Source organism: Dipodomys merriami, unplaced genomic scaffold, assembly GCF_024711535.1.
Source record: "Dipodomys merriami isolate MVZ:Mamm:240054 unplaced genomic scaffold, mDipMer1.0.p SCAF_17, whole genome shotgun sequence".
NCBI lineage: Eukaryota > Metazoa > Chordata > Mammalia > Rodentia > Heteromyidae > Dipodomys > Dipodomys merriami.
This window is the reverse complement of record NW_027203048.1, coordinates 13299003-13359950: the sequence shown is the minus strand read 5'-3', so window position 1 is coordinate 13359950 and position 60948 is coordinate 13299003. Positions and strand designations below refer to the sequence as shown.

The following is a 60948-nucleotide window of genomic DNA, read 5'->3' as shown; positions in this document are numbered from 1 at the left end:
TGTTGCAATGGGTCCACCCATATCCTTATTTAAACAATTTGTTTTTTCCCTGTCCCTTCCCCAAATTATGGTGGGGGAGGGACATACAAAGCAACAAAAAAAATCACCTTATAAATATTGTTAACTGACTTTTAAATGCCTTTATCTGAGAGGGCCTGTGATCTCTGGTTCACTCGAGTCCAGCCCTCTGGACTGACTCACATCTGTCTGCTGTACTTGTTTATAGCTGAGGTTGAGTCTTCAGACAAGGTGGCTCCTATGGCTTCTTCCAGCACCATTACTTCTGAGTGCATGATTCTAGGACAGCTCACCATAGATGGTTGGACCTGGCTCTAATTTAGGAGGTTTCTTAGTAGCAGTGGGAGTTCTCCCCATCACAAGACCTTCCAAGGTGGTGTTCTGTACCTATTGTCCTGACACCTTGCCTACATTCATGTCTACTGGATGTAAGGTATATTAAATAGGTAGGTGTCAACTTTGGAAAGAAGTATGGAGGTTCCTCAAAAGACTCCACATAGAGCTCTCCTATGACCCAGCAATCCCACTTTTGGGCATTTACCCAAATGATCACAAAGAAGACCATACTAAAGCTACCAGCACAACTATGTTTATTGCAGCATTATTCACCATAGCTAAGATATGGAACCAACCCAGATGCCCCTCAGTAGATGAATGGATCAAGAAAATGTGGTCTCTATACACAATGGAATTCTATGCCTCCATCAGAAAGAATGATATTGCCCCATTTGTTAGGAAATGGAAAGACTTGGAAAAAATTATATTAAGTGAAGTAAGCCAGGCCCAAAGAAACATAGGCCCCATGGTTTCCCTTATTTGCAATAACTAGTATATGTCTGAGTCAAGCAGAAAAGGTCAGATAAATTGGTGTTAGGGGAATGAACCCCAAGATAAGTATTCAAATGTTTTTTCTTTCATGTGATTGTTTCTAACATTTATAAGATGATTTCTTTGTTGCTTTGTATGTCCCTCCCCCATGGTATAACCCCTGCTTTCACTGTTTTTGATGTTGGTATAATTTGTGGAGGGAAAGGGAAAAAACAAATCGTTTAAATAGGGATACAGTGGACCCATTGTAACAATGAGATGTACAAATTGTTATGTCGAAAAACAAACTTTACAACTTTGGCTGCTGGGGGTGGGGGGTGATGGGAGACATGAGGAGGCAGGGGGGAGGGAAAATGGGAAGGGATAGATAGGAAGGGGAAACAAAGGAGGAGGCAACAATGCTTGATAAGAAATGTACTCATTATCTTGCCCATGTAATTGTAACTCCTCTGTACGTTATTTTCACAATAAAAAAAAATAGGTAGGTTTCATTAGATAGCCAATGAAGAGAATACCACATGCTATTCAGGCAGGAAAAGAAGTTTATTTACCAAACAGCTGTCCCTGCCGTGCATGGTGTAGAGGCATCGCTGAACAAGAAAAGGGGCGACCCACCCCTGGGCCAGGACTTATCTTGGCCAAGAACAGGAAGAGGTGTGGCCAGGTGGGGAAAAGGTGTGGCCACACTGGATCTGGATGTGACCTCAGGGTCTGAGACCTTCCTAAGGTCAGATGGGAGGCATGTGACCAGAGGTGGCCTAGGATGTGACCTAGCAGGAGTAGAAGGTGACTGCTTCCAGGTCAGCCAGTTACCTAGGTAACAGATACTGAGTGGAAGCTTAGCCAAGATGTAGGGAGGTGTCCCTGTGCAGACCTTACACTGGACAGCTTCAAATTCCAAACTTGGGTCTGCTGAGCCTGGTTTTTATGACTGGCTTTGTTGTTGACTGGCTCTGGTCTGACTGGGCCCAGCAATCCCATATTCATTCATTCGTTCATTTATTCATTCACTTGTTCATTCATTTTTTTTTTCACTTATCCAGTAAGTAGTTGTTGCTAGTTTTCTATGTCTTTGTTTATTTGTTTGTTTTAAGGTCCGTGCTCTGAACCCCAGGCTGGTCTTAAACTCTTGATCCTCCTGCTTCTGCCTCTTGAGTGCTGGGATTACAGACATGTACCACTATCTGTGACTATGATGTCTTTTTAACTCATTGGTTCATTTGGTATTCCTATCCTACTTATATATGCCTGAGAATTTGCAAATGTTTTGCTTATTCCTCTGAATTTAATTCTTAGGCTAATATTTGGCAGTAGGCTTAGACAGTTCAAGCTGTTAGTTAGAACAATATACTGCATACTAGGCAGTGTATAGAACAGATTTATTTCTCACAGTTCTGGAGACTAGAAATCCAAGATCAAGGCACTGGCATAGTCAGTGCCTAGAGAGACTGTTTCCTGGTTCATGGTCTTCACATGGTTTAGCACTCTGAAGAATTCCTAAAGCTGGAGAAAAGATGCCCTCAGAAGGAATTGTGTGCCCTAATCACTGAATCCTGAGGTATCACTGGTAAAGGAAGTGGAACCAGGATGGAGGAGGCTGGGGGGAGGGGGGAAAGGAAGCACAGCAGGAGGTTGAGAATGTGCCTTCCACAGGGATGTAGCTGGATGGAAGGAGGGGAGGATGCAGATGCTAGAAGCTAGTGCATATGCTGCATAATCAATCAATGCCAGGCAAGCACTTCCTTGAGGGACTATGGACCACTGGCAAGGGCTTGAGGTTTTTAGTAAAGGTTCATAGGGGAGGACATTGCTGAGCTGGAAGCCATGGCTGTGCACCTATTACTTGATGAAAAGGATTAGGTTTAGGGAACTTTCATCTCACAGGAGAGAATAATAACTGTGATCCAAAGCAGAGGTTCAGCTAGGGGCCTTGGCTTTAGGATTTTTGCTTTGCTTGGTTTTTTTTTGGGGGGGGGGGAAGAGGGAAGGCAGGGATGAGAATGAGGAGAGTGATAGCTTGACCTTGGGTTGGAGGATACAGAGCTTGAAGGTCAGTGACCAGAAGGCTCTAGATAGCAAGAGTGAGCTGACCATCATCATGAAATAAAGAGGAACAGAAAGAGATGAAGACGTTAGCCCTGGGTCAAGGTTATGGAGCAACTGACTGTGCTGCTGTAATTTATAAATCTGTGCTTTTTGCGCCAAAATACTTTTCAGTGTAATAAAAATTGATGTGTAAAAAATATTGGTCTTCCTGTCCCAGGTTAACCTCTCTGTCTCCTTCAGGATGTAGCAATCATCTTGCTACATCCTTTCTCTGTTCTCTTTGTGTTGTGTAGGATGATCCAACTTTGGGTTGGCTTGGGACTTCACTGGTTTTAGCCCTGAAAGTCCTGTGTCCAAGGAAACCTCTAAGTTATGAACAAACAGGGACAGAGGTCATCCTGAAGGTCTTTTATTTTCTTCTTCTTAATCAGTGATCAAGTCCTTGCTGTTTCTTTGTTAACAATTTTGCTCCCCTTGAATTCCTTCCCTATTGTTTTCAATCATCCATGGATCACTAAACTTGTCTTTTCACCTTTTACATGACTCTAGACCCTTCCCCCCTCATACTTCTCCAGCCTGGGAGTTTGGTAATGGTTTTTTCACAGTACATGGAGTTCTGGGACCATGTTTTCATCTCTTGGTCCCTATATGCTGCTCTCATGAACGTCCACCAAATCCTGCAAGAGTCAGATGGACAAATGCCATCTATTAGGCAGAGACTGTGGCCTCCATTTTAAGAGATTTTCACTCTGTAGCTGCCCACTCTTATTTGGGTACACAAATTTTCAGATTCAACTGCAATATTAAGTAAGTTTTCAAGAGTTCAGTATCTGGATATGGTATATTTGCACCCAAAGGTATACCAGTGAATCTAGATATGTCTTAAGCAAGAATGTATTTCTTAGAGCTTCTGGAAATACCTGGTATTTAGGAGAAGAGCTCTTAGCCTCACATTGGGCTATGAAGGTATTTCCTCCACATCTGTCTTGGCACCATGCCAATCCCTTGTAAGTGATCAGCAAATTCCTGTCCCATAGGTCATCCTATGGGACATGAGCTTATTGAGAACAGGTAAGGATCAGTTAGTCAAGACCTTGAGCTATTGTTGATGTGTAAATGGGGAGAAATCCTTACTAGCTGATACAAGTCTTTTCACTCATCAAAAATTCATTCTTTTTTTCCATTGCAATTAAAGGGCAGAGTGTGGCAATAGCAAGCTTATGATGATAAGCAACTAGTGAACAGGTAGATAACAAGTCATTTCATACATGAGCAAGGTCAACGGCTTGAAAAGATAAGCTATTTTTACTATTTTATATCACAAGTCTAGAAAGGACTTTGAAGTTTGTTCTTTTGACCTTATATATGTAAATAATGTCATGTTTTCTATATCACAGTTTCTATTACTTTTGTTGTAAACACCTGTGCCCTTTGTTCCTTTAAATCAAATTCTTCCTATCATTCCTTAAGCTCTGTGTGTGTGTGTGTGTGTGTGTGTGTGTGTGTGTGTGTGTGTGTGTGTGTGTGTGTGTTGTTGTTGTTGTTGTTGGTCATGGGGCTTGAATTCAGGGTCTAGACACTCTTCCTGAGCTCCTTTTTCTCAAGGCAAGCATTCTACCACTTTCAGCTACAGCTCAACTTCTGGTTTTCTGGTGGTTTATTGGAGAGGAGAGTCTCACAGACTTTCCTGCCTGTGCTGGCTTTGAACGGCGATCCGCGATCCTCAGACCTCAGCTTCCTGAGTAGCTAGGATTACAGGTGTGAGCCACCAGTATCCAGCGTGTGTGTGCGTGTGTGTGTGTGTGTGTGTGTGTGTGTGTGTGTGTGCGCACGCGCACGTGTGTGTGTTGTTTTAAAGGCTATATGCCAGCTATAAAGGCAAGAAATGTGTCTCCATCCTGGAAAAGTTTTCTTTAGATATTGAAAGGCAAGATATACAATAGAATGACAATGTGCTGATGAGACTCTAGGTCTTCCACTTAACAGATGGCAACTTTGGGGAGGTGACTTTATTCTTCCTTTCTCACCTAAGCCTTTTTCAAGTTTTCCATCTGTAAAATAGGGGGCATAATAACAGTGTTTGTCTTAGAGGATTATTCCTTGGTTCAAATGGAAAGCATAAAAGGAAGCTAGACTACTATGCCTTATGTAGTTAGCAAAATTTAATGGTGGTCACAGAAAATCCATGATAACTTTATATTACAGATGAAGAGAACTGGTATTTAGTCATTACTGCATAGCAGATTTAGCTACTAACTCAGCCTCACCAACTTCATGGTATAAATAATTTCTGTTGGCTAGCTCTGCCCTGCCTTCATGGATACCAAGAGCTCCTGGAAAGCAAAATAGGCTTGAGCCCTTGACGATATGGACGGCACACCGGTCTGCAAGTAAGTGATGGATATGGAAGGTGAGATTTTATGGGGGGCTGGGGTCTCTTGGTATTGGGGGCCCATGGTGGGAAGGGAACTTGATTGTAGACTGTTGACCTAAGGCACACTCCTGCTCAACTTCACTTGCTGCCTCAACTTCAGAGGACAAAACAGGTTGTAACTTGGGAATGGGAAGGTTGGAGGCTCCTCTTCTAGTTGCAAGGCCGTCTCATCCACACTGGTGGGTGACCATACTGTCCTGCAAGGCTGGAGGTTTCTTGCTGCCCTTCAGTGACTTCTTTCACTGGGCTCGTTGACACCTGTGCAGCTGAACACCTGTGCAACACCAAACACCTGCAGATCACAGATTCAGGCAGGTGAGAAGAAAGATCAGGAATAGGAAACACAGGCCTGCCCTCTGATACTTTAAACTTGGCTTCCAGACAAAATAAAAATACTTGGAATCCTTAACAGCCATTTTTTTTTGTATGTCATTGTGTGGTTGTGACCAAATACCAGAAAGGGAGAGGTCTTTGTAGACTAAAGAAGTGAGAAATGGGGACATCCAGAGTGGACTTGTTGACTACCTGTGTTCTGTGGGAGTGGTTGGCTTCTTTAGGAGCGATATAGACATGCCTTTACCTGAGCACCACAAAGAGGGCAGAGAAGGATGGGCAAGTACCTCGTCTGTGCTAGGCTCAGCATGGACATGAGCTATCTGTGTTCACACCAGGACCCTGGAACCCTGGGTTTAACTACCTACATGGTGCAGTTGTAGTTCAAGGCAGAATGCAATCAACACCCGGATGATAGGTTGCAGAGCTATTATTGATAATGGGCTTGAGGGGTCTGAGAGAGGGTGGTTCTATAATGTGCAAATACAATCTTGAATTTTCAAATTGCTGCACTAGAGGCATTTTTAAATATCCTTCTTCTAGAGCTGGAGTTGCTTAGTAGGATGGGAAGATTCTGATGAAGTGTTTTCAACATTATTTTCTGGTACTTCCCAAAACTTTTACACTACTAAAGAAAGAGGCCAAGGGGCCTCATTTCTTTCATACACATCCACACATGCACATGCACACACAGATGTGGAAATCCTTAACACACTGCAGAACTAATATTTTCAGAGAAAACAGTTGAATTAAAGCCAGAAATTACCATAGCTAAAAGAGCTCTGTATGAACCATTGCAGGCAGCAGGAAGTCAGAGGAAGGACACTGGAAGGATAATTTCACTCTTTATCATTATTTAATTAATGTTCACAGACTAACTAATCTGCCATTTTTATCTTGAAAAAATGACTATGTCTTGTAACACATGAAGGATACATTTTGTTTAGGGGGAAATTTATTTTTGCATTGGAAAAAAAGAAAGAGTTCACTTCCCCCCCTCCAAAAAAAAATCACAAAACAAACTTATCTAGAGAGTTGCATTTCCTGAGCTGCAAAGAAAAAAACAAAATGTATCTTTTCCTTCTTGTGACTTATCTCCTTTTCTTTCAACAATAAGTTATCCTGGGTTATTTTTTCCCCATGCACAGACAGAATGAGATCAACAGCAAAAGGAGATGAGAGAATGTGATGATCTCCGGGTTCATTCAGGCAAAAGAATTGAAGTGGGGTGCAGAGAAGACTGGTGGACAAGGGAACAGAGCTCTCCCCATCTAAGTTACAGTTGTAAAAATGAATAAATTGCTGATAAGTAAATGACCAGGGCCCAAGACCAAACCCACAGCACAGACAACCTGGCAGCAATTTATATAGGTTGATATATCATCAAAATGAGTTGGACAAGAAGGTACCAGAAGATCTATCTCCATTGACCACAGGGCGTTCCTTTCTTCCCTCCCTCCCCCCCTCCTCCCTCATCCTCTCTTCCTTCCTTCCTTTCTTTCTCTTTTCTCTTTTTCTCTTTCTCTCTTTCTCTCTTTCTCTCTTTCTCTCTTTCTCTCTTTCTCTCTTTCTCTCTTTCTTTCTTTCTTTCTTTCTCTTCCTTCTTCCTTCCTTCCTTTCCTTTCCCTTTCCCTTTCTTTTCTGTTTCTGATTCTTTCTTAGCAGTTTAAGATAGTAGAGTTGAGTGGAAAGTGCAGAGTTTCCATGTAGAGTTGAGTGGAAAGTGCAGAGTTTCCATGTAACCTTCTCCTCATGTTCCCACAACTTCCACTATCAATATTTGGCACTCTAAGAACATTTTTTATAGTTGATAAACCTACACTGACACATCATTATCACCAGAAGCTCATTGTTTACACCAGGGTTCACTTGGAATTGCATTCAATGAGTTTTGTCAGAGGTCAGTGAATCTAGATTCTAATTCTTCTCAAGTGTAGCTCAATGTGCACATTTCAAAGTGGTTCTATTAATGGGTCCTATTAATCAAATAGTCACTGCTGGAAGTTTGGTGTGGTCTGTGGTAGTTATCTGAGGCTGCGTTGATATGATGATTTCCAAGGTACTAAGGTTCTGTAATCTAGGACCCACTCAGAAACAGAGGTATGTTCTAGAAGGACCCAATGCAAACATTCCTCTCTACCTCTCTTGGTGATTTCATCACAAAGGTCAATCAAGATTTACCTCCAGGTTGCTACTATTTTAAGTAGCTGAAGAAGATTTATTCTTTCAACTTCTAAGGATAGAAAAACGTTTGAGACTGTGATAAGATTTGCATGGATCACCAGATTAACAATTAGGTATAACAGATAATTATTCATATAATAAACTATGTATGACTTACAATATGGTTTTGGCATTAAGTGTAATTCCTCTTTACTGACAATGTGGCAAAACTTTATTCTAAGAGGTCTGTGCCACAGCTCCCTTATTCAGAACCAGAAAAGAGTTAGCTTGATCCTGGAGCCAAGCTTGGTCTCAGACTCTCACCAAGCAGTGATTCAGGCGGTTGCTAGCAACCTGTGGGTACTTGGACTTTGAAACCAACCAGAGCTTTCTTGGTTGCTTAGTTCTCTGCTACCTATTGATCTTTCAGTCCTACAAGGTTGGTTTTTTAAATTTTTTTAAATTGGTTGTGGGGCCTGGTCTCTGGACCTGGGCACTGTCCCTCAGCTCAAGGCTAGCACTCTACCACTTGAGCCACAGCACCACTTCTGGCTTTTTCTGCTTATGTGGTGCTAAGGAACTGAACCCAGGGCCTCATGCATGCAAAGCAAGCACTCTACCAGTGGGCCACCTTCCCAGCCCCTCAATCCTACAAGTTTTTATTTAAAAAACTTTATCATGATCATGGGAACTTTCTTCAAATACCAAAATGTCTCAGCCTCTCTAAGCAGTTATTTTAGACAGCTGCCTAATTATGGTATCAGCATTCATTTTATTCCCAAGAAAATATCCTTTGCTCGAATGCCAATTAGTGGATGTGATTTTTTTGGATAAGTGGGAGCTGCACCCCAGGAAAGGATGCTTGTTCTATCTCACGCATGGACTTCTGTCTCTCTCATATCTGAACATGTCTCAGAGCAGGAGGGACTTGCTTTTCTAAGGAAAGAGGAAAACCTCATCATTTGCTCATAACTACCCTTTGGCTGGAGCTGCTCACGTTGGGACTCTGGGACCATACTAAGCTCCAGCTTCTCCCAGTAATTCACAGCAGTCTGCCAAACAGAATCTGATGCCGTGTGTGGCACTTATCTTCTGGTAAGGCCACTGCACCTATTTGCATGGTCAGCTAACTATCCCCACGAGGTCATCCTTGGATTGGATTCTTACCGAGCAATTGACTACTCAATTATGCAAACAAGTATTTATTGAGCAGTTCTTATTTGCCAGACACCCGGAGCAGTTTGAGTCACCACCTGGCAAGAACAGACTGTGAGATAAAGCTTTGCACACAGGAACTTGAGCAGGAAACAAGCTTGAGCAGAGGGACCACCAGACTTCACTGTAGCCACACGGCTCAGCTGACCCCAGGGAAGTTCGGAGGCTGGCCTCGTCTTACCACACTGAGGCAAGGAGTCCAGGCCTCCTCTATGCCGCTTTCCCTGGGAAAGTGTGGCATGGACCAGCAAAAGCAGGTCTCTGCAGTGGAGGGAAATTTCTAGAGACAGCTGAGGGCTGGTAGCTGGCAGTACTAGCAGCAGTGAAGAGGGATCTGGTAGCATCGTGAAGTATCCATTGCTTGGAGTGAAGCACATTCTGTATCCATAGGAACATAGTTTTTGGATGGGTAGAACTAAACAAGTATGGAAATGAAAATGTGTGTGGTGTCAGCTGGCAGCTGGTGCTCCCAAAGCCCAAAGGCATTGTAGGCACAGTGGTGGTGGTGGGCACTGGAGTGTCACATTTGAGGGAGTATTTGCATTGTGTCTTGGAAAAGCCTGGCTTGAAGACTTGTCATTATCCAGGCAAAGCGTCAGAATGAAATCCTTGGTGGGTACAGCAGGGCTTCTTTTACATAAATCGCCAGCTCAGGATGACAGGCGAGGCACTGAGCCTGTCCCTGTGGCTGAGACATGACATCTGGCCAAGGGCTACAGCTCAGAGTTAAGTCTGCTTGTTTTTTTCTTCATCTCAAGAAGTTCCAGGAAATGTTGCTGGAGAGGTCAGGGCCATCATTATCGCAGGCATTGGTTCCTGTGGCTCTGGACACACTGGGGTATCTAGAGGACAAGCTACAGCTGCTCTGGGACTGAAATGGTCACTCTGTTCAGGGCAAGAAGCACCCACTGCCTTCTTTGCAGTGAGTTGTATCTCTTCATTTCATTGCAGATTTTTCTGGGATGAGGAAAATTGTCCCCTAGGCCAAGAAAGCTATGGAGGCATTCATTAAGCACATGAGGTCTAATGAGGAATTCTGTATAGAAGCAGGTGTTCACATAGTGCTGTGACCAGATGCCTGCCCAACATGGATCTTTCAACCTCTCTGCCAGATTGACAGGAACGTCTTCTCCTGGGCTAACCCGGCTTCCTTGTTAAACTCAGACTTGAGTGACCAGAGCCAGGGTGGCAGCATCTGAAACCCACGGTGATGCACGCAGTCTCTTTGTTCTTCTGATCAGCTAATGGTCTCATAGTAAGACCCTGCTCTGGATATGCAGTAACATGGAGGGTGGCAAGAGGAGAGTATGTGAGTGTGTGTGTGTGTGGGGGGGCCTACCAAGGACAGAAAACCCAATCCAAGGAAGAGGGTGATGTATTCCTTAGATGGGATGAGCAGGAAAGGAGAAGACAGGAAAGGAGGACACCTGGACTGGAGTCCGATTTCATTCCTATCATTGTGACACTTACAAGCTTGATTCTTTCAATGGTGAACCAAATCCCAATCCTAGCCTGTGATGGGATTAGGAGGAGGCAATGAAGGTCACCTCTCCACAGTAAGCACTTGAAGTTTTAAGAAATTGGCAGAAAGGAGACTTGACTCACAAAGCAGTGTGGTCCAGACACTTTCTGTGAAAATAAGTATTCCCCATCGGGGTCATATATTCACCATTTTGGAGGACCTGCCTTCATCGCCTCTCAAGTTCCTATGTGGTCTTTATTAGAGGCAGGATGTCTTATCAACCTCTACTGGGACCCACCTCAATGAGTCATCCAGATCTTCACAAGCTTCTGTCAGCACTCTATCAAGGTGTCTGGGTGGCCAGAAAGAAACTCCAGACTGTGTATTTACTTGGGCAACAGTAGTCCTCAAGTAGTCCAGGACCACAGGTAACTTCTAGCTCATGTTTAGATCTGTGAGAACCTTTCAGGTATTAACATTGAACATAGTTCTTCCCAGACCTTCCCTACACATTTCCTGACTCTCCTCCTCCTCTGTACCTTTCCGTCTTTGCTGTAGACAGGATTGCCACCTCTTGCTGACACCTGCCTCTTCTAGCATCTGCCAACAGAAGAATGTACCTGTGTAGGGTGTTGATGTTAATGGTGAGCTCTTCTACCTGTTAATTCCTGTATTCTCACAATAGCTCCAAAACACTGACATGACCTCAATTTCCCTCATATTCATAGGGAAAGAATATATGAAATTACAGAGCATCACGTGATTTGCGTCAATGCTTGGACTCAGATCACCTGCTATCCCAGGGCCTACTCCTTCCTGTATATGTTTGTATTTATGTGCCAAACCATCCCCAGGCCATGGCTGCCACCCTGATGTGTCAGTGATACTGTCTGGGGTAGGGTAAGGGGCTCTGCCCCTCATGAAATGCTGACAGATGCAGATAGAATTACTACTTCTAACATGCCCTCATTTTGCACCCTTGAGGGTACAAGTATACTCATCATCCTTGTGGATTCTTAGAAAGTTATTATTGCTTTGAAATTTCCCAGGGTCATCTTCTGTTTCTGAAAAGAAAGCGAAACAAGCTTTTCCCAGCAAGTATCATTTCAGTATAACTCCTCCATCTGGCCCAGCCCCCAGCCCTGCACAATCTAGTAATTCTTCCTGTGGGCCCAGGTTTCCACTGTGTATTTTAACAATACTGTCTCCCTGGACAAGCACACGTGGTAGATAACCATTTCTAGTGCTATGTGGTCTCCCATGAGTGTGTCTGATAGGCAAGATCTAAAGTCACATCCTGAACGTGGCTGCAAGGATGTTTGGGAATTGTAGTTTTATGTATTCCAACCTATATACTTGTCCCTTGGTAGCCCTAGGCAGACACATGCTCATTTCCTACTGCCTAGATTCCTAGAGAGGGCAAAGCTTATCCACGTTTGACACTGTAAATGCACTTTTTTCTGGCACACAGAGTGATGATGAAGAGTCAGGCTCTGGGATGTGGCAGAATATGGCTCAGGTACTGGAAGACCTGACACAAACCATCCATTCCTTCAGTTTCAGGTAGCCTCAGTGCTTAAGGAGGCAGGAGCTTGGTATTTCCTCTGTTTGAAGGAAGAGCTTACCAAGTCTCCAGGTCATGATGGGAAAGGTTATGGTTGGAAATAAATAGCCTATGACAATCAATGACTTCAAATGACTAGAGCTGGTATCGTATTCATGACACCTGTCCCTGTAGGTCAGGAGAAGATTTTAGAGAAATTGAGGACTCATCCTCACTAGGCCACATCCTCACTTTTGCACTCATGGACATTGCCAATGAGGCAGGAAAACCAGAATATGGCAAAGGCCTTCTTGCAAGACAGGGAAAAGTGGCTTATTATCCTTGTCTCACTGGTCCAAACAAGTCACATAGCCCATATAACTTCAGATGCGGGGAGGCACTCAATCCCCCCTGGGTGGCAGAGGACAGGAAAACCACAACTTGGTAAACAGCCCTAATTAGGAGGATCATAGCTCTCCAACTGCTCCCTCATTGCTGGGATAGCTGACATTCTTCCATCACCATTTCTATTTTTTTCTCTGGGCACTGAATTCAACCTTGAAGATATGGACAAAATTTTTCACTTGAAAATGATCTGTGAAAAACTAGCAAAGTCCCCAAAGGCAAAATTCTAATCATTCTTTTCCTCAAATATATCAGTGGTTCTGAGTTTGCCATGACTTGTTAAGTTAGGAAGGCTGTATTTAGTTTTGTATAATTGCCCCTCCCCCCACCATCTTCTTTCAGTGATGGAGGAAAGAAGTTATGTCCAAAAATTTATCCCTGTTATTCCTCTGTCCCAGTTCTCTAGCGTCCTCTGATCATCATCCCTCCAGTTGGAAGCCACCGTCACTCTCATGAGTCTCCATGTTGCCTGTACCCTTTTTTCACATCTTTCCTTGCATTACCAATCTTTGTATAAATACCTCATTCCCCACCAGCATTTGAGCTCTCTGATCTTCTAGGAAGTCGTTTGGATGTATCTAAGATTGTCCACACCACCCAAGTAGATTTTCATTAAGTGTTCTTAAGGAATGAGTCTCTAGATTTTCCTCAAGAGTCTTTTCTATGATTGCTCAGTGTCTTTTGACTGAAGGATGGATGGGTGGATGGATGGACAAATTAATTATAGCTTCCAAATGGGTAAATGGACAAATTAATTATAGCTTCCAAATATGTATAGTTAATTAGCATCTCATATTGAATGAACAAGCCTGCTTGCTCCCCCAGATAGTTCTGAGTGTTCTTCTGACCTAGCTCAGTTATAGGTTTTTGGAACAGAGGAACCAAATGGGTGGAGGAATGACTCAAGGTTACCCCTCACCACTTGGCAAACATGTCCTATTATACCACACCGTGCCACATGCATGACTGTTCTCGGATCATGATTTAACTCTGCAAAAGGGCAGCCTTGATTGGGTTGGTAGTATGGAGTTTTTGCCTCATCAATCAACTTCATGGTCCAGGTTGATAGTATGGGAGAGAGAGGAACAGAATGACTATCCTAGAGGTTCTTGTATATGGGGCAGTTATGACATGGCTCCACTTTCCATGTAAAGTATTACCCAGGCTGAGATATCCCAGCCCTCAGAACCAGGAAGGGGTCAGTAGGCCAAGGCAGCTGGAGCAAAAATCTCAGTCATCAGCCTCTTTTTCCAGGGAGGGGGGGGACAGAATAAACATGGAATCCCATTGCCTCACAGATCCTTCTTGGATAGTTTTAGATGAAGGGGAAGAGAAAGGGAGATGTTGAAGAGCAGTAATGCAGTGTATCCAAGGGAATGCTGGGAAGAGGAACTCACATCCCTTCTCCTCCTTTTTGGCAGTACTGGAGTTTGAACTCAGGGCTTTCTTCTTACTAAACAGGAACTCTACCACTGTTCAAGCCATTCCACCAGCCCTTGCTTTGTGTTGGTTGTCAAGATATGGTCTTACTTTATACCTGGACTTCGATTGTCCTATTTGTGCTTCTCTTTGTTGCTGGGATGACAGCGCCCAGTGTTTGTGCCTCCCTTGTAGTTTGGATGATAGGCACATGCCACTATACCCAGACATGAGTTATGATGGAGTTCCATGCCTTGGCTAGACTTGAATGGCAATCCTCTGACTCACCTCTTGTCTTTACCTTCCTCTGCTATTTCTTTACTATTTTATAGAAAAATGGTACCTCTGCTGCGGTTGACACTTTGGGGCTCTTCAGAGAGTATGACCTTTATTCCTTGGCCTTCCTTCATTTCACATGAAAGAGAAATGTATTTGTAGAAGGAAACCCACAGGTTTAGAGACCATTTCCACCTTAGCGGGACTGGGAGTGGAGGCCCCGTCAGTTTGGTTTAGGCCATTTACCAGACAAGGAGGAAACTGGGGCCAATGAACCACTATAAATGCTGGCCTTTGAGTAGCCACAGTGAGCATTTCCTTCCAAAGACATCACCTGACATCCCAAGGAAGAACCCAGCCCATGGAATGATGCTCTATGACCAAATGGGTACTAAAGGATAAATGTGCTGTATTACCATGGATACTAATGACAAACACACTGCAGTAGTAACCACCTCATAGATACATAGAATATTTTCTATATAATCTGAACATAGATATAAAATAAGTTATATTTGTTTTGTTTTCCATCCTGGTAGGTGCATAGCAGACAAAGTCACTTTATCAGTGGCCACAAAGCAAGCCAAGGGAAAGGCCACGAAGGAGGGCATAGGACATTGAGTATGGTGGGGATTTCACCAAGGATACAGCAGTCCCCAAGACCCTGGAGGGAACTGTAACACAAACTTCTCAAGTTAGCCTTCTGACAATGAGCACAGTTACTATTTGATGAGAGCCAGTGGCTGCGTTCGAGCTGGGCTGGTTCAAGCTAATGATGAGTGGGAGGCCAAGAAGGGACTGGCACAAACAGCACCCAGCAGGACAGCCCACTCTCCTGCTGGCATGTTGGACTCCTGTGATGCTAAGAATATGAGGTGCAGAGCCAGAAGGCACAGTTTGCTTCTTGGAGGTGACAGATGGGCAAACTGATTGCCCACCAAATGTTAGCGGGCCCTTCTCCTTCACCTGCCTGCTCTCAGAGGCTAAGAGGGAGCCTACGTGCTCAGCTTGTTCTCTGTGGCTCATTACCGGGAAGCAATGCTGGGGTCCTGCACATATCACGGCACGGGGGCAGTCTGCAGGCCTGAGACCCTGGTTCCCAATTCTCTCTTGTGCATTCTGGTGTGCATTTTGAAGACCACCCAAACTCTTCTGCATCGTAGGTTCTTTATATGCTAGGAGAGGGGTGGGCAATACCTGGAGCTTTATTGAAGGATAATGTCTATAAAGTACCTAATACAGCTCCTGGCACACCGGAGGGGCTGGGTCCATGTGAGTCAAGTATGACCTTCTAAATATCACAGCCCAGGAGGAACATGAACCCAGACAAAACTCATGGTCCAGAAATCACCAAGTGTTTCAAGAAGACCACAGTGTGGCTTCCTTGCTTTTTCCTACCAAGTTTCTCTCTTCTCTTTCCCCTCTGGAATTCTTTAAAATCAAGTGCAGGCAGAGCTCAAAGCCAGGCTTACTGAGGAAGACACAGCCTTAGGTTTGGAAAGAGCACAGAACACTGGCCAATGGATCCTCAGGTCTGGGACCCAGGGCCCTGGAAGATGCTCCTCAGCTCAACCCTCCTTCCCACAGCTGCCCCTTCCCTCACATCTCCCAGCCCCTGAGTAGATTTCTTATTAGGAAGCCAAAGAGGGAACAATACAAGCACAGTAAAGAAAGTAAATTGCCTTTGAAATGAAAAGCCCATCTGCTCAGAGCTCAGACGTGGGGACATTGCGGGGCTGGGTGGGCCATTTATCAGCCAGTGAATGGCCTCAGGACTCTGGGGTTACTGCTGTCTTTCTACCAATCCTGAGTACTCAAGAGGGTTGTCCAAACAAGGTGCAGCCTGGAAATATGGGGATCACTGTCCATTCTCAGCTACGGTGTAACTGTCAAGGGTGTGTGTGTATGTGTGTATGTGTGTGTGTGTGTGTGTGTGTGCGTGCGCGTGCACGCATGCGCGTGTCAAGGGTGTGTGTGTGTGTGTGTGCGCGCGCACGCACACGCAGTCACCACGCCAGTCTCCTTCTGTCTGCAGCCCCCATCACTCAGCCACTTTCCTCTTGGAGGGAGGCAGAAGGTGGGCGGGCAACTCGTTGGGCAACTCATGCCCTTCCAGCTTGACCTTGATGAGGTGGTTGGCCAGGGCGAATTCTTCATCATCCAACATGCCGTCCTTGTCGATGTCGGCCAGCTTCCAGATCTTGCCCAGAACACTGTTGGGCAGTTTGGAGCGCACCATCTCCTTCTTGGCATTAGCGCCTGTGATCTTGCCATCCACAGGGGACAGGGTGTAGAAGATCTCGTCGTACATGGGCTTGTCTCGGGCCACCACCCACTCAGCGTCGTCAATGCCCTCGCCAGCTCCCTCTCCATAGCCATGCCCAAAAGGGCCATGCAGGGTACCCTCGAATGCTCCTCCCTTCACCATCTGGACTGGCCTCTGGGTCTCTTCCTGGCGCACCAGCACCATGAGCTGGGCGATATCATGTGCCAGCATGTCATCTACCACCTCTAGTAGCTTGCTCTTCAATGGCTGAAATTTGCTAAAGTCTTGAGCTTGCAGCTGGTCCTGGAAAGAGAAAGATAAGAAAAGTAGGAAGGGAATACAATGGAACGAGAGCTTCCGTGTGTGGAGAGTGTGCCGCCTGTTAATGCTGGATCATAGAGATCTTCACAGACAAGCTCCTTCCCAGTGAAAGGAGTGGGACCTAGAGGCTACATTGATCTACATCACAAACCCTTCAAAGATCTGAGAGGGGAGGAGGACAGAGGTTTTCAGACAAGAAGAGAACAGGTACAGGGGTGGAGAAGAAAGAATTTTAATAACTACTGGTTTCATCTATTCATTTGGATTCCTTTTAAAGTTAGATTTGGCTATGGAATGGTGCCTAATTAATTAGGCTGGGCCCCTCTGAGTCTTGAGTCTTATGGGTCTCTGTAGACTTGAAAAATAGAGTAAGTTATTTTGCTATCTGCTTTCCTTGTTTACTTCCTTATTCCCGCCCCCCACCCCAAGCCCTCTGAGGTAGGGAAGTTACATTCTACCCACAGTTTGGAAAGAAACAACCATGACATCTAAAACTAAATCCTAATAAAAGCCAAAGGTCAATTCTAAATCTGTGGTTCATCAGCATTGTTCATTCGTTGGCATTGCTTGGAGAGAGTTTTCCAAAGATGGACCCTCTGTACCCTTCCCCCCACCCCAGGTATAGGCAGGCTTGTGGATTTCGTAAAAGCTGCTTAACTTGCCTTCAAATGGCCATTCAATACGTCGTGAGTGGTGTTCTACTTTGCTTGACCTTGAGATTTGAGAACTAAACATTAAGCTTTTCCTTGAGCCCTAAAGAGTGACAGCAAAAAGCTGTTGCTCCTGCCCTGGTCTGGCCACAGCAGTCTCAGCATGCTGGGAAGAGGCCAATGCACAAGCACATCAAGTTCATTGCAGAAAAATTCAGAAGACCTTTATAGCTACATTTCAAGGGCAAGCGTTAGCTAGATACTTCTCACCTCCCATGTTAGGGCTGGGCCAGGGAGGTGATAGGGGCTGTGGATATAGCTGACAATGGCCTTTAGAATAATTCTTCCTGTCTTTCAACCTGTTCACCTCTATTGGGCTCCCACACAGGGGTCTCAGTGTCTTCTGGCGGGGTGGGATGGGGGCAATGGGCAACTTTCCACTGTTTACAGTGATACTTAACTACAGAACAGATGAGACGTAAATAAAGAAGGCAAAATTCTGTAAGTTAAAAAACAACAACAAGGATTTCCCACACTACAATAGGGGTTGTTGGGTCCCTTTCAAATGCTGCCTTCCCAAATGACTGCTTACAGACTGATGAATTCCCAACAGAACAAGTAAAGGTGCTGAAGTGTTCTGAGCCACCGCAGTTGACAAACACACATTACGTTAAAGCCATCGGAAACGCATGCCGGGTTCATGAATGAATGGCTCCGTGGAAAGTGCATGCTTGGAATGTCTTTTTTCTTTTTTATCAGACAGGAAACTAGACTCCAGTGATGTTCTAAAATACTACACTAAGAAACTTGTTCCCAGCTTAAAGATCAATAGAAGAGCAACAATAACATCGACTGCTAATGCTTCTACAGCTCTTATTTTGCTTTCTAATTCCCTGATTTAAGACTGTTTTACTTTTGAAAAAGTATAGAATTTCAAGAAGTTGTCAGAATCATTCAGTCCTTTGTGTTTACCAGCCAGGCTTGCCATTGTGTAACTGCTCTGTCCTATGCTCCTTGTAGACTGCCACAGAGCTCCCAGGATTTGTGTACAAGGAACTTTTTTTTTTTTTTTTTTTTTTTTTTTTGCCAGTCCTGGGGCTTCTCTGGGCCTGGGTACTGTCCCTGAGCTTCTTTGGCTCAGGTCAGAACTCTACCACTTGAGCCACAGCACCACTTCTAGTTTTTTTCTGAGTAGTTTATTGGAGATAAGAGTCTCATGGACTTTCTAGCCTGGGCTGGCTTTGAACCACAATCCTCAGATCTCGACCTCCTTAGTAGCTAGGATTATGGGTATGAGCCAACAGTAGCCCCTGTTTTACAGATGAAGAGAGGGAGCCTGAGAGAGGATCCAGTTGGTTTGTCATAGTGGCTACTTGCTTGGATCTTGGGGACAGCTCCTGGCTTTTCTACTTGGAATGTATGTAAATGCTACAGCTAGGAAAACACTGAGCCCTTGGTTTTCTCTTCTATTAAGGGCAGATAAAAATGCCTTCTTAGGAGGACTGCCTTGGGGAAAAGCATGATAGATAGCAACTAATGGCTCCTGCCCAGGAGAGGGACTTAAGGTAAGCCTCAAAGATACAAGTTCCCTGCCTGTCCGGGATGTATGGCCTCATCTGCTCCTAAGGGAGAGCTCAGAGATAAACTTAGGCACTCAAGGACCTGGAGAAGCTTGGTCAGGTGACTTGTCCCATGACACAGGTAACGGTGAGGATGTCAAGCCTGCAGGGGCTTTAACAGTTGGAGGCCTTAAATTTCAAGTGTCAGTCCCTCCCCCCAAAAAACACACACATGCACCCCTTGGGAACACTGGCTCCATATGTCCCCCCAGGCTTGGATATGATTGAACAGTAACAGTCCAGCAGAAAGGATAGGTTTAGAGTCACCTCCCTGCCTTCTAATTCTAGATTGTTCCCTCCCCTTCCCACCCCCACCCGCAAGCTCTGAAGGCAGCCTCTGCCATTTTCTGTCAGCCTGGGTGTCACCGTCTCTGATCCTAGAGCCCTGACCCTCATCACCTGCATCCGCTTCAGGTTGGGGAAGTCCCCAGGAGAGATCTGGTGTTCCCGCTCGATCCGGCCATAGATATCTGCCAGGTTGTTCACCAGCTCCTTCTTCTTGTTGTCCTTCCCAAACACTGAGGGCATTTCCTTCTTCAGAGAGCTGATGATGTAGGCATGGACCTGACAAATGGGCCAGAGGACAACCTTCGAATCAAGACTCCGGACTCGCCCCTGTGTAATGATTGTTTTTGCCCCACTTCTTCCCAGATGCCTCTGTTGCACCCCGCCCCCCCTTGCTTTCAAAACCCATTCCTCTTTCTACCCACTGGCAAGGTGTGAATGTGGGGAGGGAAGGCCCAACAGTTATGGGGATGGTGATACTGCTGCTTCTTACAGACAGCAGCGTCGTCTGCTGAGAACCCGAGGTACCACATCATCTTCCAACAGTCATTTCATTACATAGACACGGAAAAAGGCACTGGGAGACCAAAGGCATGACAGGGGCTGGGACCACTCAGGCAATAAACTGTTGGCTTAGGCCATCTGACCCAGAGCCTGCAACCACAGCTACCACATTCTCTTGCCCCCAGGGGCTGAGTTGGCACGGCTGATACTTGTGATGCAAGCAGGCACCAGCCCGTGGTTGAAAGTTAATAACCCTCAGCTCTTGCAGCTAACCCCAAAACTTGTGACCCGGCTTTCTCTGCCGACTTTACCTTGGCCAGCCTGGCTCTCTTGATGAGGTCATTGAGCTTGCGCAAGGCAGCATTTCGGGGCAGACTCTGGATGTCTCTGAACAGGTCCTGTTCCTCAGCCTCAAAGAGCTTCCGGTTGTCAGGGATGAGGAGGGGGTGGGACCAGAAAGAACCGATATAGACCCTGATCACTTCTGGAGTGTTCACGATCTTCCCCAGGGACCACATGAGGGCCCCATACACCCTCATCAGCTGCTGTGTTTCAATCTGGTCAGCCTTGTTCAGCACCACCCGCATCTTGTCCTCGTGATTCTTGAGGGCCTTGATGACCTCTGAAAACTCGTCAGAGATGTCCAGCTTGTGGGCGTCGAAAAGTAGGATAATGCGGTCTACGCGCTCCGCAAACCACTCTAGGACGGCTGCAAAGTCATACCCTGCCGGCAGAAGGACAATCGGTGGGAGGGGTCTTTGGGGTGTGGGGTTTGGAAGAAGAGGAGCCAAGTGCAGTAAAAAAAAGACATTTTCTTTTAAGCATTAGGGATAGAACCCAGGATCTGATGCATGTTAGGCAAGGGCACTACCACTGAGTGACATCCCTAGCTCTCCTTAGTGGGTTATTTTTTCCCCCATCTAAAAGAAACTGGCATTGTATAGTGTCTAATTAACATGAGGGCTAGGATTAAATCACCTACAGCCCAATACTTAGGCTCTCCGTAAATTCTAGACTTTATTATAAACATCCTATTCCTAATAAGCACAGCCACTCTGCAGCTCTTTTTGCTTATTCAAATTAGCAGCCAGCCACCTTCAATGCTGGCTACCTAATTTGAAGTTCAGGAATTCTTGATGAGATCCACAAACAACAGGACAGAAAATGCAAGTTACTGATGGATGGCTCCGACCATGCTCACCCTGTGGTTTGGAGCTCTTGCTATAAATACACACTACTTGTTCACTCTTAGGCTGTCTCCCTTCCTTCTGCCCTCCTTCCTTCCCTCCCGCCCTTATCTGCTGCAGCCCAGAATCCCCAATTCTTAATCCACGAGGGGGTTCTTAGGATGTGACTGAGGATGGCCACATTTTGATTATGCAGGACTGAGCTGCTTCAAGTCTGGCTGGCTCTGGAGCCCCTTGCTCTGTTCAACCCTAAGAAATGGTGGAGATGTTGGAGGGGGAGGGGTCCCAATACTATGTAGCTCACCAAGGCTTAGAGCTGGTAATGGCCTTAGCTTTGCCTGCCTCAGCATCCTCTTCCACAAAACAGGGAACACTAAGAGGAAGGGAGCTCAGAGAGGTGAGGGGACTGGTTCAATCCTCAATGGAGGTTTCAGGCTTTCCCAGCCCGCATCTGAGCAGAACTCCTAGGATCCCCTTTCTGCCACTTCCCTATTGGTACACCTCTGGCACCAAAGCGAGTACTCTTTCTTGGGCTCTGGCATGACCCACAGCCTTGGCTCCCCCAAACACAAGGTGATACACCCTGGACCCCCAAAGCTGTTGTTACCATCAAGTGGGAAAACCAAGCCTTCAGGGAAAAGCCCTGCCTCACAGATTGAATCTAGACACCAGGCAAGGTCATTTGGTAAGTGCTTTGTGGCCAAGTGAGACTTGGGAAGCTTTGCCTCTAACAGGGATCTCGGCTGCAGCCTGGTCTGACTCTCCTGCAGGGCTTGTTCAAACCCAGGAAGCTGGAGCCTACTCCCCAACTTTCTGACCCAGAGGGAATAGGGTGGAAATTTCTAACAAGCTCCCAGGAGATGCTGCAGCTACTGGTTCTCAGAGCACACTGAGGACCACTGGACCACCATAATAATAAAGGCTAATGACCAGCATTAGCAGCATTCACTAGGTGCCCAGAACTACTCAGTTCACTAATTGGATTAGATTAACTCATGTCGTTATAATCACTAATTCCTTAATCCTCACAATGACGTTGTGAAGTGAAATCTAGTAGTAGCCAGAGACTCAAGGAGGTAGGTGGTAGGGCTGGGTTTGAGAACCAGGAAGATGGCTCTGGAGCCAAAGCTGTTAGCTGTCAGTGTGCCTGGCTTTTGAAGGGTTAATCACAGATGTAGACTGGGTGGTGGTGATGGTGGTGGTGGTGGTGGTGGTAAGGATAGGTGGGGTAAGCCAGAGAGATGGCCATCTTCTCAGTACCTAGAGATCCATTTATAACCCTGTCACAGCAGCATCTTCAGGGCAGGGGATGGGCTTAGCGTGAACAGGACACTCTTCTGCCACAGAGTTCCCCAAAGGATCCTTTAGTGCTTCCCAGCACCAAAAGAGAGCCCTGACCAACAAAGAAATCTAACAGCCCTCCTGTATTACTCTCCTGTGGATGAAGGGCTTCTGGGCATTATCGCTAATGAATTCCTCCTTGTTGTTGGCTACTTAATTAACCCAGGTTTTTTCTCTACTACTCAGGTGGGGCAGAGCCCTGAGGCCAGGAGATCTTAGAGAGAGAGAGAGAGAGAGAGAGAGAGTGTGTAGAGCCGATTATCAGTCCCAATCAGAGATGGTCAGTCAAGACTATCCTGCTAAGAGACATGATCCCATCAAGATCAGTGTGGGCAAGTGCCCTCCATGACTTCATTTCACCTCTATCATATCCTCAGAGGTAGGCAGCAGGAGAGGCAGCATGCTCAGGTCTACAGGAGAGATGAGACTCTGAGAGTGGGGAGTTAAACAGCAGGCAAGTAACAGCTGGCCTGCAGTGAAGCCTTGTGTGCCCTTGCCCACAGTGACCTATGCGGCAGCCTCAGGGTACCTGCTGTCCACCCAGCTGGCACCTCCCTCCCAGCATGTGGTGTCCAGGAGGCCAAGCCTTCCTGCTCCAGGTGGGCTGCTGTCTGCTCCCCTCTCCTCTCTCCTCCCCACTGCAGGGACAGCTCCAGCCCCAAAGCAGGGTGTTCCTAAAGGCTGGAAAGAGGTCACAGGGCTCCAAAAACCAGGACAACCTCCACTCTCTGCCCCATCCTTGAAAACAGGTCACAGTTTTGCTGGTCTCATGTCTGGAGCAGAAAGATTTGCCACCGTAGGCTGGTGATGCAAGCCACGGGGTTGGGGCGGTGTGTGTGTGAGGGGGAGGGCGTACACGTGTGTAAGCTAGGAAGCGAATGCTGTTCCCTTTCACCTATGCAGCAAACCTATGCAGCTGGCCATACTTGGGCTCAGCAGCACATACACAGCCAGGGTGGCCAGACTGACAAGAACGTGGAGGTTACAGAGGGTTGAGAAGCAGGTCCAGGCCATGCAGTTGTCTGAAGAAGATGCTTGACCTCTGCTCTCTGGCCCTGCTAATTTTGAGTATTGGTTGAAGAGGAGTAAAACAGGAATCCTGTTCTTCATGGTACAGCTGAGAGAGAGCAAAGGAGTCTTCTCTGTTCTCTAACTTAGAACCCATCGGTATTCGGGTCACAGGGTTGCTGCAAAGATCAAACCCAAGAAAAGGATGTAGGTGAAACAGCTCAGTTGTGACCTTGGCTGCTCTCACTGCCCCACTAGCTTTATAACGTGTTCTTCTCTGAACTAGTTGCCATGAGAGGAACCACTCCCTAAAGCAGTTCTTGAAGAAGCACTGGCCTCGGGTGAGTCCCTCTCTAGTTTCTTGCCAGCCAGTATCTTGCTGAGTGTCCTTGGGCAAGTAGCCTCTCCTCTCTGAGCCTTCACCTCTTTGCTTGCCAAGTCATAGAACCGGGTTGCTTCTCTGAGCTTCCTTTCTTGGTCCACAAATCCTAGGACAGAATGTATGATGTTGGAGAATGCAGCAGGAGAGGCTGGGGGCTTAGCCCAGCGGAAGGGCGCCCGCCTGGCATGCCCAAGGCCCTGGGTTCGGTTCTCAGCCCTAGTTTAAAAAAAAAAAAAAAGAGAATGCAGCAGGATGGATATGGATGGATATTAGATAGGAGGATGCTTTTGCAGCCCAGTGAAGAAGGAAGACTGGAGACTGCTTTCTTAGGTGCCTTGGACACGTGCATGTGAAGTCTGCTCTATTCTGCAGACAGACAGATGACTTCTGGGAACCTTTTCTATAATTTCATAAGCACAGAGGCCTCTTGGTCATCTGCCTACTTTTGCAAATTCTGCAAGCTCTGGTAAGCTGCTATCAAATGGTGGGCTATCATGGTCGAAGCCTTCTCCCTCAGTGGCTGAGAAGGCCATGAGAATAAAACAGCTCTGTGGGTTCTTCTGATGCCTCTCTACTCTGGCTAAGCCAGAGCCTATGGAACCTCTAGGCTGGACATAAATCTGCTTCTGTGACTTAGACTTGTGTGCATGCCCAGGAATGGAGGCATCTGAAAGGTCTACGTAAAGAAAAGCAGATTGAGTTAGCTCTCCTGTTTGTTTTCTGTGGCCTGTGCAGGTCAGTTTCCTCAGGTGAGAAATGGAAATAATGGCTGGCTGAATGAGGGGGTCTATGGTGGAGCCACGGAAACAGCAGACAATTCAGATGAGCAGCCTCAGTATAGATACTGCCCTAATGTCCAGGATTAATGGCATGCCGGGTAATGGGGCCTCTTCCCTTCCTTGGTCCCAGGAACGGCTCTGAAGACAGGAAATAAGCCCTTTAAAGCACCTGCTGAGCAGCCACCCCAAGTTCCTAAATCAAGAAGCAGGGGGAGCATAGACTGTGTGCATTAGCTACCTTTCCTGGAATCCCTCCCAGCATATCTGCTGGCTCCAAGGGATCTGGCGACTGGCTCCACGTTGGAGCCTGGGCGGCCGGTGGCAGCCTGGGCGGCGGCCGGTGGCCTTTAGCTCCCATCCCTGCTCCGGGGGGGAGGGGTGGTGGTGGGAAGACAGTGTGTCTAAGCAATGCTGCTAGGAGGAAATCAATGAGACAAACCTAATAAGCAAAGGCACTCCTTAATCACCCAGCATCTTCCTTCAGTCTGAATGTGGTACAGGGCACTGATGATGGAGGCAGCATGACCAACTGATTGATCCTCTCCCATAATGCCCCAGGAGCCAGAAGCAGAATAGGGCACACATCTTACAGGGAGCAAGCAGCGACACAGAGAGGGTAAGGGGCTAACCCAAGCTCATACTGTTTAGTGGTCACAAATTGGGCCTAGAAACCAGGTCCATATTCTCTTCTTAGCTCACCGTCCTGCATGAGCCTGGAACTCAAAGACTGAGTTCACAAAGCAAGCACCAACTATCCCTCTCCCCTAAATCTCTGTGAAGATTTGAAAGCAAGTTAGCTGAAGAGAAGGATTTGACTGGCCATGGGGAACAAATGCCACACTGGATGCCACAGTGGCCAGCAGACTCATCACTGGCATCCAGTCAACCAGAGCTGCCAGTCAGGCCTACAGAAAGATGTCAGGGCTTGTCTGCTCTGCCCAGGCATGTCAGTACCCACACGGGCATTTGCTGACCAGCACATAGACCAGTGGACTCCAGAGGCCCCTACATGCCAGCCCAGCTGCAGTGAATGTGCCAGGGGTAGACCAAGTGGACGCCAGGGGCCCCTACATGCTAGCCCAGCTGCAGTGAATGTGCCAGGAGCAGACCAAAGATGTAAGGCCGTGAGGAGAAGCAAAACCCTCCAAGGTCTGAGTCCCAAAGCCTCCAGAGGACACTCATAGATGAGAGGGTTTGCTCTCTCTAGGGGTGGGAGGCTTGGATGTTGGTAAGTTCCACCCAATGAGCAAAGCATCAGGTACCAAGTCTGTTCTCAGGCTTAGCCATTGTGATTTCCTGGGCAGGTGATAATATTGGACTGAAAAGTTGCTGAATGGGATCTGGGCATGTCTGTTACCTGCTCTGAGCCTACAGGGCACCTGTGCAATCTGGGAAGCAGCCACAAAGCCCCAGGGTGGCTTTCCTCGGGTGGGGTTGGTGGGGATTTCTAGCTGACAAGCAGCCAGGAAATGTGCTTCCCAAGTGAAAGGACTCAGTCCTTCTGGAGCCTCCCATGGCTGCAACCTTGCTCTTTCCCAGCACTCAGCCTGCCCTGGTACATCCTGGCTCTTCCAGGAACTGCCTCCTTGCCCGCCTCTCCTGTCTATTCCAATGCATCATCATCCAGAGACAAGTGCCGGCCTGGGACCTCCTAGTCCTGACTTCCCCACACCCGTGGCCTCCCCATGCAAGAAACACACACACACACACACACACACACACACACACACACACAGCCCCGCTCTAGTGTGGGGTCAGAGTACTTCTCCCCATGAAGTCTCAGGTCCTGGGGGCTCTTGGGAACAGCTCACTTTGTAGAAGGGGCAAGCTAGCATGGCAGCATGGTGCCTATGTGCTGACTTCTCTGGTGAGAAAACAGTCCTGTGCCAGGCATGAGGCTCAGGGAGTAGAATGCAGTCTGTTTTTGGTCAGATACAGTTCTCAGTTAGTGTCCTGTGCATAACATGATCTGTGAGGCTGTTCACAGGGGGCCTAGACTGTCCTGAAGCTGGAAGAAAGTAAAAAGTACCGTGTGTGTGTGTGTGTGTGTGTGTGTGTGTGTGTGTGTGTGTGTGTGTGTGTGTGTGTGTGTGTGTGTGTGTGTGTGTGTGTGTGTGTGTGTGTGTGTGTGTGTGTGGTCTGAGATGGAATGTGGGCTACGCTCCTCATTTGGGGTCCCCCTCACAGTGTCCAACATCCAGATTCTCCTGTTCTCAGAGGGCTGTGGCCAGCACTGTCCCAGGCTAGTACTGCGGTCGCCTGGTTCCCAGCTTCTTGTTTGTATCACAGTCTGCTCTGCCAGCAGCTACATTAGTCTGGACTGGGAAGGGCAGAGAACACACAGGGCCATCGCTTTGCCCAGAGAGAGGCAGGGCCTGGGGCTTGGTGAGCGTGGGGAGGAAGTGGCAGGAAGAATAGGCAAAAACACCAATACCTGGTGTGTGCAGGGCAGCCACAGAAGACCAAAGCCACAGGTATGAAAGGAAGTAGAGAACTGGGAAAAGGATGGAATGGCATAGGAACTGAATAGGACAGGAGTCTCTGGGGACAAAACTGCCCCATACAGTAGCATGGGCCAAGCACTCCACAACTTCAAGGGAGACGACACACGTCAATACTCTGAGGATGTATAACATGCAGCCCTGGATGGCAGATAAGGAGGGAAGAAGGGAGCCTGCCATCATCCAGACCCAGCCTCAAAGTCTGAATTCCCATAGTATTCAGCGGACCTCACCAGAAGGCTAAATCACATATTATATTATCTACTTCCTTGTTACATACGGGGAAATGGAGGCTCAGGTAAAACGTGACCGGTTCAGATCCACAGAGTGCTGGGTTCTGAAGCCCAGGACTCTGAAATCCTATGCCTTTAGAAATCTCAGGCTGGAATCCTTTCTGGATGCCACTGTCAGGTGGCATTGGCCTGGCAGGGGCACATGCACACACCTCCCTTCTGCTGGCTGGAGAGGTTCTGGCTCTCTCAGCCCTCTCTGTGAGATTCTAAATCTCCTTGGGCCTAATTGAGGATTGCCCAGATGAACCACTTTGGATGGCAGCAGTACGGAGGGAAGTGGAGACCTAGGACCCCAAAGCCGCCCTCCACAGGAACCTGAGCAGGAAGCCAAGTGCTAGAGACAAGAGGGGGCCAGAATGAAGACACCTTTTTTTCCTAGGTCCAGGGTTCTACAGCTTCAGACTGGCCCCTACCCCTTACCTTCACCACAGCCTTGACTTAGGGCACTGGTAGACTCAGGTTCCCCAGACTTCTCCCAGGAGTCACCAATTATAAAAATTATGAACACAGTTTCCCAAACCCCCTCCTGACTCAGCTGCTTCCTTCCTCTTTGCTTCCCAGGTTTCACGTCTTAGGAGGAGAGGAAGTTCCTGTTCAGGATCTTAGCAGCCCCACATGCTCCAGGAAAGCTGCTCTGGGGTCAGCAGGCCTCAAGCAGGCTGCTTGCTACTTGACGGGCCACCCCCAGAGAGCCAATCTGAGCCTCCAGCCCTATGCCTGCTATTGGTTGGAAGAGAGGTGCTGCTTCCAGAAAGATACAGGACCCAGCTCTGGCTTGAAAGGCCTCACCTGGGCTGAGGGCCCTCACTGCCGAGCCTCCATTTTCCACAGCCACAAGAGAACTTGTCTACTATCCGGTGATGTCCCTCTGGGGTGAGTGGGAGCTGGACTGAGCAGGCTATGCCCTTGGAGGAAGGAATTCCTGGGCCTCCACTACAACAGCACAGACGTGGGCAGGACAGATCTGGGTCTGCCCCAGCTGAAGCTATAGAACACAGAGGGTTGAAGCACATGCCACAGAGAGGCAGATGTAACAGATGTAACCTGAGGTCAGCTCAGGAAACAGTCCCAGAGAAAGCTGCCAGTCCAAAGCCGCCCCTTCCCGGAGGCTGACTTCCAAGTGCTGATTTGGCTCTGGGCCCAGCTCCCTGCTCCAGGATCGAGGTGGGTGCGGCTCATCTGATTTCTCACCAGAGATATAACACATGGCACAAAAAAGGGTGGGGAGCCACTCAGGGTACACAGAAAATGTGGCAGGAGAGGCAGGAGGTGGGGATCCTGGAGCAGTTGCTTTTAGCTTTCTACAGGATCAGCCTAGTGTCTTAAAAAGCTAAAAAAGAACAAAAACAAATCATGGTGATGATGATGATAGTGATAATGGTGGTAGAGGTGATGATGGTGGTGGTGGTGGTGATGATGGTAGTGATGCGGGTGATGATGGGTGATTGCAATGAGAACCTATGACACTTCATATTCCTTGCACATTTGTGATTTGCCTAACAGAATACATTTTGACCTATATTTTGTTTTTTTCTTCATGTTTTTTTAATTGTTACTGTAAATGAGATGTACAGAAGGGTTACAGTTATATAAATCAAGTAGTGAGTATATTTCTTTTTGGACAATGTCGCTGCTTCCCTCGCTCTCTTTCCGTTTTTCCCTCCCATCCCCATCTACAAGTTGCATAGTTCATTTTCAACAGTGTCTAGTGAGTACCATGGCTGCATTTGTTCACCCTTTGTCCTTCCATTTCTGTGACACTTACCCCCTACTGCCCTCCTAAGGACAGATAAACATACAAACAGGACAAAGGAAAAGAAAACCAAAACAGCAACAAAGAAAAAACCTCTTGTTTCCATTTCCTGGGGTTTATTTTGATATTATTATTTTATATTATCACATGCACATAAGAATTGCACCTTTGTATTCGTCTCCTAAGAATATACTCCTCTGCTCTCACTGTCTGTGAATGCCTAAAGACCTGTATAATTTACCATGTCCCTTTTACCTTGTTTTACTATCCAATGTGTTGGCCTGTGGATTTATAGGCACGTTTTAGCTACCACAAATAAGGGTCTGGCTTACTTCACTTAATATAATTTTCTCAAGTCTTTCCATTTCCTTACAAATGGAACAACAACCCAATTAACAAATGGGCTAAGAAAGACTTCTCAGAAGAAGAAGGAAGAATGGTCAATAGACACATGAAGAAATGTTCAACATATCTGCGCATAAAAGAAATGCAAATCAAAACACCACTGAAATTCTACCTCACCTCAGTTAGAATGGCCATTATCAATAAAACTAACATGAACAAATGTTAGCATAGATGTGGCCAAAAGGGAACTCTATTACACTGTTAGTGGGAATGTAAACAATCCAGAGATTCCTCAAAAGATGAAACATAGAGCTTCCCTATGACCCAGCAATGCCCTATGACCCTGGGCATTTATCTGATAGACCACAAACCAGGCCATACTAAAGCTACTAGCACAACCATATTCACTGCAGTATTATTTACCATAGCCAAAATATGGAATCTTCCCAGATGCCCCTCAGTGGACGAATGTGTTGATCAAAAAAAATGTGGTATATTTACAAAATGGAATTTTAGCAAGAAAGATATATTATTTCTTTTAATCCTCAAACAACTCTACACTCTACAAGATGAACTGAAGTAAAGCTAAGGGAAACTCCCCAGGGAGTCCTCTTTTAGAAAAGGGCAGAGATTGGTCTAGAACCTGTCAGCTGGCTCCAGAGTTCTGTCTCCTAATGGCCTGCCCGGTGACCTCTCTTAGCAAGCAATTTTCCTGAATTTGTTTGGAGCAAACAATTTTCAATGTGCCCTTAGATGCCTGGTTCCCTTGCTGTATGACCCAAGCACATTATTACCTTGGCCAAGAGCACTCTTTCCACTTGTTGAACACTGTCTCTTTATGTATTTGCCTTCCCCACAGAGCTGCAGGCCCCAGCTCTGGATGGCAGGAACTTAAGTAGCTAGGCTACGGACCTCTTGGAGGATGAGTAAACTCTATGAGTAAGGCAGACTTCAGTATCTCATTTTACAGATGACCAGATTGAAACCAGTCTCCAAGTGTCTTGAGTTCATTTGTTGGTCCCAGCCTAGAAATGTCCTCCCACAAAATGGCCACACACAGCACAGGAGAGCCAGCTTACCATGGGACACAAGACCCTGGATGCATCTCTTCTGACACAAAGGAACATATGATCCCAGCCCCTATCAAAAGGAAGCATGAAGACTGAGCCAACACACTTCCAGATTATGATGCTTACCTCGGCTGATCCTCTGCTTCTCCCCAGAGAGGATTCCAGGTGTATCAATGACACTGATGCTCTCCAGCACTGCATTGGGCAGCTGGGCACACACAAACCTGCATGGAAATCAAAGCCATGGTAAACCATTCATGCTCCCCTGGTTTCTCATATTTCTTTTCCTGGGGGACAGGGGTGAGCTTTGGACAGCTATATTCCTACCTATGCTGCCCCAAACAGCTGGAACTCACATACATGAACCACTACATCCAGCTTCTTTGTTGAGATGGAATCCTGAGAACATTTTTTCCTGAAGGGAACCTTGAACTGAAATCCTCCTGACTTCTGCCTCTCCAAGTAGCTGGGATTCTAGGTATGAGCCAACTTACCTGACTCTCAGATTTCCTTTATGCTATATTTACAGGAAGAGATTGGGATACAGAGAATTTGTAGTTTGCATTCTATCCTTTTTATAGATGATGATATTAATATGCAAAGAGGTTAGCTGTCTTCACTCAGGATTAACGGTCTTCCCTGTCTCATTAAGACACTTCTTGATTTCAAAACCTCTAACTATGCAGAAATCGAGACCTGATGGGTTTGGTGAACAATACAATGACTCTCTCCTCTGGGAACTGCTCTGGCTATGACAGCAGTGACACATATCCTGTTGTTATAACAGACTATCTGCTCCTTGTATAATACAATCTATCATTATCATCATGCGAGCAGCTATCCCAAAGTGAGTTAACCACTAAGCTTGCAATCCTCCCTTCCCATGGTGCCATATTGCCCCTCACTTGACCCAGGCTTATCTCTCCTCTCTCCTGGGCCAGCTCCTCCTCTCTGCCTCAGAGATGCCCACCTTAGCTGACTGATAGTTATCCAACGCCAACTGGACATGCCCAACATGTCATCACCCCTCCCCAGCTGCTTCTGCTCCGTGCACTTCTGCACTGTGCTGACTCATTCTTCTCCAGCAGGCTCATCCTGCTCATCTCAGTTCTATGTTTCAGCATCTGGGTGCTGTTAACCCCACTCACCATGAGCCAGCCCCAGTACTATAGATGCTGCAAGACTTCAGGACCCTTGTCACAGTACACCTTTATACCACCAGTTCCTCCCTCTGCTGATGCTGATTCAACTTACGCTGATTCAGCTGCCTCCTGTATATACACCTAGCACCCTTCCCCTTCCCCCACCTCCCAACCCCACTGTGCCAAGCCAACTCTCCTCAAAACATACCCTTCCTCCAATTCCTGCTCTGGAAGCACACTCTGCCAGCTCACAGTTCTACACTGTTCACATGGACCCCCACCCAAGCCTGTCCCAGTGCATTCGACTCCATGTCATTTTAAGAAAGATCTCCCCCTTCCTAAAAGAAGTAAGAAGAGAAGTTGAGCAGCCTTTGGGCAATGAGCTTCAACTTCTACAACTGCAAAATGACAATGGCAAAGGCCCATTTTCCTCACTGAATAATAAAAAAGCACATGCTAATAATGCTATCAGAACTTAACATTTCCTATTGGTCACTACATGCTGGACACTAAGTGCTTTCTGTTCAGAATCTTATTTACATCTCCTTGAGAAAAGTCATTACTCTTATCCTACATAAGAGGGTAAATACAAGGAAATTTGGTAACTTATCCAAGATCCACAGAGAAGGCACAATTTGAGCCCATATCTACTTGAAGCCAAAGCCCATATTCTTTACCTTTACTCTAAATACTTCCAATTAGAAAATTTTAAATTAAGTGTAAGATACATGGAAAAATAGGATTTTTAGGTACAACTAGTGTCATCAGGGATCAGCCTGCATTCTAGTTATGCAGAATAAAGAATATTTCAGATTAGCTTGCTGAGTACTCTTTAGGGCTGTGTCCACTTAAATTCTCATGATGACCTTGGTTATCTGCAAGTCTGATCTTATCCCAGCAGAAGGACAGGAAGGTGATCTGTTCAAAATCACAAAGGGAGTTTAGCAGGAAGAGTCAATGGTCAAACCCATGGCTTCTCACTTAAATCCAGAGTTCTTTGCACCAAGTAGAAGAAATACTCAGGAATAGGAACAAGGAGAAGAGGAAAGAACCTTCCATTCCCTTCCAGTTGAGTGCAAATCCCAGAAATGGTATAGACAAATATTGGGAAACATATAGCATCCTTCTCCACGATTCCTGCAGGAAGGCGTAGGTTACAATCATGTGTTCCAGAGTCAGGGTCATACCCTTCCCCATTCCTTGAGCATGAGCAGTCAAGCCCATCATTTGCACTTCCCACATCCCACTATGGAGACTGACTTAGCTATATTCCTAACAAGTGAACGAGGATCAAGAGATTCCATTATGGGAAAAGCATGGAGTCTCCCAAGACCATATCACTGTCACCCTACCCTTTACACATGCCAAGAAGCAAGAAGAAAATGACATGTGACCCCGTCCACTCACCTGTTCAAGAAGGCATTGCCAAAGGCATTGAGTTTCCTGAAGGGTTTCTTGGGATCCACTACCAGGGCATTCCCAGGTATGATCCCCTCCACATCCCCTTGCATCACCGCAATGAAGGAGTCAGTGGTTGGCTCAGGCCCAATCCTCATGCCCGGGAAATCCTGTTCCAGCAGGTACCTGGGTAGAAAGAAGCACAGTGCTACTACAGGGATTCTGCTTGGAGATCACTGCTGCATGCCCAGCTCACAGCTGGCAACGCACGAGTCACAGGAGAAGGCAAGGTCCACAGCAGAGATTTCATGAATCCCAAGAACTTTGGCAAGGAGGTGGAACTTCAGACCTGTTTACTTCCGTCTTTTTCTTTTTCCTCCTCCCCAAATCAGCATGGGGGTGGAGGAAAGCAAAGCTGGGCTTTCAAAAATTGTAAATAAAGCTTGTATTGAAAATGAGTCCTACCTAGAGTACTGAAGAGCATAGCTGAAGGTAACCAGCTGAAAGTCCTGTATAAAAGCATAGAATTGGGCTATCCATAGATTCTGCTGGCCTTCATAGATCAGTACTTAGGTGTATGTATATGTTTGATAATTACATATCAAATAGCTTGCATAGGATACAAAGGGAAAACAGTGCGATGGAGAAAACTATGAAAAATGAATCTTTGAGCCACCATAGACATCTAATATCTAATATCTATACTCTGAACCCTGTATCCTTCTAGAAATGCCCCATGTAGGCATGTACTATGCATTGTGGGCTCATACATATTTAGAGAGAGATGACTGCATTTTTAAGCATGGAAGCAGTTTGCATACACTCCCTACTTTCCTGGCATTATCTATTTGATCCAAACTTTCAAGGACGAGACTATATTTAAAATGTATCACTCAGCCCTTGGCTTGGATTATTTAAGCCCTTTTGAGTGAAAATTTACTGGTGACTTTTCTTTTTTTTAAGTGTGCCAATTCTGGGGCTTGAACTCAGGGCCTGGGCATTGTCCCTTGAGCTTATTTGCTCAAGGCAAGTACTCTACCACTTGAGCAACAGCTTTTGGCTTTATTGGTGATTACTTGGAGATAAGAGTCTCAGAGACTTTCCTTCCCAGGCTGGCTTTGAACTGCAATCCTCAGGTGTCAACATCCTGAGTAGCTAGGATTACAGATGTGAGCCACTGGCATCTAGCCTACTAGTAATTTTTAACTTTCATGGCCTAGATAGAAAAAAAAAAATAGTGGTAAGGGTGGTTACACACCACCTGCACCAGAAAGGTAAAGAGGAAGTGTGTTGATTTATTTTTTATATTATATACATATTATTGTAAGGATACTGTCCAGGGGGGTTACAGTTACATGAATAAGGTAATGAGTACATGTTGATTCATTTTTATAGGATGATTTTCTCATGTCTTCTTCCTGTACCTCAGTATGGTCCAGGTGGTGGTGTGAGAGGTCCAAACAAGCAGACCCTTAGCTGGGTATTGGTGGCTCATGCCTATAACCCTAGCTACTCAGGAGGCTGGGATCTGAGGATCAGGTTTGAAGCCAGCCTGGGCAGGAAAGTGTGAGACTTTCATCTCCAATTAACCACTAGAAAACTGGAAGAAGAGCTGTGGCTCAAAGTAGTAGAGCACTAGCCTGGAGTGAACAAACCTCAGAAATAGCACCCAGGCCCCAAGTTCAAGCCCCATGACCGATTTTTTTTTTTTTAAAAAGACCCTTCTCAATGTTCAAGAGGAAGTGTACTCATTACCCCACTCATGTAACTGTAACCCTCTGTATAGAATCTTTACAATAAAAAAATTAAAAAAAAAAAAAAGACCCTTCTTTTTCTTATTATTTTTTTTTTTTGCCTCTTTTCTTCTCCGTAGACTGGTTGATGTAATCTCCAGGGTTCCTCTGTTCCCTGAGCCACAGTATGAGAATGGTGTCATCTGTAGTCATGTTCCCCAACCCACTCCTGTCCATCGATGACAGGTGCTCCCGAGGGAGCAGGAAAATAAAGAGGCGACTGCCTCTGAACCTCGGGTTGAGGCCTGACTCAGCAGGTTCCTTTCCGCTCCTCTCTATGCCTGGACAGTGAGTGCTTTTCTCCACAGTCTCTTCCAGAGGCCAAGAGAAATGGCACATGGTAAGCCAGGGAACAATGCTAAAGACAGAGCAGGAAGCTAGACAGCAGGCAGGAGTGTGGAGTATCTGAAGATACTCAGGAGTATCTTCCAAGGCCCTAGTGGATAGAATAGGAACTAAGGGACATTGTCCAAGAAACACAGACCCGTGGGGTGAACTCTCAGTAGCACTGAAAATCTTCCCCCTCATTACAACCCAAGAGCCTATGAACATGCTCACAGGAACACTGTTGCATTGGAAAGGAAACATGGAGGTCTTGATCAGAAGCACTCAGTCTGGGCTGCACATTCAAAGCCCATGGAGCATTACCTGATGGCACCAGAGCCTCCACCAGAAACTCTGATATGTTTAGTCAGGAGTGAGGCTCTAGCACTTGCTCAGTTGATTTGAGCATGTGGTCAAGGTTGATAACCTACTCTACACCAACCCTTTTATTTTCCTGATGATAGACACTTTCACATTATTCTAAATGGGTTGACAATATTACCAAACTGTCCAGAAAGAAGTCTTATAGGTAGGTAGAGGCGTTATGTGGCTTTCTTGAGTTAAACAGCATGTCATATAGGTAGAAACCAAGCATCTCTCACCAAATCCTAGGCTTTCTCTTCTACTCTGAGGAAGCCACTGCAGAGAGCTGAGTCTGGCCCACGCCTAAGTTCCCTGCCATGCTGTCCCTCCCAGATGGTTAGAGCTTCAGAAGGCCTCCTAGGTTTCCTCTGTGTCCTTGACATGCTACCTGTGCTTTCAGGATGTACTTTACTCATGGAGCTATGGCAGTTTAAATTGGGTTGCTATGCACTTTGTCCCCAAGGAGCCTTGACTAGGAGCTGTGGTAGCCCAGTGCTAAGCAAAGGAAGCTGTTGATTTGCTTGAGCCAGAGGCTGGATTACTGCAGCCCAGATGCAAGGCCCACCAGGGGCCATGTGGGAGGCCTGGACTGCTTTAGGAAGCCCCTCATGCCTCCAGGATCCCAGTCCCACAACCAGGGTGTGAAGGCAGGATTTCCCCTGGGCAGAGGGTCATTTCAAGAGCTGGTACAGGGGCTATGATGAGAAAGAATAAAACACCTGCTTTCTCAGTGTGTCTTCTCCTACAGGGCTTTGGAGAGAGGTAGAGAAGTTCAACAACCTGAGGCCATACTATGGGTTCTCTAATCATAACAGGTGATGCCTTCAGAAGGTACTGGGCAGCTGCAAATCTCAGTACCTACCTCTGTAACATAGGAGAGTCATGATTTAGACTTACTGTGCACCTGCAATGAGCCAAGCGTCGTTCTAAAAGCTCAGCGGATGATCTTACTTTATCTTCACCCTGTGATTTGAGTGCTATGATCCTCTTTGTTAAATGGGCCTAATAAGAAAGCCAATCTTGTGGGTGTTCTGAGGATAGCATTAGTTACAGATAGTGAGCACTTACCCAGTTCCTGGCATCTAGAAAAGCCTTCCACTACAATGAAGGGGAGGCAAAAGTTAAATGATTTGTCCAGGTTATCCATCAATCATGGCAGGGGAGGATCTGAACATAGAACTTGGATTTAAAACTTCATTCTTTCTAGTTCTTCAGTAAATGGTTCAGAGAATGAATACTTCTTTTCCTTCCCTATGGTACTTAAGTCAGTTTATAGGTCTAAGGATTGTTTACAATGCCTCCTCTGTGAGTCTTCCTTATGGCTGTATGTAGCATGTTCCATTTTGAGCAGATTCACAAGCAAGTACATAATCTATGTTAGTAATGCATATTTTTTTCCTATTGGATAGAATATATTCAATGCCTAGTGTAGGAAATGGATTGGTGGAATTAAAGATTGGAATTTCAAAGTGGTAAAGGCATAATTCCAATAGTGCATGGAAAATTAGGTGTTTACAAAATAGTTTAGCCACAAATTGAAAATGAAAGAAATTGTTTGAATATAGAAAAGTGAGGGATAATGCATTAATACTTAAGAAAACATATACTTTCTACCATTAACTAGAACAAGGTCTAAAAGAAGCAATTCTAGTTAAAAGAAGAAATATTAAAAATACATTCTTTTAATTACTACATCCACTATCTCCTTTCCTGTTTTACACTTCCACTTAGACAGGAACTGTCGCCATGTCTGGCGACAGGCCCAAGGGATTGAGACCTATGTGGAAATAGAATGATGAACGGCACAAGATAGGTTGCAAAAATAAAATAAAATAAAATAAAAATAAAAAATAAAACCCAAACAACCCCAAAACAAAAACCAGGGTTGGGAAGGTGGCTCAGTGGTAGAATGCTTCCCTTGCATGCATGAGGCCCTGGGTTTGATTTCTCAGCACCACAAAAGCAGAAAAAGCTGGAAGTGGTGCTGTGGCTCAAGTGGTAGAGCACTAGCCTTGAGCTGAAGAGCTGAGGGACAGCACCCAGGCACAGAGTTCAGCCCCCACAAGCGACAAAAAAACAAAACAAAACAAAACAAAAAGCAGCAAAATGCTGGCCAGGCCTTGGAGGAAAATGAGGCTTTGGGGCTCAGAAACCCAGGAATCCACTCACCTTTGTAAACACCAGCCCCTGGGTGCACAGGTTGGCCTCAATGACTGCAGTGACACATACAAGCTGTTGCTATCAGGTGACGGGAGTGGGCCCTGTGGGAATTGGTGCTGTGATCTGGGACAATGACTGCTTGGCTGAGAAGTCCTATGCAGGCCCATGTAGAGAGTGTGACAAGGGTGGTGGTTCGGGGTGAACTCCATCAAAAATTCCAGAGACAGGAGAAATAGAGAAGAGTGGAAAGAACTATTCTGAAGCAGCCTCAAAAATGTCCCAAATGAAGGGGGCCAAACAGCAGTGATGCGGTATCTTCTTCACAGGGCCATCTCAGATTTCATCCCTGGGAGACATGCTGTACTCAGCAGATGAACAAAGCGCGCTGCTGTCCAGCCTAGCACACTGCCTTCCTGGACAGTCCAGAGCTGCTGCTGCTGCCTGAAGAAGCTAAGCCCAGGGCCTCGGGCTACGTCTGCTGTCCTGCTATGTTGATGTGACTACAAACTTGCTGACTGTATATGTATCTGGGGAAATCACAGACTCTAAAGAGGCCACAAGTCCAGGGGCACAGTTGGGCTAGGCAGAGAGCATGGGGCTGGATAAATTCTCAAAGATATTTGGGTATGGCTTGTAGCAATGGATACTCCTCAAACAAAGCGGTCACTGTGTCCAGAAAGGAAAATCTTCTGGGAATCTCATGCACTGCTTTTTTTTTTTTTTTTCTTTTAACGGGAGGCAAGACAGATTGCTTCTGTTGCTGGGTGAAAACATTCCCACAGACGTGTAAAAAAAGGAAAGTTAATTGAAGCCTGGGTGGGACCAGCTGAGAAGGAATGGGCTGAGCCTCTGTCACGTGGCTACTGCTGTTCCAGTTCCTCTACCTGTCTCAATCTACTTAATCAGCTCTATTTGCTCTGTGATATGACAGCATTTTTGTTACTTTTGCAGTTGAGTAAATTGAGGCCTAGAGTGCCCAAATTCAGGGCTAACTGAGCATATTTAGAGGTCTTAAGAGCTGAAGAGACATTAGGGTCCCCTCCCTTGCCATGTGATGCAAAATAAATCAAGGCAAAACCATAAAGTATGTGTGGCAAAGTCCAAGGCAATTCTAATTTTTCCCATGAGGACTACTTTTCTTCCCATGCGCCTTAAGTTAAAGTCATTTCATAACATTTTCCTCAATTTTTTTGGTGCCCTGCTTGGCTGAAGTCTAAGTATGTGGCCTTCTTTACTGGTGACCTAAGTACCCAGGGTAAGGCATTGAGCCAAGAATCTTAACCCAGCCTGTCTTCCAAGCATCTAATTCCATGATGGGGCAGGCCTTGGGCTGCTGCTGGAATTACACCCAGAGGAGGGGAATCGAAAACCTGGGGTCTGCAAATCCTGCTGTTGGAAGCTTCAGGCTGGTTTAAGTGCCTCTGCTCACTGAAGAATATGCCCTCTTGGGAGGTTAGTCCATGGACAAGTTATCTAAAGGGCTAAGGGCCATTGCCTTTATAAAATGAGGTAATACTTGGTTTCTAATTACTTCAGTTAGAAAGTGAAAAAGTTTGAGGTAGTATACAGGAATTTTGGAAAAGCAAGGGTTATACCACACATTTGCCCACAATGGCACAGACAATGATTAGAGAAAATAAGCACCTTAGGGTTATCTGTAGGTACTTGGCACATTCCTCTATAATCGCCAACCCCAGTTCAAACATACCCCCTCAAGGAGTGTTAATGATTCTTTTCCCACCTCACCCCCAATTCAGATGTACTCACTCTCTTCTCTAAAAATCTCACAGCTCTGACTTGACATATCATTTAGGCGTCCTCTGAAAGTTGAGCTCACTGTCTGCCTATATAACAGGTCTTTGTGTGATACTTCTGTATCTTTGGGTCACTAAGGCACAAGTACTTCAGCTTTAAAATGGGATCTGGATAACATTTTCCCCATTAGCCCCATGCGTACTGAATCTACAGACACAAAATAAGGTATGGATGAGAGACATTTGATGGTTGAGTTGAGATGAGTTGTCTTTATGTTTCTGAGGAAATCCACTACTGTTCCTGGTGCACAGTATCCTCAGCAATGGATAGAAAGAAGTGATTCCAGCATGAGGGAGACCTTAGTACTTAGACTGCCCAGTCTCCTGCTAGTCTCCCCTTGTTGGCCTCACCTGAGACAGAACATCCTGCCTCTGTGCATCATGCTTCTCCTCCAGCCCTTGAATGGGTAGAGAGTCATCTTAACTTTATTTTAACTGTGACAGGGCCAAAGAGCAGTTGCCTTTCTCCTCCTGGAGGCCAGCCTCTAAGTTTTATGTTGGAGAATCAAGCTAGAAAGAAGAAAGTGAATGGATATACCCCAAACATGGTGCCTGGACTATGAGTGCTAAATTTGTTCTGTCCTCTTCCTAATTCTTATAGAAACCCTAAGAGGTGGCTATTATTCTTCACAGGATATACATAAGGAAACTGAGGGTCAGTAGACCTAGGTTAGCCTTCCTAACTTGGTCTCTTGACTATGAAATTACGGAGCCTGGGTTCTGTTGATCCAGCCTGGTGTAGAGCCTTTTCCCATGACCAATGGGAGCAGGAAGTAGGCCTTTCTCTTGAGATTTATCTCCTCCAGTCCAGGCTGTTTCTGATGCATTCTATACACCTGACTTTCAAAGCAGCTCTTGAGTAAATGGTCAGATCATAGAAGAAGCAGATGGATTTTCATCTATTCTTGCTTTGAGACCAGCAGATCTGACCCTGACAATAAAAGGATATTCACTGATCACAGAGGGTAACAAGGGACTAAAATGATGCAGGATCTGCTGCCAATGGATTGGACTCTGTAGAAGTCAGTGGATGTCCTGGGGATGGGGTCCTTATATCTTTCACAGAGTGGTGAGGCTGTAAAGCCTGGAGTGAGGCCCAGGTAGGGATACCTCAAGAATGATGAAAGATAGAGTAGCCACAAGCAATTGCTGAGTTTTTCACCTCCGGGTACTATGCAGCAACCCTGAAGAACTGTGGGAGGCTGAGATAGCCAGCTGAGTCCATCTCACAGTAGAACCCTCCCCACCACATCCGAGTTCAGAGCCTGGCCCATATTGCAGAAGTGCCATATCGGCCTCCAGCACAGCTTAGCCCTCCCTGCTGGGGCTCAGGCAGCTTAGCCTTGTAGTCCCAGGTCCCTCCTCAACTCCAAGAGCCTACATTTCAGCCCAGGTGGGGTGAGGAAGGACAAAGGAACACTTGGGCCTTCCTCAGCTCCTGGAGATGCTGGCTCTTCACCTCTACCACCTACAGATAGAGGAACCACAGAAGAGGGGGCAGCTAGAAGAGGTGACAGCAGACGCATAGGAGGGGGGGGATCCACGTCTCCGTGCCAGCCAGAGGAACAGGGAAAGGAGGGAAATAGCAGAGGCAAGAGGACAGGCTGCCAGGGCAAAAGGGACACAAAGCTACTGTATTACAAAGAGGCAGCTTGTGTTGGAGGAAGCAATGGCCAGGCCAATTTATTGTTTATTTTATTACTCTAGGGGCCGGGCCTTAGGCCAGGGAAGTTATTTCAGGCAGAGATCATAGCACATTAATTAGTTATTAGAAGAATGTCTTTTCTGTGTATTCTTCCTGAGACAAGAAATGGACCCTGTGGCAAGCACGCAGAACTGAAAGTGATGGTTTCTTAAGGAGGCAAAAAGCCAAGAACTGGGTGGTGGGGGCGGGGGGGGGGGGGAGGAACCAAGAGGCAAGTCTTTGTTTCTGAGGGAAGGGTCCCTTACAGATTCAGGCATGGGATGGGAGATGAGAATCAGGCAAAAAAGCATAGAGGGGAGTGGGGGATGCCGAAAGCCAAGCATGAAACGTTTTATTCACTCTGGGGAAGAGATGTTATGCTCATTTAACCTGTTGGGAAGCAACTGAGAAATATGGCTCTTAATTCAAACAGTAAAAAAAAAAAAAACACAAAAATAATTAAAAACAAAAATGCTGGACAACATTTGGTCTAGTAATTTCCCTTCTAGGGGAAAAAGCAGTCCATTTTGTGGGGAAAATGCTGTGGGCGGAGATATTCAAGGTGGTTCTCTCATGACAGACCAATTAGAAACAAACATGAAATACTCAAAGGAAGTAGCTAGGTAAGTGGATAATTGCATCTACACTGGGAAAAGTATTACATAGCGGATAAAAATGATAGATTACATGGGAAATGCTCAAGTAAAAACTAATTCTAGTATACACAATCACACAAGTGGCATGATCTCAGTGAAGTATGAAACAGCTAAAAGACTGGAAAGTTAAATACATATAATACCTCAAATGTTTTCTCCTGAATGATAGGATTTTGAACAATTGTTTCTTTTTCAAATTTATTCTTTTCTATGCTTTCCAATCCAAAAAGGAAAAGAACGAAAGAAAAGAAAGAAAGAAAGAAAGAAAAGAAAGAAAGAAAGAGAAAGGAAGAAAGAAAAAGAAATGTAGCTGCCTTCAATGATAAGGGGGAAAATGCATAATGTGGTTTGGAAGGTTCCTGTGCTACAATCCCTCTTACCCTGCTAGCTGACTCTCTGAGTAAGGGAAATTGCAGGAGCTAAATTCAGTTACTGGCATGAGTAGGGAGAGGGAACTCTGGACTAGTAGGGTAAATAAGCACAGGGTTTGGCCTCTCCTGGCCTTCTGTCTCCTTCAGATAAGGAATAACCTAGGGGGCCTCTGTCTGCCACTTTCTTAGACTCAGTATCAGTCAGTGATGACTCAGGCAACGCCTACAGGGTGTCTCAGACCAAAGGCTTTTAAACCTATCTGCTGCCAGAGGATTCTGCCCTTGAGGTCATTCACTTTTCCTCATCTTGCTTCCCATTCTGCCAGGTATCCATTGGGAACCTCTGGTAGCTGAGACTAGCACAGCTGCTGGCTTATAAGTGCTCATGCCCTGGAAAGAAGATGCTCCAAAAATGTAAAGCCCTATGATTATATCCAAGTATGTCCAGAGAGCCAGGGAAGGCTGTGCAGGGCAGGAATAATCTGCAAATGGCCCATGTTTCCTGTGGGCCATAAACCTGGCTGGGGAAGGACAGCAATCACAAAGGAAACCATGTAGCAAACCCAGGTAGTGCTAAAGTGCCTTTGGCAGCAATGAGATACTAGGATTGGATTTGTCCTCTAAAGTCTGAGTTGGATCACCAGCACGATATGTAAACTTGAACTGTATGTGCATTTTTCTAAAGATTGGTCCGTTGGTATTAGATTTTTCAAAGGAGGTGCTAACCTTTAAAAAAGTTAAAAAGCAAATGATTAGATCCCAAAATATAAAACACACATGAGTCCAGAATCCATCATACAAACTTTAGAAATCATTTGATCTCTCAAAGCCTCTGAGCCCAAGGCTATCCACTCCACAAAGGCAAACTTGACCTGGAGCTGTGTCCAGACATGACAGATTAGCATGGCACACACATCCTGCTTCTAGAGGCTTGCGTTCCAAGCTTAGCATCAGAGAAAATTAGTACCTAGAAAATGAGTAACCAGACTCTTAACTTTTCTGCTCTCCTCACCAAACATGGCTTTGCAGGTTGCAGATGCTCCAACAGCCAGTCAAGGGAAGTAAAGGACCCCTGCTTTGAAACCCTTTTGAAACCCTATGTGGGCACTGATCTCCATTCCCAGACTACAGGAGTGATGAGGGGCAGGAGGGGGCAGGGGTCACAGGCACCCTCAACAATGAGGAAAGCCTCTAAATGAGGCCAGGGTTAGATGTCTGCCCTTACAAGCTGTGTGCACGGAGGACTGGAGAAGGAGCCTGTTCATTGAAAATAGGAAGAAGGCTTTCATTCTAGTCGACTTGTCTGAATGCAGGCTGGGCAGGCTGACTTCCTGAGGATCTTTCCAGCTCAAGGTTTCTGTCATTCAAGGGAATGGCTGACTCACCCTCAAAGTTACGGCATATAGCCAACCACCTCCTCACACGCATCCAGTACATCAATCCCAGTTCTGTGGCCTCCCAGTATATGGCTTTGGATCACTTATTTAACTTCTCTCCAGCCTCCAGTTATCTCATCTGGAAAATCTGGAGCAGGCAATGCCAATATTCCTTCCATATCTAAGTCTTTTGATAGTACTGTTGAACCATTATGGATGAAAGAAGATAAAACAAAAAAGATCACAAGGATTTTGTTTCTGGACTCTTCATCTGCCAAGTCTACAGGACACACCCTTAAGAGCTCTGCCACAGAGAAGGAAAATGACAAAGGAAGGACTAAATGACCAGAGAGACCAAAGTCCCTAGCACATTACCATTTCCAGGCTTAAAGTCATCCAACAACTTACCTGCAACCAAGCCCCCACTCCCCGCCCCGACGTGTAAGTGCTGAGCGCTATTAGAAGTAAAGGGAAGTGGTCCCAGCTCCGAGCGTCAGGGCCCTGAGATGTGCGGTGGTTAAGACATGCCCACCCGCATAAGGTGTGCCAGAGACCCTAAGCCTTCCCACTTTGTGCCTTCTGGGAGTCGGTTCCATCATCCAGAAAATGGGAGAACTGAGTTGATTGTGAACTTGAACGTTTCAAACTGCCCACCCGAGCCTAGGACTACGCATCTCCGTGTAGAACCGGGAGGGGACTGGGAATGATGCTGGGGACAGGGTGGGGGGTGGTCATCTTTAGGGGCCACACCTATGGACTTCTTCAGAGCCCCGAACTGCGGGCTGCAGGCTTGTCCTCGGTCCCCGGCAGGGTGCGCGCCGCGGCGGGGAGGGCTCACCTGATGAAGGTGGTCTTCCCCGTGGAGTACTGGCCCACCAACAGGACCATGGGCTTGTTGTCGAAATCGGCATCCTCCAGGGCCGGCGAGTGGAACTCGTGGAAGCGGTAATGCTCTTCCAGGGGCAGCAGCTTGCTCTTGTAGAGTTTCTTCAGCCCCTCGCTGACCGTCTGGAAGACCTCGGGGTCCTTCCTCCGGCGATCGTCGCTACCCAGCCAGCTGAACATCGCGGCTCCTGGGGAAGGCGCCCGCCGGGGCTCCCGTCTCACCCGAGCGCGGGGCTCAGCCGCACCATGGCCCGGGCGCGCGCCGTCCCTGCGGCTGGACCCAGCCCAGCCCCGGCTTCATCCGGCAGCCGGGCCGCGCGCGCGAGGAAGGGGATCGGGACTGCAGGAGAAAGGCTGCCACCTTAGAAATCAAAGCTGAACCTGCAACGAAACTGCCCAGATACCAGGTCGGGAGCGAGGGTTGGGGGGGGGGTCCCCGATCTCCCCCCCACAGGGCGCGGCTAAAGGATGCTCAGGCTCCGCGCTTGCCCCAGCGCACGGCTCCGCACCGACCGATGCAACCAGCAGCCCCAGGCGCACGTTTAAATGCCAGCCGTGCAGGAAGCCGGCGCGGGCCGGAAGTCCCCGAGTACTGGCAATGCCTGGCCGGCCCCGCGGTCCCGGCAGCGCGAAGCCGAGCAGGGCGCCGCCATGTTTATGGGCAGGTGCTCTGCGGGCGCCACTGGGCGGCCTGGGAAGGGACGCTGGCCACGTCCTGTGGGAAAGCTCTGGCATTTCGGTCCCCGCCCCTGGGGATTTGCTTTAAGAACAGCGCCCTCTCTGCCATGCCTGAGAAGACACCGTTGACCCACTCATCCATTCCCCACAGTGGCATTTCCTGTTCTTTAGCTGTTGAGATCCATTCCCTAGGAACACAGGTATGGTAGTATTGGATAATATAGTCCCCCCTCCCCCCGTGGGGCCTGGAAAGAAAGGTTTAATACCAGGTTATAAAATAACCTAAAATGTTACTAGCTAAACTGACTATTCCCCTTCATTCCCAATAAACAAAGGAAACTGAGTTCCTAGTTGCCCACCTCTGTAGTCCCTGATACTTGTGAGGGAGGCCTCGAATGGGAGGATCACAGTTGCAGGCCAACTTGGCAGAAAAGTCTGGGAGAGATCAGCATGGGTGAAGCTGGATGTGTGGATGTGGTGGCCTGCTTGAAAGAGGAGGATCCTGGTCCAGGTACATGCCTGGGGAAAGAAGGAGATACTATTAAAAAAACAAACACCAAAGCTGAAACAATACAACAGTGAAAGAGGGCTGAAAGTGTGGCTTAGTGGCAGCATCAGGTCCTGAGTTCAAACTCCAACTCCTGCTATTATTGTAAGAACAGGTGATTGAATCCAAAAGTGAGTAGTATTTGAAATCTCCCTTCCAGAGGCTTTAGAGAGGAAGCAAGAACAGTAAGTCAGGAAATCTTCCTGGAAGACTGAGGAAGATGGACAGAAAGCACGGCTGTGAACTGACTCTTCAGTGATGGACTCACTGAGAGGAAAGAAAGCCAGGCCAAGGCAAGGACCTTGCAAAGGCCTGGGGATGTGGAAGACCTTGGGGTGTCTGAGGCAGAATAAACACACTGGCATGCCTACAAAGCCAGATAAGGTCCAAACAAGGGGTTAGAAACCAATGCAGTATTATTAAGATAGTCATTGTGTTAGCAAAATGCTCACCATGTGCAGATGGCTGGACTGGGATCTCTGCACACTGTTCTGTCTAAACTTTATAGCAACTATATCATCTCCGTCAGGTAGGAGAATGGGTGTCATACTGGCTAGGTGTAGGCAAAAGGGGGTTCATAGAGAACTCAAATGCAATGATAAACCAAATCAATTATTAGCACCATTCTAAAAAGTGTGGTGATGTTACTCCTTCCTGCTAGGGCAGAAGGTTCCTAGTGTCCTCCCTTCAGCAGAGAGGAGGCAAGCAGCTAATGGATGGGGAAGGACTGATGATGCTTGTAGCCAGGAAGGGAGGAACTGTAGTAAGAGGCTGGAGGCCAAGAGAAAGGCTAGAAAACTACTGGAAGAAGCAGAGGATAGCAACAATGGAGTGGAGAAGAGGTTTTTGAGGCATAGAACTGATGGATCTTGGTAAGCAATAAAAGAGGAATTTAGGATGAGGTATGGCAAAGGGAACTTACAAATTTTCTCCTGCTGAATAAGTTGGAGAAATTCTTCCACTAATGAGGGAAGTCAGGAAAAGAGCAGATTTAGCTGGCAGACATGTTCAGTGTGTTGCACTTGCTGGGCCCATGGGAACTGCAGGTGGAGTTCTCCTCTGAAGCCTTGGGGGGTCACCAGCGGTAAGTGCCAAATGGAATCTCCTCAGTTACAGCTCAGCTCACCAGACTCCTTCCATCTTTGAACCCCAAAGCTGATCACATCTTTCCGAGATCTCTGAAGCTTGAACTGAGAAACCACAGATTCATACTAAACACTTGATGTTTACCTTAGCACCAACATGGTGCTCTTTGGGGACAAAACAGGTCAGCGGAATCAGGGAGGCAGGCAGACCATTTCAACTAGATTTACAATGTTTTCTTTCTTATTACAATCTCCTCCCCCTCTTCCTCCTCCTCCTCCTCCTCCTCCTCCTCCTCCTCCTCCTCCTCCTCCTCCTCCTCTTCCTCCTCCTCCTCCTCTTCCTCCTCTTCCTTTTCCTCCTCCTCTTGCTCCTTCATCCTTCTCCTTCTCTGATGATTGCTCAAAATTGGCTGTTTTACTGTTTTCACAATTGTAGACAAATGCACACTATTGCTGAGGTTGTGTGTGTGTGTTCTTTTCTAACATATTTTACTATCATATAATGAATCCCTGGTGAACCCATTATCCAGTCCAAGGGCAAGCAAATGTACAGTTTACATTTACATGATGTAAACAGTAATTTACATATCAATTTACATGCCAATTAGTTATATGTGTGATTAATTTGTAATGATTACATATACTTACTCATATATGTAATTAATGTGTTCCTTTCTTATCTAGCCCCCTGCCCTTTCTCTACTCCTGGAGAGGGGCCTCATCCTGAATTTAGTACATATTTACTGCCTTACTTTTAAATTAACTGTATTCTATATATGATATATAATATCATTAATAAGATATACATGATATATAATGTCATCTACATGAAAGTCTGAAGAACATCTTGTTCTGTTTCTGTTTTGAGACTTCATAAAACACACATTGTTTTATGTTCCCTGGAACTCAGCTTCGCTTCAGTCAATGAATTTTGTCATTGGCATTTATGTCTAAGCTTCCTCTGGTTTCCCTAGTCCTCTCTCCTGGCAGATGCCCCTCCCAACCCAGCACATGGCCCCTGTGCTCTGTCCTGAGTGTGTGGCCCAGTCAGCCTTTGTTAGGCAGAGTGCTGTACCCTAACATGTCTCCAAAATCAAGCCTCAGCTCCCTAGTCTCTGCTAAGGAGATGGTGACAGCATATTATCAGGATGAGAGACAATGTACACAGCAAGTGTAATGCAGCTCCTGGTCCACTAAGAGTACTCAATGGGAAATTTAATCAACTCTTTATATTATAATCACGGTCACTTGTATTCATTACATGCTGCTGCCAAGGATCTTAGTTAATAAGCTATTTAATAGGCCACTGAATAAAGCTAATACTTAATAACTTTAATATTTAATAAGCTACTTAATAGGCCGCCTGCACCTAATAAGCTACTGAGTAGCACCCTTCGGTTCATTTGTTTCCTAGCTGAGGATGGTTCATTGGCCCAAAGGAGCACAGTTACAGATAGTGAGATCTGTGGCATTCATCATAGCCCTTTGGGGTGTCACCATGAAACAGGGCCTTTCTCTCCTTTTCTCCTTTCTCTTCTTTTTCTCACTAGGATCAAGGCCAGGGCAGAGGTAAAGAGCGAAGATAGAAACTGCAATGACAACATGGAATTACAGCTTGAGCCTGGAGGGGAGGTTAGAGGAACCAGAAAGTACTGTTAAAGCAGGTCCAACCTTCCACAACCAGGACAATTTCAGGCCTCCCAGCCTGGTCCCCACCTGCCACTGTAACCCAGGGAGCCTCCCTCATACCTGCATGGCCTGTCTTCTCCCACTCAGGTCTCCTGGGCAACCTGTCCTCCATGGTTCTGCCTTTCTTTCCCCAGTCTTCATGCTGCCAGGCACTCATTCACTTCTTCAGGCTCATCTCCACTCCATGACTTCTGTTCTGAAGAGTTGAAGGAGCAGCTCATTGTAGGAGTAAGCTACTCCCTTCTTACCACCTCAGAGCTACCTCTCATGAACCTCTAGGGCTCCATTTACCCCCATTTTATTGTGATTATATGCTGTAACTACCTGCTTCCCAAGTAGATAGTGCATGTCTTCTGCCTGGTACCATATTTTATCCATTTTTGTTGACTTCAGTTGGAGGCAAAGGGATCAGCTAATTCCTACTGTTGGGAATTAGGCAGTTATTGCTTAATGTGCTTTGAACTACTTTAACAGAATACCTTTGGCAGGGGAATTTATAATGGACAGAATTTCATAGGTTCACAGTTCAGGAGATTGGCAAGTTCAGGATCAAGAGGCAGCCCTGTGCCAATGACCCATGCTACTTCAGGCCATGGCAAGAGGACATTGAGGGGCTGAGAGCAAGAGGTAAAATGTCTAGCCTCCAGTGCTCTCTCTCTCTCTCTCTCTCTCTCTCTCTCTCTCTCTCTCTCTCTCTCTCTCTCTCTCTCTCTCTCTCTCTCTCTCTCTCTCTCTTTCTCCCTCGGTTGTGGGTCTTGAACTCTGGGTCTGGGTGCTGTCCTTGAGTTCTTCAGCTCAAGGTGAGTGCTCTACCACTTGAGCTACGGCACACTACTTCCAGCTCTTTTATAATCAGCCTTAATCCATTCATTAGGGTGGAGCCTTCAGGAGCCCAAACACCTGCTACTGTGCACCCACTATTCACCCCTTCACATGGTACATCAAGTTACCAACACACGTTTGGAGAACACATTCACTCCATAGACCTTGTTTAGACCTTTTTATGAGACTAAATTACATGTGTTAGATCAAGATCTGAATGCATTTTCATGTATCTATGGCAAATCCTTAATAAATAGCAATTCACTTCCCCATCAGATGAATATGCACAAGAGAAGGGAAGTTGGGAATAAAAACAAGGTGATGGGGAAATTATACTCAGGAAATGTATGTGGATCAGGTTAAGTCATCATCTGTCCAGTTATCTGGCATTCTCCAGTCACATTATAAGTACCACATCTCCTTGATCTCCTATGTAGCCGCTCTTATAGGCAGAAAGGAGACAGTGTCATCCCCAGGTATAGTAGCAGAGGTTTCTCACCTGAGAAACCCCCACATCAAGGAAGAAAACCCACTCATGCAAAATCATGGGGTGTGTCTGTCTTTGAAATTCCTGCTTGGTGAACTCAGATTTCCTAAGACCTTCAATTCCCAAAGGCAGGACCTTCGTTACGTGAACCTTGGAGAGACAGCTTACCATCACCTCCGTCATTAATCTCTGCTCTTGTGGCACATGCATTTCTAGAGGTGGCATTGTCATTGCATCATAGGTCCTCACAGCCATCTGACAGGAGAGGGAAAGAATGTTCCCTGGGGAAATTTCAAGGCCCCAGAGTCTGAAGGTGTTACCCACACAGCATCCTTTATTGAACGATCTATCATCCTGCCTATATTCCCCTTCAAGCTGTAAAAGACACCATGGGCAGCTTACCAAAAGCTATGGGATTCTAAAAAATAAATTTGCCCTTGAAGCAGCAGCTGTGAGAGGAATGGGCAGATGGTTAGTGCCAGACAATGTCAGAGGGAGGCGACCACTGAATCCTCCCTAGACAAGAGCACCATGTGTGGATCTGAGCACAAGTCTTCTTGATCAAAGCAAACCAAGCTCTCCATTCCCAGAATGAGTATCTCAGTCGGCCCTCACAACTAGATCTTGATTGTGAGAGAAACATCAAAAGCACGAATAGCTGAAGCTGAAGGACCAGAAGCCAGTATGAAATTTCTGAGCATCCTTGCTGGGTGGTAATTGCATGTGTCTGTCCCCCACTAGAAGGAGCTAGTAGGCGCTCCTAGGGAAGGAAAACTCATCTAAAGCTGGGCATCTAGCCAATGCAGCCACCCAAATTTGATTCATTATTAATGGGGCTCTTGTTAAGCAAACAGGAAGACTGGAAATGTGAATTGCCTGTTGTTAGCCAATGATTACAATAACAGTGCCATGACCATCATAAAAATATATATAAGAACAGAGAATCTGATCAAGGCAGAAGATAAGAGGATGGATTATTTACAAAGAAAACAAGGTGGCACTTGCAATCCTTCCCACTGGCCTTCGTGTATTTTCCTCAGCAGCCACCTTTGCTTTTTCTCTGAGTCAAAGTTGCACTTAGTTTTGCTTTGTTTCATTTGTATTCTGCTCTGTGTGTGTGTGTGTGTGTGTGTGTGTGTGTGTGTGTGTGTGTGTGTGTGTGTGTGTGTGTGTGTGTGTGTGTGTGTGTTAGAGCTAGGGCTTTAACACAGGGCTTTGGCGTTGTTCCTTAACTTTTTTGCTAAGGGTAATACTCTATCACTTAAGCTATGCCTTCACTTCTGGCTTTTTGCTGGTTAATTGGAGATAAAGGTCTCTTGGCTTTGTCTGCTAGGCTTGGCTTTGAACCACAATCCTCAGATCCCAGCCTCCTGAGTAGCTAGGATTACAAGTGTGAGCCACGGGTGCCCAGCTTGCTTTTACTGTTTATGATTTTTTGTGTTGTTACATCAAACTTAATTTCCCTGCTCAGAAATTGAGGAAGTTATTTTTTCCTGTTTTTTTTTTTCGTTGTAATTTGTGGCTTAAGACTTTTAGATTTGGCTTTTATGTTAATATATTTTTGCATAAAGTTGTGAATTGACAATCTTTTGAAAAAGTATTTCTAGAATTATTTTTAGTACCATAGATTGAACTCATGGCACTCTACTACTTGAGCCACATCCTCAGTCCTTGTTTTTATTTTGTTTTTGAGATGGAGTCTTGCATCATTCATCAGGTTTGCCTCAAACTTGAAATCCTCTGGGCTCTGCCACTAGAGTAGCTGAGATCAAGGCATGGTGCCATTACACCCAACTTCCATATTCTTTATCCAGTTTCTCTTGTCAGATCGTCTTAAAGATAAAATATTATAAGTTATTATATAAGAGTTGTCTCTTTAGAGTTGACTACTTCAGAGTTTTTTTTTTTGTTTCAGTGAGCTCTTTTCTAATTTTAGTAACACACTTTTTAAATTACTGTAACTTTATAATACTGTAGCGCTATTACAAGCCACTCTTCCTAATGGCTATGTTTAAATTTTTTCTCAAGCTCACTTTCTTCCTGTTGTCTTCCTATTCATTCTTCTATCTCAGCTTTTCATTTTTCTAATTAAAAAGTAATTATGAAAATTTGTGGTAATTTTGCTTCATTCTGTTTTCTATGCACATATATCTACTTACCATCTGTCCTTTTCTCCCAACCGGCTTCATGCCATGGATATTTTCACATATCATGGAAAAATATTCAAACAATTAAGTTGGAATGAATGCTAATATTCAACTACGGAAATTCCTTGATTTAATTAACCATATGAAATGGTACACATATAAATCACCTGCAAAATTATTCCCAAGAATAATTTAAAAAAAACTCTCTCCTTTAAAGAGTTATATATACAGACTCTGGGATTACCATTGGAAGATGAACATTTTTGTACATAAATTTTCATACAAGGTTTTACTTGCTAGTAGATACTTTATAAATGAAATCACTGGGAACCTTGTTCATGCTTTTGATATTTACCACCAAATTACTTTTGAAATAAATATAACAATTTATAGCCTTACCACAATCATATGAGAGTTTCTAGGATGTCCCTGCCCAGCACTGTTTTAGTTAAAAAATTATTTTTGCCTGGGCACAGTGGTATGCATTTGTAACCCCAGAACTCAGGAAGTGGAGGAAGAGGAGGATCAAGGGTTTCAGAAAAGCCTGAGTAACAAAGTAAGAGCTAGTCTCAAAAAATCCAGAGCTGGGGCCCAGTGTTAGAGAGCTTGCTTTATATGCTTAAGACCCTGGTTTTGATCCCTAATACTACTAAAAAGATTTTTAAAAATAAATATAATAAATATAAACAAATATAAAAATACAAATGTGTATATATGTGTGTATAAATATGTGTGCATATATGGTTTACTTTTCTCTCATAAACATTTTGTTTCACTTCATAACCAGAAAACTCTTATTTAAAATACTCACCATTGTGGGAAATTTATAATATTCATTTGTCTATTAGTCATTAATGTATTTCTCCTGACTGTCTCCTTCTTACCTATTATTTTCTAAATGTATTTACTGTTCATCTTAGTGTCTTGCAGAACTTTTTATATTTACAGTAGTGACACTAATCATTCATCTGCATCTAATTAGGTTAATTATAAATAAATTTTGCCAATTATTTTCTCTTTGTCTCTTCTCACCTCTTCAAAACAAGATCATTAGAACGTTTTAATCAGAATCTCATTAGAACTATAAATGAACTGTAGGAGTAGTGTCATCTTTAACCCTTAATCTTTCTACCCAGAAATATGGTGAAACTCTATTTTTAATTTTTATTTTGCTGATCACAAGGCTTGAACTCTGGGCCTGGGCACTCTTCTTGAGTTCCTTTTGCTCAAGACTAGCACTCTATCACTTGAGCCACAGCTTCACTTTTGGCTTTTTCTGTGATTAGTTGGAGGAAATAATAGTCTCATGAACTTTCCTGCCCCGAATGGCTTTGAACTGCCATCCTCAGATCTCAGCTTCTGAGTAGCTAGGATTACAGGTATGAGCCACTGACATCTAGAAAACTCTATTTTTAATACTTTTTTTTTTTGGTGCCAACACTAGTGGCTCATGCTTGTAATTGTAGCTACTTAGGAGGCTGAGATCTGAGGATGAGAGTTTGAAGCCATCCTGGGCAGGAAAGTCCCTGAGACTTTTATCTCTAACTACAGAAAGCTGGAAATGGCTCAAGTGTTATATAATGCTATCCTTGAGCAAAACCCCCTCAAAGACAGTGCTCAGGCCCTGAGTTCAAGCCCTATGACTGGCAAAAAGTTTTATCTCTTTATAGATCTCAAATATATAAAGCACATTTTCTTTAAGACAATTCCCAATTATTTCTCATTTTTGTATTGTATTTTACTAGGAACTCTTTCTGTCATGATAACTCCTATTTATTATTATATAGAAAACTACCATTAATTTAAAGACTGTTGATCTTATTTTGTTTATTACTTGATACTTTAATAATTTTTAGTTCGCCCTTAAAATTTCTAGTTATACAAGGAGCATCAATTAATGTTCTTTCTCTTTATTCTATTTTGGCTTATAATGTATATTTCATCTTTTGGTCAGAATTTTCAGATATTATAATTTAATAAGGGAAATTAAGTATTAAAAGTAAAAAGAGAATGAAAATAAATAAAAGAAGAACTTGTTTTGTTCCAGATTTTAATGCTATTCTGATGCTCCTCTGGATTCTTCCAACATACATTTGCCTGGAAGTTGTGATCTCTTCCAGTGCTTAGTTATTTTATTTATTTTTTGTCTATTTTGTAAAGCTATAAAGCTGGGAACAAGTGGCTCACACCTGAAGTCTTAGCTACTTAGGAGGCTGAAATCTGAGGATCATGATTTGAAGCCAACCTGGACAGGAAAGTCTGTGAGACTGTTATCTCTAAGTAACAAGAAGCTGGAAATGGAGCTATGGTTCAAGTGGTAGAGTATTAGCCTTGAGCAAAAGAGCTCAGGAACAGTGCCCAGCCCCCAAGTTCAAGTCCCAGGATTGGCGCGGGCACACACACACACACACACACACACACACACACACACACACACACACACACACACACACACACACACACACACACACACACATGGTATGTGTGTATATGAACAGAGCATGTGGCTTGTAGAGTCTTCTCAAATCTAGCAAATATACACATTTGTATATATGTGTATATATATATATATATATATATATATATATATATATACTATATACTATATACTTAACATATATGTTCTTTCTTGGAAGACTGGCAGCATAATTAATAGAACCTGGTCTATTGGTGGACAGGAGGGTGGAGGCATGACCTTCTGAGAACCTCTAAGTAACAAAATTACAGAACTTAAATCTTACCAGTTCTTTCTTGATGGGACAAATTCACATGTTCATGAGACTTGAGATTTGACCACAGGATGCATCTGTGGTCCCAGCTACAAGGGAGGATCAGTATCTGAGGCTGGCCTAGGCAACCAGATCCTATCTGAAAAATGTTCTAAAGACAAAAGAATTGTGTCAATCATAGTATAAGGAAATTTATTCATCTTGTTTATAATTGTATTAAAACATCATATTTAGTTTCTAAGACTCTCCACCTTGCCTACTGTTACATGAGTTAGTATAACTGTAATTTTGTGATTTCATTTTTAAAATGTGTATCAATTCAGGTTTTCCCATTTCTAAGTCAATATTGTTTCCATAACTCAAGTGGTAGAGTCCCTGCTTAGCAAGCTCAAGGTCCCGAGTTCAAACCTCAGTACCTTAAAAAAATAAAAAATAAAGATGAGATTTACTGGCAGCGAATTCAATGAGCATCAGCACTGAGATGCAACTGCCAAAGTGATTATGAGGTTCTGTCTACACGATCACAAATGTAGGAAATAACCATCAATGTTGTCAGAGAGCCAGCCTCATACAGGCATTACCAAGGGACTCTCATGATTTTGTCCATACAACAGTTCTATTTGCCATCATCCTCTCAGATGAAGAAACGAGAGCTTACAACCAAGCAGGAGAGGAGCCTGTTTGCCTTAGCTGACGGGAGGTTCTGGATGTGGTCTGCTGTGGCATGTTTGATAGTCACTCAAATGTGTAGCAAACTTTAGAGATCTAAGAATTCAACAGGGCTATTTGAAGGGGTGTCACACAGGAGGACAAAAACTGGATGATTGGTGAGTGATCCAAAAACAATCCATCTCCTATTGTGGCATTGCCCACTAGCTGGATTTCAAGGGATGTCTGCATGCTGATAGCCTTGAACGTTCCCCAACTTCTGTTTCCTTTATTGTATTCATCAGCCTGGGATTCTGTAACAGATTGGGTAGTTCATAAGCAGAAGTTGATCTTTTTTTTTTTTTTGGCAGTGTGGAACTTGAACTCTGGGCCTGGGTACTGTCCCTCAGCTCTTTAGCTCAAGGCAAGCGCTCTACCACTTGAGCTACAGCGCCACTTCTGGTTTTCTAGTGGTTTTTTGGAGATAAGAGTTTCACGGACTTTCCTGCCTGGGATGGCTTTGAACGGAGATCCTCAGATCTCAGCCTCCTGAGTAGCTAGGATTACAGGAGTGAGCCACAGGCACCTGGCTTAGAAGTTGATCTTTTACAACCCCAGAGGCTGAAGATCTGGGCACCAGTGCAGCATGTTTGGGTAAGGGCTCTCTTTGTGGTTGCAGACTGGCAACATTTAGCCTCCTATGGTAGTAGAAAGTTGTCTGGAAAGTTCTCAGAAGTCCATTTTATAAGGACACTAGTCTTATTTATAATGGCTTCCTCCACCCTCTCCATCTATTCATCTCCCAAAGACCTCACCTGCTAAATACCACCACATTGGTAGAATGTAAGATTTATTTGGATGATCAAATATGAAGCTTTCTGTCTGTAGCACCTTTAATCTCAGATTTGATGCCTTCACTTAAAGGTCCTGTTGGAAAAATCATACTACTTTTATTTCCCAGGAGTTAAAAATCCCCCTCCCCAAACACTCAGTAAGCACCAAATCCATCATTAAGGACTAATCACTTTATCATTTTAATAAAATGTGTGCAGTGTTTATTACAAACTAGCTCCTGAGTTAGATGTTTGATATGTATTATGAAATGAGTGACTGATTTTTTTCCCATGAATCATACCAAGTGCTTTTGGTTCCCATTTTGTAGATGGTAACTCTGGGACTATTAGAGGAGAGGTTGTGGCATGAGGCTGTCCAATCGACAAGGACACTGTGAGGGATCCAAGTCCAGGTTTACTAATGGTGAGCTCTCACTGGGGCAGATTTCAATGTTAAGCACCTTGTGTGGGAGTAACTTGGCAAAGTACTATTTTCAAACCTGCTTCCTTCATTCCTGAAAGCCCCCAGACCTCAAGGACTTGTCAGAGAATATGATTTTCTGTTAAAGGCATGTTTGATCTTTTTTTTTTTAATATTATTTTATTTTATTTGAGAACATACTGTACAGAGGGGCTACAATTACATGGGCAGGATAATGCATACATTTCTTACCAAGCATTGCAGCCTCCTCCTTTGTTTACCCTTCACCTCCCTTCCCAGCCTCCCCCCTCCCCCCACCCAATTATACCCCCCTCCCCCCCCACACCGACATTGTAAAGCTGGTTTTGACATGACATTTTGTACTTCTCATTGTTGCAACAGGTCCACCTGAATCCTTAAACGACTTGTTTGTCCCCATCTCCTCCACATGTTATACTGACATCAAATATAGTGAAAGTGGGGGTTACATTGTGGGGGAGGGACATACAAAGCAACAAAGAAATAATCTTATAAATGCGTTAGAAACACATGCATGAAAGAAACGAAAACATTAAAATACATATTTAAGGGTTCATTTTCCTAACATCACATTATCTGACCTTTTCCGCTTGACTCATACCTATACTAGATATTGCAAATAAGGGAAACCATGGGACCTATGCTTCTTTGGGCCTGGCTTACTTCACTTAATATAATTTTTTCCAAACCTTTCCATTTCCTAACAAATGGGGAAATGTCATTCTTTCTGATGGAGGCATAGAATTCCATTGTGTATATATACCCATGTTTGATCTTTTATGCTTTGAAAGGCTCAATCTTTTCCATGAAACTTTAGGAAGAAAACACCTCACCATAAATCCCTGTTATGTTCCTGTTGAAAATTTGAAATCACACCGTTGCTTCAAACATCTGATCATTTTCTGGATATAGAGAAGTCTTTTACATTCAAAGACAAGCTTTTAGATAGCCATTTGACATAGTGGTTCAGGTGAAGACTTTCTTTGGCTGACAGACCCACGTTATATGTGGCAAGGGGCTCATCAATCAGTCTACATCCTGGCATCTGGACTGAACTCATCACAGTGGCTAGAAGGCTGTGAACTTCAGAACTCCCTGAACCTCCTTCCTTGTCTCTTCTGAGCATCAGGCACAGTGTCTGCTCACTCCTTCACCCTTGAAATTCTTCATGGGTTTATGAATGGGGCTTCTTTCCTAACTGAACCTCCACTGGCAGGAAGCAAATCCTGCCTCCACCTACCAAGGCAAAACGAACTTGGTCTCTATCCATTGCAACCAATTTTCCCTGTCATGAGCACCATAATGGCAAATCAACTTTCTGCCAGGAAAGATAGGCCAGGTTACAAGTCAAAAAGGAAATAAGAAATAATAAATGAACAAAAGAAGATAGGAAAACAGAAGCAAAACTGTGTGTGTGTGTGTAACTTAGGGCCTTATGACTTGCTAGTGAAGTGCTCTACCACTTAAGCCACACCTTTTTTTTGCTTCAGTTTATTTTTTATAAAGGTCTTATATGCTAGCCTTAAGCCCAAGTACTCCTTTCTCTACCTTCCATGTAGCTGGTATTATAGGCATGAGCCAGAGTCCACCCAAAATTTAGAGGCCCAATCTAGCTCATGACTGTGTAAGAACATAAATCCATTTTAGATATTTTGTATGACATTGAGGGTTTGTTCTTTCTAATTTCTTATAATGAAGTGGAGAATACACTCCACTCAGGGCTCTCTGTCTAGTACTGTTTGCTGTAAGACAGATGTCAGACATACCTTTCTCATCTCTCTAGGAATCTAGCCATGCTCTTTATCCAGGCCACCACAGCTGATTTAGATCCTATCTGGTGTTGTCTTCCTGTCTACCCCAACCTTCCCCTTAGTGTATTTCTTCATCTTCTTGCCCTCATCTTCCTCAGATGATCTTGCTCCTTGTTTGGTGTTTTCATCTGCCTCTTTGCCTGCCTTGCCTCCTTCAGTGTTCTCATTGCTGGCCTGGCCACCCTTCTTGTGTAAGGTGTACTGACTCAATTTAAGTTCACTCTGATTATAGATGTCCTGGACATACTAATTAGCTCCTTGATAATTTAGGAACAATGTCCATTCCTTCTCCTGACCCCCATTGAGAAAATAGTTCACCTGTTTTTATTTCCAAACCTCACAAATAATTTCTTTCTTTCTTTCTTTTTTGTTGATCGTGGGGCTTGAACTCTGGGTCTGGGCGCTGTCCCTCAGCTCTTCAGCTCAAGGCTAGCAGTCTACCACTTGAGCCACAGCGCCACTTCCCACAAATAATTTCTTCCTATGGCATTCTGAAATATTTTGACTGTGTTGGAATTAATAACTTCAGAACCTTGGAGATGACTTTTAATTTATGAGCTAGCCCACAAAGCCTCTTTTTATTACCTTGGTTTTTGGATAGATTTCTAATGCTTGAAAGGTATATAAGGAACCATCTATTTTTCTTTTCATTCTTCTGAATTTATTATTATCCTTTTTCTTACTCATAAATCAAAGCCCTTTTCTTTTCCTTGTTGGATTTGGGATTTAAGAACGTATAACCAAGTGAGCCCAAATCAAGAGAAGAAAAAAAAAACATCAAAGAGCTATACAAGCTGTCAGTTGATTTTATAATGTTTGGATGCTATGCAATTCACCAGCCTAAGTCTTGTACAACAACCCTTGCAGAACAATGATGTCCCATGATTTTCTTGTTTTATTTTTATTGCTGCAAAAAGTGGGAGAGGGGAATGGATGCTTGTACTTACCCATAAGTATGTCAGTAGTTTTGCCCATTTACAATTGTATTGAACAAATGCAGTTTTACTTGATTTTTACATATGAGTTTAATAAATAACCAGTGTGAGCAAGAATGAGTACTCTTGAGCAGTTATTATTTTCTACATTGGATTCCATCATTTATTCCTCAACTGGACCTTTTCAAAAAAAAATCTCACTTCACTCTTCAAAATTCCAACAATAGGGTGTTGACTTGGATAAGGAGTTTTCTGGGTTTTTTTTTTTTTTTCAAAGCAGATTTGTGGTAAGGATTGGGACTTGTGAACTTCACACACATTTTTGAGAACTGGTTCATCAGATTGCTTCCCAGTGCCACAAAAGAATGAGGATTTGGACTGGAGGAACAGGAAGGAAATATGTTGGAGCACATACTTTTATTGGTGGGAAGCAGCTTATTCAGGATACTAGAACTTTCTTAGAGGAGAAGACCAGGCACAGGAAATCAGAGGTTAGAGGGTACTACAGATTTCACCTCCTTTTTTTTTTTTGCTCAATGGTGGTTCCAAACAGAGTCATAACATCTGGTGTCATCTTCTAAGCTCAACAGGGCAAGGGTATTTTTGACTTCCTAGAATTAGTGGACCCTTTGAGCACCAGCCATTGACCATAGTATGATGTTCCAGCCATTGCACTCTTAGAGGGGCTCCCTGCTCTTCACTCCATAGTAAAAAGTGAGGCACTCTATTAGTGTAAGCCCAGCTACTGGACTGTGTCTTCCTATGGGTAGAAATTCGGTCTTACTCTTCCTTCCTGTATCCCTTCCATCTAGGCCTGGGAAGTCACTCAATAAAGCCTTGTTTAAGCAAATTGAATCTACACCTTTCCAAATTCCCTTGTAAATCTCTCTCCTGACCATCAAAACAATCAATAGGAAAAGAATAAAATTGATTTAACTATTAGTGGAATAATTGGTTGGGTGATAAATCACTTTACCTCTACAGTAACCACTAAGCTGATTTTTAACACATAGATTGGTTTTGCCATTTTTTTAAAAGTTGTGTAAATGTAATCATGGTTTCTATGTCTGGATTTCGTCACTCAGTATTGTGTTTGTGACTCCCACTGGCCCTCAGCCTGTAGTTCTCGTTTGTTCATTCTCAGTGATACATGTTGTTATTCTCTTATATGGGTGTACCTCAATATGATTTACCCACAATCATGGGCATTGGAGTGGATTTCAGTTGGGATCTATTTTGAGTACTTATGTTATGAGTATTCCACATCTCTTTTGTGCAAAAAAAATCTAAGCATTTGTCAGGCAATACTCAGGAATAGAATTATTGTGTCACAGAGTGTTATATATATGATTCGCTTTAATATTTGCTGGCAGTCTCTTTTCCTAAGAAATGTTTCTGGTGCATGTAAGTCTTCCAGTTTTAAGATTTCTAGCTGCATCACTAGAAATTTGGAGAAACACAATCCCAGGTTAGGAAGAAAGGCATAGAGTTAGCCCATGAGTGAGTTTCAGAGAAATAGAGATAGTAGACTCCTCTTCAGTTCACAAGCTTAAGCTGGGGACATGTCAGATTCAGGATGTTTTCCTCATGGTGGCTCCTTTGTTTGCCGATTGTGGGGCCTGAACTCTGGGCCTGGGTACTATCCCTCAGCTCTTCAGAGCTCAA

General features: G+C 44.9%; 1 protein-coding gene across 1 annotated transcript; it reads right to left on the bottom strand.

The window, feature by feature from the left end:
* Positions 1 to 14531: 14531 nt before the first annotated feature.
* Ehd3 (EH domain containing 3) lies at positions 14532 to 44946 on the bottom strand. The gene is made up of 6 exons (XM_070025316.1): positions 44366 to 44946; positions 32996 to 33172; positions 30573 to 30670; positions 20099 to 20511; positions 19398 to 19562; positions 14532 to 16711 (listed from the first exon to the last, which is right to left on the bottom strand). Exons 1-6 carry the CDS (start codon positions 44590 to 44592, stop codon positions 16184 to 16186), a joined length of 1608 nt encoding a protein of 535 aa, XP_069881417.1. The 5' UTR covers positions 44593 to 44946; the 3' UTR covers positions 14532 to 16183.
* Between the last annotated feature and the right edge of the window lie 16002 nt (positions 44947 to 60948).

What these genes read in the sequence shown, in the direction of transcription:
- Ehd3 (XM_070025316.1), bottom strand. Translation starts at nt 44,592, where the DNA reads ATGTTCAGCTGGCTGGGTAGCGACGATCGCCGGAGGAAGGACCCCGAG. An exon ending in GGGAAGACCACCTTCATCAG is followed by an intron (nt 33,173 to 44,365) that starts GTGAGCCCTCCC and finishes CTTTCTACCCAG; the next exon opens with GTACCTGCTGGAACAGGATT. An exon ending in GAAGCAGAGGATCAGCCGAG is followed by an intron (nt 20,512 to 30,572) that starts GTAAGCATCATA and finishes TTCTGCCGGCAG; the next exon opens with GGTATGACTTTGCAGCCGTC.